This window comes from Malaclemys terrapin, chromosome 3 (assembly GCF_027887155.1).
Source record: "Malaclemys terrapin pileata isolate rMalTer1 chromosome 3, rMalTer1.hap1, whole genome shotgun sequence".
NCBI lineage: Eukaryota > Metazoa > Chordata > Testudines > Emydidae > Malaclemys > Malaclemys terrapin.
Genome location: NC_071507.1, coordinates 10,404,478 through 10,476,566, shown reverse-complemented (window position 1 = coordinate 10,476,566; position 72,089 = coordinate 10,404,478). Strand labels below are relative to the sequence as shown.

The 72,089-nt window shown below is 43.0% G+C and overlaps 2 protein-coding genes across 3 annotated transcripts in view; both read right to left on the bottom strand.

The window, feature by feature from the left end:
* The window catches only part of LOC128834404 (D-beta-hydroxybutyrate dehydrogenase, mitochondrial-like), a 16,828-nt gene extending 1,879 nt beyond the window's left edge, over positions 1-14,949 (bottom strand). Inside the window, exons 1-3 of the mRNA XM_054023097.1 lie at positions 14,362-14,949; positions 4,142-4,294; positions 1,015-1,145 (exon numbers count right to left, since the gene is read on the bottom strand). Coding sequence (XP_053879072.1) covers positions 1,015-1,145; positions 4,142-4,294; positions 14,362-14,695 — 618 coding nt within the window. The 5' untranslated portion in view covers positions 14,696-14,949. The remainder of the gene's footprint in view (positions 1-1,014; positions 1,146-4,141; positions 4,295-14,361) is intronic.
* Positions 14,950-40,539: 25,590 nt separating this feature from the next.
* LOC128835037 (11-beta-hydroxysteroid dehydrogenase type 2-like) lies at positions 40,540-58,126 on the bottom strand. 2 transcript variants are annotated; one of them, XM_054024344.1, is made up of 4 exons: positions 57,632-58,126; positions 46,566-46,685; positions 45,371-45,418; positions 40,540-42,954 (listed from the first exon to the last, which is right to left on the bottom strand). In XM_054024344.1, the coding sequence occupies exons 1-3, from the start codon at positions 58,038-58,040 to the stop codon at positions 45,396-45,398; spliced, it is 552 nt and encodes a 183-aa protein (XP_053880319.1). In that variant the 5' UTR covers positions 58,041-58,126; the 3' UTR covers positions 40,540-42,954; positions 45,371-45,395. The 2 variants fall into 2 exon arrangements, with proteins under 2 accessions (XP_053880319.1, XP_053880318.1); XM_054024343.1 differs by having other exon boundaries at positions 45,371-45,477; positions 57,632-58,125.
* Between the last annotated feature and the right edge of the window lie 13,963 nt (positions 58,127-72,089).

Below are 72,089 nucleotides of genomic sequence, written 5' to 3'. Positions count from 1 at the left end.
CCATCAGCACAGCCCCTGGCAATCTAGTGGGGAGGGATGTCTCCTCAGAGTGAACCTTTACCTCCTCCAGGAAACTCCAGAGGAGCTCTGTGAGTGAGACACACCAGGTCAATGTACTCCCTGGGCAACCTGGTCCCGCTCCCTTCTTACCCCACACCACTCACTTTTGAAGTCCTCATCCCCGCCAGTATCGGCCCCACTGAAGGGAAGTTTTAGTTACAGTGTGTTGTTTCAACCTCTTCTTCTTGACAGGCACTGTATAAACTCACGGAGAGAGACAGTTCCTGCCCCAGAGAACTTACAATGTAAACAGATGAGGCACACAAAGGATGGGAGGAGGAACACAGGGAAGGTGTCTTCCCAAAGGTTTGAGCATTGGCCTGCTAAACCCAGGGTTGTGAGTTCAATCCTTGAGGGGGGCATGTAGGGATCTGGGGCAAAAATCTGTCTGGGGATTGGTCCTGCTTTGAGCAGGGGGTTGGACTAGATGACCGCCTGAGGTCCCTTCCAACCCTGACATTCTATGATTCTGCACAAAGTCCCACATTGCTGGGGATAAAAGCAAGAGCACCCAACTCCCAAGCCAGTACCCTATCCACTAGGCCACACTGGGGATCACATTCCTAGAAACCAACATAAATCCTAGAAGAATCTGCATTTTAGACATCTTGGAATCATAGGCTGAAATCCCAGGGTTGACTCGGCTCTTCATCTTTCCAGTGTTAATATACTCATTTACATGCCATTTACTGGGAGGGGCTTTTAAATATGACTTTTCACAAGAGTAAGAGTCTGCTTGGCCAAAATGTCCCTTTCCTCTCATCAATATGCAATAGCCCTCTGCTTGCTCCCCTCCCCTCCAGAAATAACGGCAGGTCAGTGATGTGTGTAGAGTTTCAGGAGGAAAGGTGCTATATAAATATAGAATACATTTTTCTTCCCGCAAAATTAATGGTTACTCCTGAAATATATAAACAGCTTTTGTGAGGGAAAAAAGCTGAATAAGTATCTTACCAGAACTCCAAACTTCTTCATTTCCAGTCTTAAGGCATCACAAAATTTTTCTATGGCTGCCTTGGTCATAGAGTAAATGCCATTCCCCAAAGTGAAGTATGCAGTAACACTAGACATAAAGACCATACGTCCTGGAGGGGGAAAAAACATGGTTCAAATGTTCAAATAACTTCATATTTAAATCCCTTGTTTTTCCTCATAATCTTTCCCTCATAACTCCCTTACTATGCAGCTAGGCTAAGATGTGCATTCCCAGCATAACCTTACTATAGTATGTTCAGCTCTGTAGCTCAAAAAACCAACAGGGCCGCCTAGAGGATTTAGGGCGCCTGTTGCAAAGCAATTTTGGGGGCCACTTACAGAAAAATGTTGTAATACTATAGAATACTATATTTTCGTGGGGGCCCATGTGGGGCCCGGGGCCTAGGCCAAATTGCCCCACTTGCCTCCCCCTCTGGGCAGCCCTGAAAACCAAGCTTCCTCCAAAAGTCTCATTTTTTGGTTATTTGCAGGTGCTGAACCAGACTAAGTGTAATATAGTCACAACTTGCATCCTACCAGTTCTGAGCCAGTAAGTTCAGATATAAAGAGTGTAGCGTGAGGACATAAACGCAAAGAGCCATGCTTTAGCCAGCAACTAGAGAATTCCCTGAGCAGTGAAATTCCTACATTCATTAAGCTCCTTGGTGAAATATATCCTGGTCCTCTCTGGAAACTGTGGAAGACCAGGAATTGTATAACCACTCCACAGAGTGGAGGAAAGAGATTGCAGCAAAGCAACCCCTAATCAGTGGGTAAATAAAAGAAATAAAAATGAAGGGATTGTGCATCTAAAAGGAGGATTGTACTAGGGGAGAGAGACAGTGTCTAAATATTCATCATGATGGGTCTGATTTCACTGTAACACCAGTCAGGGCTGGCTCCAGGCACCAGCTTGCCAAGCAAGTGCTTGGGGCGTCCACTCAGGAGAGGGGCGGCACGTCCAGCTATTTGGCGGCAATTCGGCGGACGGTCCATCACTCCCGCTCGGATGCTTGCGATCGCGGCTTTTTTTTTTTTTTTGCGCCGCTTGGGGCAGCAAAAACCCTGGAGCCGGCCCTGACACCAGTTTTATACCAGTGCAACTCCACTGACTTCAAAGAAGGTTAGCCCTGGAAAGGTAGTTTGATTTCCACTAATGTGTGTCTTCTCATTCCATTTGGTGGTGATTTCCATGGCTTGTGCCATTGTTATAATCATTTTATGATTTTTGTCAAATGTTTTTTGTCAAATGTCTACTGAACATTTGACAAAAAACATCAATGGTGTCCAGAACAAGAAACTGTGGTCTGGCCCATCTCAACAATTTACTCCTATAGTTCCACAAATAATTATACCACAGAACTAGAAATGTTTACATGTATGATGATACCTCAGGTACTGAGAAGTAGGACGGTCTTGTGGTTAAGGACTCAAGAGATCTGGGTTCAACTCCTGTGTCAGAGTCACTGGGTGACCTTGGCAAGCCACTTAATATCTCTGTGCTTCAGAGCTCCCTTGTAACATGGGGATCAGAGTACTTCCTTTTCCCTGCCTTGCCTATTTAGAATGTGAACTGTTCAGCTCAGGGATTGCATTTTAGGGCATGTCTGCACGGGCAGCGATCAATCCAGCAGGGGTCAATTTATCGGTCAATTTATCGTGTCTAGTATACGATAAATCGACCGCCGATCGCTCTAGCGTCGACTTCGGTACTCCACCTCCACGAGAAATGCAAGGGGAATCGATGAGAGAGCATCTACACCGCAGTGAAGACACCGCGGTAAGTAGATCTAAGTACGTCGACTTCGGCTACATTATTCATGTAACTGAAGTTGCGTAACTTAGATCGATCTCCCCCCGTAGTGTAGACCAGGCCAGAGTATGTGTATGTATGTACAGCACCCAAAACAATGGGGCTCTGATCTTGGTTGTGGCATCTAGGTGCTATTGTACTAAGTACTGTGCCAGGAAGACACAATGGCCCAGGAAACTCAGGACAGCCTGGCCACTCTGGGATCACTCTGCACTTCCCTTGCACAGGACCTATCTCCATTGGCCAGAATAAGAGGGCGCTGGGGTCAGACAAAATATAAGTTGTTACAATCGTGGCAGTGTTTCAGGAATAACTTCAATGGATTGCCATACAGTGCCTAAAGTTAAGCACATGCATAAAAGTCTTTGCAGGATCTGGGTGACAGAGTGTCCGCAGCAACATATCATAGGAGAGTGACCGTGTCCCACATGTTAGCAGTATAGCACTTCAATAGCTTCTAAAGAGGCACACACAGTGCTGTGTTCTTGTGATATTCACATAACCTGGCCATTCGTTTTACAGTGTGTTAAGGGTTCATTACATTTTTTCCCATATATTGAAAAACCATAAGCAGTGTTACTAGGAGGCTGAAGAGCTGCGTATTTGTGACTAAGGGATAAATGGTAGGATAAAAGCATCCATTTCTGGATCACAGGGTCCTTTCTAATATTTGTGTTACAGTAGCACCTCCAGACCTCAAGCGAGACCTCATTGTGAGAGGCCCTGTACACACACATAGTAGGAGACAATCCCTGCCTTGAAGAACTTAAGGCAAGACAGACAAAAGGTGGAAGAAAGGAAATATTATTATCCCCAATCTGTTCAATGGGGACAACAGAGACACAGAAAGATTAAGGGACCAGCCCTAAAACTCAGAGAACCTGTGGCAGAGCCAAAATTGAATTCAGATCTCCTGAGTCCTTCACAAGATCATCTTTCCTCCCAGAAGCAATGAACAGTAAAATAGTACAATCTAAATACCGGAACAAGTCCTTGCCCATGCTGCCTGTGTCCCAGTGCCAATGCTGACAGTCTCTTGCACTCGAAGGAAGGCTGCTAACAACTAGCTTTAAGCATTTCCCTCTGTTTTCAATCACAGATGTTGATGTCATTAATTCCTCATAAACTAAAACTAACTACTTTTTTCACCTTATACATCCTTGTCCTCTTGTCAGGATCAAGTTGTCCTCTCAGGTAACCTTTCAGGAAATTGGACAACATACTGGTTTTGTTTCAGCTAACTATAGTAAACTAATTATTCTACAACTGTAGATGACATTGGATTAGGATTACCCTTGTATTTCCTTAGAAGGGGAAGAAATGCCAACGTTGTCCTTATACACCCAAGGAGATTCACATCCACAAATTTTTCATATTTCTCCATAGGCAGCCACCCTGTCTCGCCGAATGTTGATATTCCAGCATTGTTCACCAGTCCCCAAAAACCTAAAAGGGGAAAAATTGTCTCCTGATTGCAACATATTTAACCACCAGACAAACTGGACACAACACCCTCAGAGCCTTCAACAATGTTCATAAAATGGGTGTGGTTTTGGTCTATGCCTTTGAGGACTCAGTTTCCCGGACAGAGACTGGGCGCGGCGCTCTGAAACCCACTCAGTTGGAACTGACATAGAATAAAGCAGAGCTCTTGCAAGCAGCTTATATATCAAGTTACCAGTGAACACCACAATGAGCGCAATCTGAAATAAGTCCTTGGCTACATTATATTTTAGGTTTGTATTCATAAGCATGTGCACATTTTGCTTAAGGAAGGAACATAATTGTGGCCATTATCTGGACCCTATCAGCCTGTTAAGCACTATTTAATAATCATTCACTATGTTGTCTCCTTAAGTTATTTATGAATAACATGATCTAGGAGGCCAGTTTCAGCTGCCAAAACAGCACACTAAGGTATTTTAACTACATTAATCCTGCTATGTAACTCGGAGCACCTTTGTGAAAACAATATTAAGCAGACTAAAAGTCAAACGGTAACATTTTCAAAAGTGTCTAAGTAACTTAGGAGCGTAAATCCTATTTTTAAAAGTGATTTGGTATTTAGGAGCCCACACCCATTGAAAGTCAATGGACTTAGACTCCTAAGTCGCTTTAAAAGATGGGACTGAGCCAAAGTTACTTAGTCATTTTTGAAAACGTTACTCCAGATCCTGTCCTCAAATACTTGTTGCAGGTATTTCCAGGCTGACCAGCACTGTCATACCTGTGCAGTAGTTAAGAATCACATAGGGAGGTCTGTATTGGACTCAATAACTGAGTTAGGTCAACATAATGTTGACCTAACTACAAGTGTCTATACAAAAATGTAACAGAGGGTCCTGTGGCACCTTTGAGACTAACAGAAGTATTGGGAGCATAATCTTTCATGGGTAAGAACCTCACTTCTTCAGATGTCTTGCATCTGAAGAAGTGAGGTTCTTACCCAGGAAAGCTTATGCTCCCAATACTTCTGTTAGTCTCAAAGGTGCCACAGGACCCTCTGTTGCTTTTTACAGATTCAGACTAACACGGCTACCCCTCTGATACTTTACACAAAAATGTGGCTCCAATCGATATAACTTGCCCACTACACCGACTTAACAACTCCACCTCTACAAAAGGCATAGCACTTAGGTCACTGTAGTTAGGTCAGTGTAGTCACTGCATGGCTTATATCATCTGTTGCTGCCTTTCAGACGCCATCCCACAATGCCCCAGAATGACAGTACAGTCGGTACAAGCACTCCTGGTGAGGACATGCACCGCCAGCACAAGGAGCGCAGTGTGGACATGCGAAAATGATTTAATCACTGCAGTGGCTGTACGTCAATGTAACTTAGGTCGACTTAATTTTGGAGTGTAGACTTCCCCTAAGTCTCTCCCAGGTTCGTCATCTTCGCTTACTGTGAGCCCCGCCGGGGGCCTTGCACATCGTTCTCTAAAGGCAGCATTTGATACAAATGGTCAGTTTCACCTGCCCTGCACAGAATCAGTGAAAATAGGGGTATTTGTAGGGGCTGGAGTGGGTAATGGAATCTTTCCTCTTAATCCTGACCACAGGGTGCTGGGCATCTGCCCAGTTATCTATGGCTACAAGGCTGTAGCAGGGACCACAGCCTGCTGCAACCACGCCAGCAAGGTTCCTGGCTGGGGAGCAGCATCGCTCATAGATCTAATGGATATTATCACGCCTCTCCCCAGACCACCCCAGTGGAGCAGGCTCCAGGATCTCCTTGCTCAGACTCTCCTCTTTCGCAGCTGCCTGTGCAAAGCCACTAGGCTGGTTTCACTAGATTTTGTCTTTCCAGATCTCCAGGCAGTGCCTGGTCAGGATCTCAGCCAATGTCTATCCAGCTCTCAGAAATTGTGCCCCCGCCCCTTACATACACACACACACACACACACACACGTTCACTTGAGCTCATAGCAGTTTCTGAGAGCTGGGTAGACATTGGGCAATGTATCAGAAACAGAAGGATTGAAGCTGCAAACAGAATTAGAGGATTGGGGGGAGATTCTCACTAACACCGTGGTCGTTAAAATGGATTCTGAGGACAAAGATTAACAGATAAAGTAGAGGATCTGGAGGTTCACTTTAGGAGACCTCATTTAAGATTAGTGGGGCTTCCAGAAGGGGGAGTAGGCTCTCACAAGGACAAAGAAAAACTCCTATCCCTGCCACGTGAAATGCTGTCTCTTTCATATAAAGAAGATACCCTGATGTTCTTTCTGATGTGAGGGTAGAAACAGAGAAAAAGATAACACAATTCACTCTGGTTTAAAAATATAGAAAATCTTATGGAGCTGGGTACACACTCTGCAGTGTGGTACATTGCAAAGCTACATATTCTTTACAACAAACCCAAATATCTCAGCACATCTGTAAGAAGCTAAATAATTCCTTGACTCCTTGGAAAAGGTTACTGGGCAGTGAAGCCCACAGTCTGTCAATCTAAATAGCTCCCTGGATAGGAAACTGCACTCTAAATCTGCAAATGAGAATCCAAGATGAAAAGAGAAAATGTGAAAAGCAAAATAAAAAATGTGCTGTCTCTAGGTTTATTTCTCTTTTGCAATTTCAAATTTGATTATTTTTGAGATTCTCCAGGTTATGCCTGAGCAGTCAGACAGGAAGGGAAATTTTATATGTGGAAGGGAATATTTAACCACGGGTTTTATGGAATATAAAACCAAAGAACGTGTTACAAGATAGATGCCAATTGGGTTACTGGTTCTGTGAAATATATTGTTAGTAAATATTCCTGCTTCCTTATATGTATTGTGGTGTGTTGGCAATTCAGAATCCACTGAAAAAAGCACAGTTATTAGAACTGGTTGAAATTTTCATTTGAACTTTTTTTCTGATGAAAAATGGTCTTTTTTAAAACAAAATGTAACTGATTTTTTTTTAAATTTTCCAATGGAAATTTTTAATTTCCTCCCACTTCCCTGTTCTTTCCCTTTCCCCCTCCCTTTCAGTGACAAAATAAAAAAAGGAGAAAAAAAAAAGGGGAGAGATAGGAAGAAAAAAACTGATTTATTTATTTCTGTGTGTGTATTTGTGTGGTTTCAAAAGCTGAAAAATTTTAAAAATCATTTTTTATTTTTATTTTTTTCATTTGAAACATGCTTCCCACTTTTCGTTCAGCTCTGCTCATTATGTTATAAATGGTTAAAGAGGGTGTTTCAGTAATGAAGGCTCTGTGTTATACCATCTTCCATAATGATGATGATGTTGATTACAGTAGAGTCTAGAAGCCCCAACCAAAATTGAGGCCCTATTGTTTTAAATATTTTAGATATACAGTGTAAGTATTTTAAGTTTTAAGTATTTTAGATACAGAGTAACAGTCCCTTTCCTGAAGAGCTTACAATCTCAATAGATGTGACAGACGAAAGACACATTATTTTCCATTTTACAGATGAAGAACTGAGACACAGAGAGATCCAGTGCCTTGCCCAAGATCACACAGGGAGTCTGTGGCAGGAATGGAACTAAACTCTCCGGAGTCCCAGACCAGTGCCTTAATCAGAAGAGCATCCTTCCAAGAATAGTTGGTGGTTTTCATTACATTGTTCTGTTGTCATGATTGCTATTGTTGCCAGGTTGAGTACATGCCTGCTGGCAAACTGGAAGAAAAATATGATAGCGTGGACCTATTTTGGTTAATAGATTCAGAAATATCGGATTCAAGAATGTTAAGATATTTTCAAGGAATGTACACAGACGGAATAATCCAATCAAGTGGAAGAAAGTACTTAATCACCTGAAAAAATAGACCTGGACATTACAGCCCTGTGAGGAACACATCTTCCCTTACAAAAGACAACAATTATGGGAAAGGGAAGTTTACGCAGCCACTTATAACAAGGAGGAAAAGAAGAGGGGTTAATTAAAAGAGGACTCTCCTTGTGAGTTGAGACGACTGTAAGGGGAACAGCTGGGAGACATCTTACTGGAGGGTATGTTTTTATGACAAGAGGGTTACTATAATAAATCAGAATTCTGCTCCACAGCCCATTAAAGTCAATGGAAAGATGCCTATTGACTTCCGTGGCTTTAGATCAGGCTCTGAATGACATAACCTTCTCATACCTAAGCACAATGACAAGGCCTCTGACTAAATGTATTAAGGGAACCATCTACGTAGCAGGAAATGTTAACTGGGTTCCTAGCCCTGAAAAAAAATAAAAGGGGATAACAGACCCCTAGAATCCATAATTGTCAGAGAAATTGTCTAGGGAAAGCAACATACCCATGGAAAATGAGTTTCAGAAGCACCTGGTTTTATAGTCTAGAATAGACCATAGCTCAACAGAGAGAAACAATCTATGAAGAGAGAGAGTATCCAAGCAAGTATTACCAGTACTTTGGTATCTGATTTGGTACTGATTTTGCTGAAGTATATCTTCTCATGGGTCCAGTAGCATTAGGCCCCACATAACACTATGTTACAAAAGGAGAACAGCCTTAAAAACTTGAGAAATAATATGTCAGAGAACATGGCAAACAAGGAACACAGTGCTGTAGTGATGATGTGTTATGGAAAGCTGCCAAAGAAATCCTGATGAGTGAACTTATGTTCAAAGGACATACAGCCTACAGAGGGACCCTAGAAAAGATGGGAAGCATAGGTTAGAACTTGGGAAGAAGGAAGCTTTTGAGGTTAAGGCAACAGAATGGGATTCAGGAGATCTGGATGCCGTTTCTGGTCTCTCACAGATTCCCTGTGTCACCTTGGGCCAATCACTTAATCTCTCTGCACCTCAATTCCCTATCTTCTGCTTGCCTATGATACTCTGTTTGTTAGGCTCTGCTCTGAAGACCTTATGGTCTACATAGCTAAGACAGTCTCTTACCACGTGTATATATATGCCTAGCACAATGTGGCCCTGATGTTCTCCGGGTCATATTTGAAATACAAATAGTAATGGACATTCTGCAGAAGGCCAAAGTGGAGGAAATATTATCTAGGGATGTAATAAACACTAGAGGAAAACTGAATCAGCTCCTTAGAGAAAAAGAGTAAAGAAATACTCCTTTTATGATAAAGGGAACAAAGATGACACAATATTGGCCTATCCGTTAGGAAAGGGGGCTCAGAAGACAGCTATTCGCCAGATCACATCTGAAGGACAAATGTTTAGTGACTCAAAAAGATCCAACACCTCTTTCATGCATACAAATGTATTCTTCACAGTATTAAGAGGGTCAGAAAATTCTTCGGCAGTACTTAAAACTAGAAACTAGCTATCCTCGTCAGTTAGAATGGGAAACCTTAGGTGAACTTATTCTAATGCAAAATGTTTTCATAGACTTTAAGGTCAGAAGGGACCATTATGATAATCTAGTCTGATCTCTGGCATCATACTGCCCAGAGAATTTCACCAAGGATTTCTGCATCAAGCCTAGTAACTTGTGGTTGAACAAGAGCGTATCTTTCAGAAAGATATCTGATCTTGATTTAAAGATTGGGTATAATACAGAATCCAGATCCCTTCATAAACTGCTCCAATAGTTAATTACCTTCACTGTTAAAAATTTGCTCCTTTTTTTACCTCGAATTTGTCTAGTTTCAACTTCCAGCCATTGGATCTTGTTACCCTCATCTGCTAGATAAAGAGCTCTCCGCTATCAGATATGTTCTCCCCGTGTAGGTACTTATAGGTCATGATTACACAGGTTAGATTTTTCTGACTGAAAAGGTTTTTTTGTAAAAAAAAAACAAAAAGATGTACTTCTTTTTCAAAAATAGAAAAATGTGTGAAAAATTTGACTTTTTTTTTTTAAATTGTTTTTCCCAAAAAATACATTTGCAACATTTGTATCAAAATTTGTATCAAAACCGTTATCCAAATGGTTCACTAATTTAATTTTTTTTTTCTGAAAAACAAGTCACCTTAGGCCAATTTTCCAAGGTGCAGAGCACCCGAAACTCCCACTGAAGTCTTTGTACTGAGGCAACCAAAATCTGTGGCCCCTTTGGAAAATTTGGCTGTAAGGTCATTATTATGCCTGGAATAATACTGCCTAGTCTGTGTCATAGCATATGGAATTCTGGGATCACAGTCCTTAAGCCGGAGAAATTTAGTATAAAAAGCTATTGTATCTACAGGCACAAGCGAACAGGCTTCCAGACAGCTTGAGTTCCTGTTTGATCTGGATTTGTTTAACAGGCACTACATTTTGTCTGGAACTCTAGGCAGCACTCAAAGTGCAGTACTGTACTTATCTAGTGGCTAAATAATATTTAGCCTAATGAGATGTAGAATTTTATCTATAATATTGTATATATTTTTAAAAGGCAAGGGAGATGAGGTTCTCATTTTTATGTTTCATTCATTTAGGCTCTGATTCTGCAACCCTTACTCACACTGAGTAGTGCTTACTCGGACAAGGAGTCCAACTGAAATCAACTAAGGTACATAGCTTTCATCAAGAGTCCCAAGGAGGTGAATGGTGTGAGTACGGGCTGCAGAGTTAGGCCCTTCTGAAATATTGGGCTAACCTGGGAGGTGCAGCGTCCCGTGGAGAGCATACATGCTCTGAGCTCCAGGTTGCACTGCAGAGAAAGTAATTGGTTATACTGCTTCAAGGAGCGCCCCATCCTATCGCCCCCCAAATTTGACCCACCCTCTTACGGTGAGTTGTTCAAGGGAAATAGGAAGGAGGAGGCGAGCAACTCAGAAACAGTCTCTAAACCACTGCGTCCTCCCACACTCACAGTGTTAGAAATTCTAAGAGACTCTTATCCAGGCCTCACAAAGGAGGCAGGGTCCTTACTCTGTCCACCCACACAGGTATAGATGCTGGAACTAGAGGTCTGGGGGTGCTGCAGCACCCCCTTATTTGAAGTGGTTTTCATTATATACAAGGTTTACAGTTTGGTTCAATGGCTCTCAGCACCCCCATGATACAAATTGTTCCAGCGCCCCTGCACACAGGACAATCATGAAAGGGGGGGAGGGCACAACCTAGCCCATTATAATTAAAGAGATGGATCACCACATCCTGGCTTGTTGAAGAAGCCCATGCAGGGAGGTTGCTAATGTCAATCCCACATGCATCGGTTTCTCGGCTTTTGTTCCACTTGAAATGAAATGTTTTATGCCCCTATATTTTGCAAGCCACTAATAAGGCCTTTGGAATTCACTGTATTAAATCAGATATTAAATTAAGCCAGTGGCTCCACTGTATGTAATGTTAATATACTCATAGGAGAAAGATTGCCTAGTAATTTAGAAGTAAAGTACATGCTGGTAGGATTTGTAAAACCACTTTACCTTTTGACTACCTGGTTTTCTCCATGGCACACTCAATAGCTGCTCAAGCAGAGAGGTTGAGCAAAAAAGTGAAGGGCCATCATCAGATGTATAATACATACAAGATCCTGATTATGTATAATGTAATATAACAGACTAGGTATAACTGTCTTATTAAGGGCCTGGTCCAAAGCCCATTTAAGGCAAGAAGAGTCTTTCCACTGACTCTCTTAGGCTTTGGATCAGGCCTTAAAAGTCTAGATCAATTTAAGAGAATGTAAATATTAGGATCTGGACATTCCGTGTAAATGAGCTGAATCAACAAGCATAATCCCTGGAAAATTCCCTTCCCTGCTGCCCCCATGAATCAGGCCTTGCAGTAAGAGTCTTTCATAATACCCCCAATTTGGCAAGCTAACCTTGTTAATCAAGATTTCGCTGAATAGATGCCAGCTACTGCTTTGGTATAAGGTACAACTAATTGCCCCTGAACAGGAGTTTCAGGGTGATGCTCCTTTAAGTCCCTGGGCTCTGTCTAGCCTATAAACACCCTTGGGATTCAGCTGTTGTTTCTAAAGCTAGGGAAAGAACCTAAAAGGGGAAGACTTAATCAGTTGAGGTCAGGATAACCCATAAATACACATACTTAATGAGAGGCTTCTGTGCTTTTGTTTACTTTCTATATTCTTGTTCCTTTCCACGACATATCCTAACAAGCTAGTCAAGAATGTGTCCTGCATTTCCATGGTTGTGTCATGTGCTTTATTCTTCATTATAACTTTTGTGTTAATGGAAATCATTTGTTCAGAATTACAAATGCACTTCACTTCTGTTGCAAAGTACTGAGTAAATGTATTGGGCTAAATCCATCCCTGATGCAACTCCATTGGCTTCAATGGATAATAGAAGTGTTTATGCCTTGCAGACTTAAGTCTATAAAGAGTTTTGCCTTGCGTGGCACATATTAATTCATGCATGGTTTGGATCCACTAAGTTCACTCATGGCAGTCTAACACTATTCTGATAGGATAAACAGGGATTTGTGCTGCTTGTGATTATTTTGGACAATATAATATACCCTAAGTTCATGTATTATGTGGAGGCTAATGGGTGCTGTCATCCCCTCACCAACTTTGTGCCCAGCCATCCAGTTCTGCAGAGAAATCATTGTGGGCGCACTTGTGTTAGTACACAGCCCTGATGAAATTAATGCAACTCTGTGCAGGCAGAGGGGTCCTCCTGCATGGATCTCATTGCCCATGCTAGATCTCATTGCTCATGCTAGAGGGAAATTCAACCCTACTGCTGTGCAGGTGGGACAGGGAGCTGGTCCAAGGAGGCTTCCAGTGCGCTCTTCCATCTCTAGCATGCCCACCTGACAACGCAATTCTGGTTACATGCTGTCCCTAATTTAAGGGAAATTGCCTCATTTTTGCTACCATGGGTAACATGTCCAATGAGGAGTGCAAATGAGCACATCTCCCCTCCGCTCCCTTTGGTGTCAGGTCAGCCATTCACACTGTATAAGGCTTAGACTTTACATTTGCTTTTCAATATCCATCCCAAATCTGACCAAGTCCTAATGCACTAGCTTTATAAAACAAAACGTTAGAATGATAAATAATTGGTCATTCTCGGTACAAGAGCCTTCTTCCCTGCAGCTTTCCTGCATTTATTCACCTCTTTTCAAATCACGCCCGAAACTACTTTTTTTCCCTCTTGCTTGTACATCTTAATTTGGTCTCCTCCCCATTATTACCTGTGATTAGATCTCTGCAAAATACTCACAAAGAAACTCCCAGACAAGCAACACTTGGTGGGTTTCCTTTTTCATTACAAACTTGAAGTTTAGTCAGGATTCATTGGCAGGCTCACGCTTGTAAACTCTTTGGGGAAGGGATTGTCTTTTTATTCGGTGTCTGCACAACACCTCGCACAAGGGGTCCTGGGTCCATGTAGGGCCTCCTAGGTGCTGCCACAGGACAAATTAACAACAGTTTGGGTTGGTTTATGGCTAAGTCTCAAAAAATAGGTGATAGTCGGTAGTCCCAGCTGAATTTTTGGTTCAGATTTTTGGGTTCTTCCCAATCCAAATCTCAGAGCTCAAACCCCAGGAGCGCAAACCCCAAGCTGTCAAACCTCAGAAGAAGGATTTCATGAACCTCTGTCCCCAGCAGTATCTATTTAGCACCTAACCCAGCCCATGTCGTATTCAGCTCTGTCAAATGGTTGGACACAGCAGGGTTATGAAATTCCCCAGACAAAAGGGGTATGAACTAGCAGAGCAGGTTGGACCATCAGGGGAACTTTGTTTACAATTTTGTTTCCATTGATATTTGATGGCCAGATCAATACATTTTACGGATGAAGCCGCAGAGCAAACTTGGGCTGGACAAGAGACAAAGGCAGCAGGTGGTCCCTGCCCCACGGAGTTTACAACACATGAAGGTTTATTGATGATCATCTATTTTTGCCCCCATATCTACCCTGGTTGAACTCGCAGACCTGAGTCTAGGACCACATCCTGCTCCTACACCGGAGCAAACGCTGCTCCGGATTTACTCCAGTGTCCCGAGCTCCTGCACCCATTGCCTGGCCCCGGTGCAGAGGGCGAGTGGCTGCCCTGGGTGGCTGCTGTCTCTGGGAAGGGTCTTTGGCAGGTGGCAGCCGGGAGCAGAGGACAGGAGCCCGGAGCTGGGCAGTGCCGTGTGAACGCGCTGCCTTCGGAGTAAGCGGTGCGCTCTCACCTGTCTCCGGCAGGTTGCTCAGCACGATCTCCTTGGCCGCGGCCACGTCCCGCTCCCGGGTGACATCCAGCGGCAGCACCCGCAGGCGGCCGGAGCCGGAGCCGGCTTCCCGCAGCAGCCGCTGCGCCCCTTCCCCGCCCGGGCAGAGGCAGCCGGCGAAGACGGTGAAGCCCAGGCGGTGCAGGCGCAGCGCCAGCAGGTGCCCGAAGCCGCTGTCGCAGCCGGTGATGAGCACCGCCCGGCCGGCGGGTTGCAGCGCCGCCGCCCGCGGGAGCCTGGCCAGCCGCGGGAGGAGCAGCAACAGGAGCAGCAACAGAGCGGGCGCTTCCCACATGGCGGCTGCGCCTCCCCCAGCTCGGCTCCGTCTGGCTCGGGTCGCCGCACAGGGCAGCCGCGGTCTCCAACCTGTTTGGATGGGCCCCCCGAGCTGCGCAGTAAACGACAACTGAAGCAACAACAGCCACAAAAAGCCGCCCAAACTGCCAAAGCAAAAACAACAACCACAACCAGGCTGGCACTCCTGCCGAAGCGGCGCTCCCCCTGGCGCACCCCCAAGCCTCCACTGGGGAGACCACTGCGCTAGAGAGAAATTCGCCCGCTTCCCCCCTTTGCAGGGAGTATTGCCCTGCCCAGTGAGTGGAGAAAGAGGCTCTCAGCCACACACAGCACGGGGCGGGCTCAGGCTACACACACATCTGGGTTCAGGGCACCTCTCTGCAGGCTGGCCCACAGCTGGGAGTGAAATTTAGGGGCCCACTGGAATCATGAACTAGATTTACCCCACACGTTTTGAGGAAAGTTGTCATTATAGCTCAGACATTTATTTCCCACAAGGGATTGATCTCCTTTGATAGTTACCACATGCAAAGGAATAATCTTAAAAGAGGCGATGGGAAAGATGTAGCCAGAGCTGTAGTGATCCCTGTCTGATGACTGGGTTTGTTCCAAACAGGGATTGGATTGGAGTAGAAAGTGATGGTCTTCTACCGACAATCCATCCACAATCCCAGGGGAGCTGGATACATCTGCTAAAATGATTAGCATTGAAATTGTTCACAATGTTGCCAATTGAGGGGCCATAATTAAGGTTCAGAGCTAACATATTAAGACTAAGAGAGGCAGTTCTTGTCCCTACCCCCTTGTTTCAATCTCTCTTCAGACAACCCGGCATTGGTCCACATTTGGAAAATCAGTTTCATTCTCGTAAAAACAACAAGGCGTCCGGTGGCACCTTAAAGACTAACAGATTTATTTGGGCATAAGCTTTCGTGGGTAAGATGCATCTGAAGAAGTGAGGTTTTTTACCCATGAAAGCTTATGCCCAAATAAATCTGTTAGTCTTTAAGGTGCCACCGGACTCCTTGTTGTTTTTGTGGATACAGACTAATACAGCTACCCCCTGATACTTTTCATACTCATAAGAATTAGAAACTCTTTTTTTAATAATTACAAGTTAAAGTGCTGCTCTACTCCCAAAGGTGGTTGTAAAAATGGCATATTTATTGTGCCCCAATGATTTCTGTATCAAATATGCTCCATTTATAAGCAGAAAGATGGTTTCTCTAACCTTCCCTCTACCCTTATTGTAATGAAAGACGATCCTCAAGGCAGATTTATTACCAAAAGAGATCCAATATTTCAAAGGACAGTGACATTTGTAAATGAATATGTCCTTGATTGTTCTCAGTGTGATTTACTGAAACGATTTTAAAACAACTCTTGCCCCTTACTTGTACAATGTATTAATTATGCTCTGTGATTTTAGTAAGGTCGCTGTGCCAACAGTCCCTGAGAAACGTGTTGGAATCCAGATTAGATTTATTATAGAGATGGCCCCAGGCATTATGTGATTCTTCTGCTCTAGAATTTTTGGTAGGGTTCTCCCTTTGCCAATGCTTGTTGGCAAACTGTACTTTGAAATCTACTCTTTCATTTAAATATATATATATGATTCTAGTCCTCATGGTTGTAAAGACAACCAGGAAAACAAGAACTAAATGTTGTCCGTCTGAGTCTGTAGACAGACTGAAACCATAGTTCTAAAATGGCTGAAGTGCCACCATTCAGCTTAATATTATGTTGATGCTGAAACCTACCAATTATAATTTAAAAGTTGTTATTGTTAACTGTTTAATTGCTGGTTATTTTAGCAGAAATATCCGGCAAATACACTTATCCCACAAACCTAAGCTGCCCCCCACAGGTGACAAAAGCTCCCTCTGTCCCCTATTCACCTACCAAAACCTCTACCTCGCCCCTTGATATTTTCTATACAGTAATTACACATTGCAGGACAAAAATATGTGGCATATCAAAAACTGAAAAGATCAGGACAGCATAAAATAAATTGAATTTAATATTAGAATTAATAACTCAGCCACTGTTGTGCTGACTGTTTTATTCATTTTCAGATTTAATTAATTAAAAACCTCAGTTGGTCGTTTTAAATGATGCTACCACAGAATTTCCAATCTGCCTTGCCAGAGGATACAGGCAATTTAAAGCCATTTCATTCCAGTTTGTTGCAGAGTACACAGGGCCTTGTTAAATGTGGTGCAGATACCAAGAGTAAGCAGTTGGAAGCCAGGTCTTGCATGGAAGGAGGATCTTGTGGTGAAGGCACTCAGGAGATCTGGGATCAATGCTTATCTTTGTCAAGTTGCTTAATATTTTTCTGCCTCACTTATCCATCTTTAAAATGGGGATAATGCGCCTTTCTTTATCCCACACTTTGTCTTGTATTTCAACTGTAAGCTCTGGAGGGTAGGGCCTCTCCTTTACTATGTGTATGTACAGTGCCTAGCACAATGGGGCCCTATTCTCAGTTGGGGCCTCTGCATGCGACCAATGCAAACAATAATTATAAAGACATTTTAATACCAAAACAGATCAACTATTTCACAGGAGGGTAACACTTGTGAAGGAACATGCCCTTGATAATTCTCAGTGTGTATTCAGTTCAAGGTAGAGAACCAAAATCTTGTGAGGTTTGGATCCAACACAGCAACTGTCTTGCGATATCAGTTGATTTCTGCTAGTCCCCTTCCGCAGGTTTTTGGATGTGTCCCAGAACAAAAATCAAAGGTCAGGCCCAGATCTAGGGATACAAATCCAAGCCCTTCACCAAAAACTGGGCTTGATTTTACAGTTCCACCCCATTGCTAGGAAAGACTTGAGAAGTGGGCCTGACATGGCAGCAATATGGAAACTCGACATCCACGAGAACAAGATTTTAACTGTCTTCAATATTATATTATCAGCCAGGATTTGTTTATGTGCTTTACTAAAGCCAGCTTAAGGGCTGTGGCCTGGGCCATTTCCCCAGTGATGCACTCTCCCAATTCTACCCTCCAGGGCCGGCTTTAGGCCAATTCCACCAATTCCCCCGAATCGGGCCCCGCGCCTAAGAGGGCCCTGCACTGAGTGGGGGGCAAGTGGCAGAGAATCCCTTCCCTGGCTAGAGGCGCCTTTTTAATTTTTATTCACCCGATGGCGCTCTGTGTCTTTGGCAGCAGGTCCTTCAGTGCCACCGAAGACCCGTAGCGAGTGAAGGACCCGCTGCCAAAGACTAGGAGCGCGGCCCAGTGAGTACAAGCCCCATGTGTTTTTTTATGTTTTTTTTTTTTTTTTTAAGTCAACCCTGCCGGGGCCCCGTCGAAACTATTTGAATCGGGCCCCGCACTTCCTAAAGCCGGCCCTGCTACCCTCCTTGGGAAGGGTAAAATGTCTCAGCTCTGCCTAGGAGACGGTGATGGACTCATCCATTGTTGAACAGAGGTTCTTTAGTGGCAATAAGAGAGCAGGGATTGGGTCCAGCTGTATGTCCCCTCCCTTTCTTCTAGCTGGGTAGCTCCCCAAGGTGTTAGTGGAGGGGAACGTATTTGATATCTATTGTATCTAACTACAATTAAGTGGCAAGATCACCGTGGTGGGGAAACTGTGAACTAAGGTCTGGTCTATACTACCCGCCTGAATCGGCGGGTAGAAATCGACCTCTCGGGGATCGATTTATCGCGTCCCGATGGGACGCGACAATCGATCCCCGAATCGGCGCTCTAACTCCACCAGCGGAGGTGGTAGTAAGCACCGCCGACAAAAAGCGGCAGAAGTCGATTTTGCCGCCGTCCTCACAACGGGGTAAGTCGGCTGCAATACGTCGAATTCAGCTACGCTATTCACGTAGATGAATTTGCCTATCTTAAATCGACTCCCCGCTGTAGTGTAGATGTACCCTAAGACTGACTTATGGAAAAGGCAAAGGGGCAGATTCATCCCTCCATTGGTGCAGACTCAGGGACAGAGATTTCAATCTGTACCTTGCCTATTTAGAGGCAGCGAGGGACCTCAAGCGCTTGCCTAACTTGTGCTCCTATTGCAATGGCTTTCCGGGAGCTTTGCCGGGGGGCAGAAATTAACCCCAAATCTGCCTTTCCCCCTGTTTTGTGGCCTGCCCCAGAATGCCTCTGTACCCAGAGCTGCTGCAGAAGCGGTTCAGAGCCAATGGAGCATGTTCCTGCACCTGGTGCAGAGACATTCTGTGCTGGAATATTCCCCAGGGGTGGTGCAGGGTTGTCTTCTGCCTGCCTTGGGGCCGGGCCCCTGTGTATCAGTCCGCTACTGCAATGAGGCCATAGGACAATGATGAACTGAGCCCAAAGCAGGGACAGAATAATAATATTTAAAAGCTGTTTCCAGGGCCCTGTGAATTTGTGTGCCGTCACGTCTGCCTGTTGACAATCTGCCTAGATGTAGATGTTATCAGTGTTGTCTCCTGCATTGTTCAGTATAATGTTGTATTTATATCTGTAAAGAAATATATATTCAATCTAAGCAGCTCAAGGGAGCTGGCTATGCTTCTGTGAGAGGCATAGTTAGAGGCAGAAATGTCTTCCCTTCTATGCAAGAGAAGGTCTTCAAGTGTCTGCCTTCAATGCACAGATCACAGCGAGAGAAAGCTGAGATTCTCATGTTATCATATGACTGCAGGAGCAACAGCTTTCAAAAGAAAAAAAATTGCAAAAGACTTGATAAAATCACAAGAGCTGACAACACTGCATCCCCCCATCTACTTCCTCCGAGTTGGAAGTTGGGATGAGGAGGTGCCATGGGTCCTCCTCCTCCAGGCCCCCGCCCATCTCCTTGTGCGTGATCTGCTTCTATGGGGGAAGGGGGAGGTGTAGTCTCTGCTCTTTCCCAAGTTCAGGGACAGGACAGCAAATGTCCCAGACCCTTGATTAATGAAATGACAAGCGCAGGAGGGGACAAAAAGCCATTTCCCTCAAGAATAAAGTGTGACCTAAACATGGAAACGTTGCACTAGCTCTGCTACAAACAAACTTCTACAGATATTAAAACACGGTGAATTATGTGATCAAAAATCCCATCAGAGAACAAAAGCATTATGTTGTTATAGCAACGGAAACACTTAGGCTGAAAGGTATGGAATCGGAATGTAAGAGATGATCCTGTGCAAGTAGAAATATCTTTGTGCTCCCTAACTCAATAAATAATACCACCGAGATAGATGATAAGCAAAACTAATATTTGCTGCAGAGATTCTTTTTTTGCTCTAATGGTTTTCTCTCTCCTCTGGCACTGTATTATTTTATTCCAATTCACATACATTTCTTTTTTTAATATAAATTCAGACTGTGACTTTCCGGCTCTGCGCTTTGTGCAATATCTGACTTTGCATTGTAGTTTTCATAACACATTTTATTCTTCATTTCCCCCTCTATCTCATAATTTCTACATGCTGTGCCGCTCAAATCAGTTGTGATTCTCCTGCAGCAAGCTTGATGGAAAATCTAGATTTGGAGGAAAACACTAAACAAATTCAGGCCGGATTACTGATGGTGGTTTACGTGGGTTTGGTTATATACTCACATGACCAGCTATCTCCCATTCCTTATGGTTCTGTCAAAAAAAGAAAAGACAAATTCTAGGGACACAAATCTGTAACAGTAAATAAAATGTTTCAAAATGGAATATTCACTAGATCCCAACATATGTTGATTAGGCATCTATGAAATAACAGGTGACCGTAATTAAAGCTCAAGGCCAATATTTTCAAATATGCGAGCCTAAAATTAAGACCTTAAATCCACGTATCCTCAAATATGTGGCTAGATGATCAAAAGCACTGATCACTGAGAAGGTCCCATTGACTTCAGAGGGAGTTGGTGGGTCCTCAGCACTTTTGATCATCAGACCACTTTATTAGGCTTGGTCTACCCTTAAAACTAAGGTCAACATAGTTACGACACTCAGGAGTGTGAAAAATCCACACCCCGGAGTGTCACTGCTATGCCAACCAGCCCCTGATGTAGAGGCAGCTAGGTTGACATCTCCAGCAACATCCCTCCTTCTCTGGATGTGGCTAATTCATTCCTGTTGGTGATGAGGGGGTCAATAAAATACTGCTGAAGAAGGAAGCATTTGGCCTCTGAAATGGATCAGATGGTGCCAAATGACCAGTGTTTTCCAAAAATTTCACAAAAATATCCCTGGATTTCTCTCTTTAAAAAAAGTTGTAAGACACCTCACATTTCGTATCACACTATGTGATACCTTCAGTACCTGTGATATATTTTATTGAACAAGTCCAACACATTTAAAAAATGGAGTGAGATTTTAATGGAGTGGATTACCTTACATAGGACGATGCATCCTGCTTAGCCTTCAAAGAGCTGATATTCCTCATACCATTTCCCAGGTGCAACCTTTTCTTCCTTCCTAGGTGCTTTGACAATGTTTGCTGTGAACAGGTTGGGTGGGGGTGGATCCTGGACATGCAGTTTGCCAGCCCTGAAAGCTGTAAGCTTTGTTGTGGGATCAAGCTCAGAATACCTTGTCTGTCTACCACCACATATATCACCCCTTTCTAACTGTCTCAATGGAAAGCTAGTTTATCTGATACTAAAATACTTGCATGTAAAGATGGATTAAATTTAAGCCATTTGGCAGTCAGAACAAGTAAGTAATTTGTCTTTAAACATTAGCAAAATATATTCCTAGCTCCGAAACTACTGGCTATAATTAACATGGCTACTATGGACTGGTAGGGTGGGTTCAATATGTCTTTTCTTTAGATAACCATTATTATTTATAATACAGCGGAACCTGCAGGTCCCAACCCAGATCAGGGCTTTATTGCGCTAGGAGCTGTACTAACATGTAATAAGACATCGCTCCTGCTCCAAAGAGGGTAAAATCTAACCAGACGAGACAAAGGGTGGGAGAAAGGAATATAGCCTATGAAGTGTATGGACACTAGTATTGCCAACCCCTAATTTTCAAAAATCATGATTCAGGCCTCCCCAAATCCTGAGATCGCCTTAAAAATCTTAAAAAATAATAAATTTGGGGTGCTTTTTATTTGTCTTCTGGTTCTGAGCCTTTAGGGGGTTCTGTTTTCAAGCACTCCTCTGCAACCATGAAATATGGAAGCTTATTTTTTAAGAAAGCTGAGTGTCTCACATAATCACATGACTCTGGGAGCTGGGGCTGTGAGAAAAAACACTAAATAAGTCTGGCTTTGCAATAAAATTTCGAGAGTTCATAATATGGGATATCATGTTACTTGTATGCAATGAGGTTGATTTAAAAAAAGGTCAGTGTACATTAATATAAGCTTTAAAGGTTAGTGTACATGATTGTTTTCTGCATTACACTGAGCAACATAAAAGAAATGTAGAGACACACCTTCCAGGAACATGCAGAATGAGATAGACCTACCCAAGGACCCATCCTATGTAATCTGATATGGACTGAGGACGGTAATGCAAAATGTCTTCTCTGCCATGGGAGCCCTCATTGGAGAATCGTCCGGTTCCACTGATTGGTCCAACCACGCAATTTAAGCCAGAAGGAGGCACAGGAAGTTTGTCTGAGCAAGGTGATTTCCTGTTGTGGCTGCACTGGATCCCAGCGCTTGTGCCTGCCTCCTGCATCTAACCCTGTTCTGGTTTCCTGCTCTGCCCCTGGCTCCTACCTCACCCCTGCCTCATCTTCTGTTCCCAGCATGCTCCTGGTCTGTGTTTGTTTGATCCTTGCCTCTCCTCCAGTTTCTGCCCTTACACCTCACCTCCAATTATCAGTTACCAGTCCTGGCTCCTACCCCAGCCTATGACTTCTGACCCTGATGCTTACTTGACTCTGGGCTCTGGCATTGGTATCTGACCTTGGCTCTGGTCCTCAGCTTCGATTCCTGGTTCTGACTCTGGTTTGACCTCTGGCTCTGGTAACTGGCAGTTGACTCATGCTAACTCTTGGCTTTGGTCCCCAACCTGGATGCCTGCTCCGCCCACTAGACCTGACTCCTGCTCTGACTACTAGGACACGCTGCCTACATCCCAGTCCATAATGCACAGCTGCAGGTGTCAGCGTAGACATATCCTGAGTTCCTTTCCCAGACTGAAGTGCGAAAACTTGTCTCTTTCCCCAACAGAAGCGGGTCCAATAACAGACACTGCGTCACCCATCTTGTCCCTGTAGTCTGTCCTAACAGATTTCCTTGCCAGTTTAAATGGTATTTTTAAGGAAAATCATTTCCACTGGCCATTAAAAAGAGATGAACAGCTTCATTGGTTCCATTTATCTTTAAATGTACAACGTCAGATGTACAGAGGTTCCTGTTACCCTAGTACCAACAACTAGACAGAATATTGGCAATGCCCTATTACTCATACATAGAAGCTGATAGTCTCTGAAAAGCTTGTTCCACACTTTGCCCACCAGATGGCCTTCTGTGCAGTGAAAAAATTGATGACCGACCTGACTACCTATAATTACAGATGAAGAAAGTGAATCAAGACCATATTACCGTGTCACCTATAGTTTTGCAGACTGAAATGGACGTGCTGCCCGCAGTCACGTACAAGGACAGCTGATGGAGGCCACGTGCATACCCTGCACACACAAAAAGTGGACAAAAATTTAAAAAGCCAATTCATGCCTTGCAGATATGCCACTGCTAATTACGTACCAAGAAATCTGGCAAGTATTAAGCACATGTGACAAACTGAGATGTGTTGCAAATACCATTGAGAACAGAAAAACCATTCAAAGGGGCTTCAAGACCTTGCAAATATGGTAGGGCAATAACATGGCAATGTACAAGCTAATAAATCTGGGGAAGGAGGGAATAATATGAAAGAAACATGAAAGGGAGAAAGTCTACAGGGATCTTGTGGTGGTGATTCATGACTACATATGAGTTTGGAGTGCTATATGGAACTAAAGTGGCCAATGTGACCTGGGGCTGCAGATGCAGAGGAATAAGACAGATTAAAGAGGTGATAGTTCTCTCTGTGGTTCTGCTACAATGATACCTGAAATGCCAGAAAGATATTGATGTGTAAGATCCTCAGGGCAGGGACCGTCTTTCCCTATATGTTTGTGTAGGGTCTTGCACAGTGATTTCCCCCAGGCCCTCTAGGGACCACTATAATACACACAGACACAAATTCAACTCTGTATACAAATTCCACTGTCATCCCTATGCTGATGGCTCATAGCTCTACCTCTTCACTCTGGACTTGTCTCCTTCTGTCCAAACTAAAATCTCAGCCTGTCTCTCGGGTATCTCCTCATGGATGCCCAATGCCAGGTTAAGCTCAGCAGTGCCAAAGCAGAGCTCTTAATCTTTCCCCTAAAACTCTCCCTGCCTTTCTCAGTCATGGTGTATGCCACCACCATCCTCCTTGTCACTCAAGCCTGTAATTTAGGTGTGTCATCTTCAGCTCTCTCTGGGTCCTCACATCCAGGCTGTATCTAAATCTTGCCAAATTCTTTCTGCATATCATCTCTAAGATACAGCCTTTCCTACTCATCCACACAGCTAAAGCTCTCATTCAGGCCCTCATCTTATCACAGCTTGGATTTCTGCAACATCCTTCTCTCTGGTCTTGTGTGACAGGATGTGCATACCCCACACTGGGCAAGAAAGGGTTAACCCCACTCTATGGAAGTCCCGCCCCTCAGACCGTGCTGGGCATGCTCCAACTGCTGCCTCAGTATAAAAGGGAGCAGCCCAGCTCATTCTAGGCTGACCACTGAGGAGAGAGGACACTTGGTGGGGGCTCCAAGCCAGGAGTTGCTACAGCCACTGACTGAAGGAACCCGAGAACCCGGGGACCAGACTGGAGACCTGCTATCTTCAGTCAACTGCCAGGGGTCAGACTTCCAGGGAGCTATCCCTGCCAGGGACCCTGATGATGTATGGACTGCTCCCTCAGGAGACATGGTAAGAAGTGGCCCAGGGAGGCGGGGGGAATGGTATCTCCCACTCAGGTCAGCATGTTGCGGTAGGATTCCCTGCTGACTATGTGATGACCACCCCCATCACTGACAGGGCCTGGGCTGGGACTCAGTGGAGAGGGAGGGCCGGGTCCCCCTACCCTGGCCGCCACCCACCCTTAGGTGGTGGCCCACTTCCCTGACTCTGGCCACTAGGCCACACAGCTGCACAAGCCAGCCCTGACTCCAATGGTAGCTGCATAGACACTGGCCATGCTGCCCTGACCCCAAGGACAGTTCTGTTGACTCTGGCCATTAAGCTGTGCAGCCCTGTACCCAAGGGCCACCATATTGACTCCAGCCCCTGGGCTGTGCTGCTTTCAGCCTAAGGACAGTCTGGTAGACTGTAACCATGATAGTATCACAACCCCACTCCACTCCCAAAGGAGGATGGGGTGTGCATACCACGTGACACCTTGACAAATGCAATCTTTCCTTGCTCATGTCCATTCAGATGTCTACAGCAAAGTTCCTGTTCCTGGCTTGTCGCTTTGACCATATCATCCCTCTCTTTGCATCCTTCCACTGGCTCCTTCTTCTCCATCGCACAAAACACCAACCATTTGTCTTCACTTTCAAGGCTCTTCACAGCCCATTCCCACCCTCCTTAACATATACGCTAGTTAAGTACATTTATTTGTCTTTCAGACAAAGTCCTACCTATTGTGGTCACTTGACAACCCATGGCTCTGATGTCCTGGTCAAATTGCAAACTGGATAATTATATTTAACCTGCCTAAAATTTGCCTTTTACTTTCAGTTCAATGAAGTATTCTTGGCTTACTGTGCTAAACTATAGTGGGTCCACTGTGCCTTGTTGAAGAGCCACTGTATTATTCCTCACTGGTGGTTACCTCATACCAGCTGGGGGTAAAGAAATTCACATACAGGGCCAGGCTATTGTTTTAAGTGATGACCAGTCTTGTGTGAAGGAGACAACCAAAACCTCCTGGGACTCTGAGCAAGCTTACGCCAGAGCAACAGACGCGTGAGCCTCTGAAAAGGTGTACTTTGGCCTCCTCCTGTGCTGAGTTGACTCCATTTGGTGGTATAGATGGGGTGTGGACATTTCTCAGCTCCACCCCTTTTAGCTTGGAGCACAAGGAAGCACAAAGACTAGGTTGGCTGGGTCCTGCAGAGGGACGGGGTAGGAATTGGGATGGCTCATTGACCCCATGCATGTTGTTTAAGGCCAGCCACATGTGAGGCAAAGTATTATATGAAAAATAACTCACCAGTTCCTTACACTCCTGCACGAGTATGCGGCCCTGATTCAGCCGGGGTCCTGAGCTCATGCTCATCTTTGATCAGATGGGTAGCCTTGTTGACCTCAGTGAGGCTACTCATGCTTATGTCCCTTGCTGAATCACGGCCTTCTGTAGGTGCCTAAATGGAAGCTATTGGGTGCGGATCGCTTTTAAAAACCAGGCCCTACCTTACCAATCAGGTAAGTAATTCTAAAAAATCATGAAGAATCAAGGAGGGACAAAAATATAAGGGGAAAGCAAATCTAATTGATATCTTCTAAATATGAGCTAAGCAATCCAAGAAATTATCATCTCTTTAGTTTAGCATCCATCACTTGGTATTAGTATGGGTACTATTTATGTGCTAGGTGCTGTCCAACCATTCCAGGAGGGACAATCCCTACCTGGAGCAGTTTACAGTCTAATGACAGACAGTGTCACAGGCTACCACTGGGGAAGGGGAACAACAAATAGGGATTTTTATATATATATATATAAGACAACTTCATTTGCGGCAGCGCCACAGAGGTGGATGTTAAAAAGAGGGACTTAAATACGGACAGTGTAGGGTCCAGGAAATAAAATACTTGGGAGAAGAAAGGGCTAATAGCCTAATCGGAAGCCCATTGAAATCAATCAGATCCCTGTAAGGGATGCTACAGGCATTATCCAGCTGCCAGTCAGCCCCCTGCCTTGCATTCATAAACCCTACTGATGCTGTTCAGAAGGAATCTAATCAACATATTTGATTTCTCCTAGAAAGTACCATCAATAAATAATGCATGGAGTCTATGATACGGCTCAATTTCCAGCTGCCTGCAGTGCTATCAAATGTACACACACACACACATACACACACACACGCCTAAGCAACTGCACAGGATAACATTCTGGCCCCTCATTAGGTGAACAGTGTGCCAGACTACGTTTTTGATCTTGGCTAAGGTAATAAAGTTTCTAGGACCGTGTAGTGACTACATTGTAGTCCATACAGTATAGAAACTGTAGGAAGGCAGTGTGGCCTACAGGATAGTGCACTGGACTGGGATTCAGGAGACCTGAGAGTCTCTAGTCACGGCTCTGACACTGGATCTTGGGCAAGTTTCTTCACCGTCCCCTGCCTCAGTTTCTCCATCCGTAAAATTGGGATGATGATGTTGACTTCCTTGTAAAGTGCTTTGAGATCTAGTAATGAAAAGTACTAGAGAAGAACTAGGGATTATTCTTAATAATAAAGGGCTCAGTTCTGTTCTGTGCCTCCTGAACTGTTCAGTACAGTAGGCGTAGCCTACAGGGGTCTCCCCCCAAAGGTTGTTTGGGCCAACATTTCCATACCTGGATGCATCCTGCATTTATAGTGAGGTGCCCAAAGGAAAGAGGGCTGTTTTTCAGAGGTGCTGAGCACCCACAATGCCCACTGAATGGGGACTGCAGGTTCTCAGACCCTCTGAAAAAATCAGGCCCCTTTGGGTTAGGAGCCTAACGGTGAATCTAAGAGCCATACTCGGAGCACCCAGGTTTGGAAGTTGCGGCTGAAGGCACTAACTGAAAACTCTGGATCTATGTTCACGTCTGGATTATGACCATTTCCCACCTACAGTGTCTGGCTCTGAGCTTGTGCTTCTGGCCCATCTTTAGTGGTTCTCTCGGTAAGTGGCTTAATTACATTTTCTGAATTCAAATATCATACACACCAGTTAAATTCTGTTTCTAGCTCTGGCCCTGATTCTCAGTGGCACCCAGGCCCTTTCTACACCACTCCGGCAGTGGAAAGGGGCCTTAAGAAGGGCATACATTACACTTTAGGACCCAGGTACGCTCCTAGAACAGTGCTAAGGGGCCTCCATGCCAATGAGAATCCAAACCAGGGCCGGCTCCAGGCACCAGCCCACCAAGCATGTGCTTGGGGTGGTGCCTGGAGGGGGGTGGCGCAGCGGGGCCCCGGCCAGGCTCACCGCCCTCCCCCCAGTGCTCCGGCCGGTCAGGTATTGCGGGCCTGTAGCCGGGATCTGCACCCTCCCCTGCTGCGCTGGGGGGGCGGCGGGTGGCTTTTTTGCCTAGGGCGGCAAAAAAGCCAGAGCCGGCCCTGATCCAAACCACGGTGCTGTGTTCAGTTAGCAGTTCAGGGTTTAGAAACTTCTTGCCATGATGGCAGGAGCATGTCTGCTTTTTTAAAAGCGACATATGAAGCAAAGGTTTCAGAGTAACAGCCGTGTTAGTCTGTATCCGCAAAAAGAACAGGAGTATTGTGGCACCTTAGAGACTAATGCATCCGAAGAAGTGGGCTGTAGTCCACGAAAGCTTATGCTCTAATAAATTTGTTAGTCTCTAAGGTGCCACAATACTCCTGTTCTTTATATGAAGCAAAGGTTGTTAAATAATAAATGGCATAATAGGTGGCTAAGTGCTGACCTTACAAAAGAGCTGTCTTGCTGGCACCAGTTTCTTTAAATAATAGCAGCAGCTAGACAGTGTTCAGACGTATTCCCAGTGCTTTTCTATTTGTTAATAGGTTTTTCCTTTTCTCCATGAAATAGATTTGATAAGAATTTATTTTTTCCCAGGTCAGGCCAACAACATGTATTCAGCAGTTAATCTACAGGGCTGTGCCAGCTGTGTTAACATTAAGGGCCTTAGCTAAAGCCCATTGAAATAAGAGACTGCCATTGAGTTAATTGGCCTTTAGTCAGGTTCGAGGTTTCAAAACATTTCAGTTCCCTTCCTGAATTGTTTACCAATAAATGGATGGAGGTTGACAACATCTCTTAATCAGATGAAAGTGTTGAAAATGCAATCTCAGTTGTGAATCTAGGCTCCAGTCCTGCGCAGATTTAACCCTGTGTCCGTTAGTGATCCCAATGGGCTCAATTCTCCACTGAATCTGAGCAAAACTTGGGCACCTGGAGGGCTTGGGAGCTGACAGGGACCGGATAACGTCTCCTTGATTCTGCTTTGCTCAGCCCTAGTGTAATTTAAAACGGAAGGGGAGCAGCTTTAAATTGCACTGCAAGAGCAAAGCTTCTGCCAGCAAAGATTGAGGCATAGTCGAGCGTCTCTCAACCACACCCAGTGCCCTTGGCTTGCCTTTCCTGACGCACCTCTACCCCCTTCTTACTGGGCAGGGCAGCAGGGGTGGAGGATAGACTGGAGAGCAAACTCTGCCCGCTTTAAACAGGAAACTGTACTGGGTTTCTTTGAAACCTTCTCTGAAGAATAATGATTTTGCGTCAGACTGTGATAGCAGGAACAGATGCCTGGTTCTGATTGAGTAAAGTTAATTTTAGCCAGGGGTAATTGATATAACCTGAGGGGTTTTTTTTGCTGCTTTGGGGAAATGCATTGTGGGGAAGGAATGGTGTGATTTCCTAGAACACGTGTGGAATGAAAGCAAGGCCTAAGAGCAGGAGTCCAGCCTGTGCTGAGAAACAAGTAACAGGCAGGGAGAGAAACAGAATAAGTCCACCCCAAACAGAAGGTTAGTCTGAGTGGGAGTTGGGCCCTGAGTCAGTCAGTCACTTGAATTACAGCCAAGTGGAGTAGAGGTGAATGACTAGCACTGTGGAGAGTGACAAACAACCACGCTTCATACTTAAGGCCTCACTGTGCCAGTTTTACTCAAACTGATGAGCCCTTATTTGTGTGAGTAATGATATTTGATTCAATGAGACTATGGGCAGAAGAGATCACTGGCATTATCACCACCGTCAGCAAGATGGCTGCATTTAAGCCAAAGCCCTGAGGAGGGGGTGGTGCAGAGTTGTACCACACCTGGAGGAACAATGGAGAGACCAGTCTCTGAGACGCAGTATCTCCAAGGAAGCTCTATGAACACAAGGAAGCACAATCTACTCCATCCATTAGGAAGGGCTAGATTGCTCCCTGCCGTATGTCAGCCCCGCCTCTGTCGGCTGCATCCCATCTCAACCTTTCAGCATCCTGCTTCCTCACAGGGAGCTGAAGCATGTGGCCCCAGAGCTCAGGGATAAGTAGAGAGAAACAGAGCTCAAATGTTCTGCTGGTGTAAGCTCGTATGGTCCCAGTGATCTGAATGGAGCTGTGCCATTTTGCACCAGGAGAGCAATTGGCCCTAGGTCTCCAGAGCTGTCAGTATAATACCTTTCAGAAGCATTAAAGGCACTTAAAATGCAAAGGATGTCTCAATAATGGGTCTGTCCCAGTTTAAATTGGGACCAATCAATTCATTAACTCTCTGGAGGAAGAGATGAATAACAAGATGGCAAAATTTGCTGCTGTCACAACGTTATTGACAAGGAGGGTTAGAAAAAGACAATAAGATCTGTGTTATACAGGAGGTCAGACTACATCATCATCATGGGCTCTTCTGGCTTTAGAATCTCTGAATGAATCGAACAGAACTAAATAACTGAGCAGCCCAATAGCCAATGAATTCAACATAGAGTAGACAAGTGCAAGGTAATGAAGAATATACTCATCCATACTATCCATGGGGACCAGCACTTTACATTTCCTGACTTTTGTGTGTTTATAATCGCAAGCGTTACACCACTCTAGGTGGGATTGTTTTGGATTTTCATGTCATTGATCTAGCCGCACTGAGGACCTAATGAAGCAGTTAGCATATATTTAACGTCAAGCATGTGAATCAACCCCTTGACCTCCATAGGACTATCCATGTACGTGTGTAAACGCTTTGTTGGATCAGAACCTGAGTGTACTTTTGAACCCAGAAATGTTACTGACAAACTGGATGTGCTCTAGGATGAGACTACTGTAATAAGGAGAGAGTTGGGACAGTTGTTATGAGGAAAGACCGATTTACACTACATTTATCCAGTAAAATGTATGAGGAGAAGATGAAGGCCAGATAGCTAGAAAGCTCTGAGGGGGTGGGTGGATGAGGACAGGGAGCGATTTTGATTTCAGTTACCCCAATGTAAATCTAGAGTAACCCAGCTCATGTCATTGCTGCATCTCCAGACTGGTACTGGAGTAGCTGAGAGGAGAATGTGATTCTTCAAGACAGCATGAGAAGAACCTACAAATATCTAGAGGACCTCCATTTTACAAATGAGGCCTTGTTCGGGGAGGTGCAGGGAGGGGTAATTCAGAGCTAGGTTAGACACCGCAGTCATAAAGGCCTGATGGTAAGAGGCACATTGATTTCAATTGGCTTTGGATCAGGCCCTAAGTCCTGACAGAGTATGGAATCATTTTCAGAGGCTAGTACTGATGCCCAATCACTGGAAATAATCCAGAGCAGGCTACTTGAAGCACTCATGAAGGGTACGTAGGGACATTCCTGTTATAATGCAGGGGAATGAAAGGACTATGAAAGGACTAGATGACTGGGCAGCCCTTTTCCACCTCTAATGCTCCTGTGAACACTGGTATTAGTTTTGTATGTTTGAGCCATTTGTCTGGTAGAAAGCATTTGGTTAGCGCTTCAGCTCTTCTTTCCGTTTATCTCTTTCGCTTGACTAGGTTTTTTTTTTCTTTCATGTTTTGCTGTGCTTGTTTTTTCCTTGGGCTTGAGTTGGCGGCCCCCTGTTGCCCCCTTGTAGCTGGAGTGCCTCTGCAGTGCCTCTGCAGTGCCCTGAACTTTATTCTCCCTTCTCCAGGCCCTTTTACACAGACTCCCCATGCCTGCTCATCCAATCATCACCTGTACTGGGGCTGGGTTTATTCAGACAAAATGAACTCCAAAGTAAAACCCAAAGTCGATCCCAGGGCATGGCCCTTACTTCAGAGCCTGGGTTCCTTCACAGGGTCCTTTTATCATTTCTTAGGAGATGAACTGCTCTGGGGTTCAGTTTGCACCTGCCTTGCTCAGAGCTGACGCTGTAGGAATATTAAAGAAGGTACTAACAGTGATTTCCCCCAAGTGACAGTGACCATAATTTGTCCCACGCACTTTAAAATCCAACAGTTTCACCAAGTAAACTTGTAAGCTACTGTCTGTAGAAACCATTGATTGTATCTGTCCTGTGAAAGATACTTTATTACTATGTAAAACTTACAAACAAGTTAATTAACTTTGTTCTTGAAGTAATTGATACAATGTAAACAAATGCTATAAGCCGTTAAGTGACTTTCACTTCATTGTAACAGCAACGGCTCCTAGGAACAGATCCCCACCCTCTGTGATTAAAGGGCCGGGAGTCTCAAATGAATTAGCACACACCCCGAAAGTGGTGGAGACGGTAAATTAAAATATGGTTAAGATATGGAATGTATGTTGATGAATGCTTGATGTACATGAATGGTTAGGGAGGTGCCAGCCTAGAAAGGAAGTATCCATCAGATGAAGAACGTGTCAAGTAGGACCACCAGACAACCCCCTGAGGGTAAACTGGGATCCACCCCATCACCTGGAAGGATGAGAAACACAAACTTTGGACAGTGTGGAGCCACCAGGAATGTGCCATCTGCTGATTGAGTCAGCAACAGCAGGATGAAACAGCTCCCATAGACTAACATAGCAATTAATTCCTATAAGAATGGACTCTGAAGACTGAGGACTTTGAGTCTCTGGTTCTGCTGCCAGCCTCCAGGAGCATCAGGTGCATCCTACACAGACTTGGCTCCATCCTCATGACCAAGATACCTGGCCAGTAACTTGGCATGAGCAACTTCTAGGCTGGTAACTATAACACCTATATGGAACTTGAATAAATGATTGTGTGAATATATCTATATCTATATCTATATATAATAAATAATGTGTGTGTGTATAAGGAATAAGTAGTCAAACAATGTTGTTTACTTTTATCTTTTGCTTTAGTATTATATTTACAATAGATGTGGCATCTTTGCCTTATCCCTCTTAATAAGATCCTGCTGGTTTTTATTCTATTGGTATAACAACGCCCTGACAGATTTCCATGAGTCTGCTCCCTTCAAGAATCGCTTCAGCATTTTCATAAGGAACCAGCTGCTTGAAGCTCACTCCCTGAAACCGGGGTCCCTGGCTAACTCAATTAGTAAGCCTGCTCCAGGCTTCAAGTCTCCTGTGAGCAGCTCCCTCATGCCCTCTCAATCCTTTTGCTCGCTCACATTCCCTCTGTTAATTTCTGGACTCTCAAGCTTCCTCTTTTTATTTTTACTGTGAAGAAATAGCTTGATGGCTGGGCCAGGTTTCCCCAAGTTCTTACAGCTATAGTGGTTATGTGCAGATATTAGATGCTGTGTGGGGTGAGACGTTGGGTCTTTGACGTTTCTCTCAACATATGATTTTACAGTAGTTTGATTATGTTCTCTTCAGAAGGACTCTATTACCTGGGGGAATCAGGAATGATTTTTACAAAGCAGATATTTCAAATTCATCATCTAGGACAGTGGTTCCCAAACTTGTTCCGCCGTTTGTGCAGGGAAAGCCCCTGGCAGGCCAGACCAGTTTGTTTACCTGCCACGTCCACAGGTTTGGCCAATTGCAGCTCCCAGTGGCCGCGGTTCGCTGCTCCAGGCCAATGGGAGCTGCTGGAAGTGGCGTGGGCTGAGGGATCTACTGGCTGCCGCTTCCAGCAGCTCCCATTGGCCTGGAGCAACAAACCGCAGCCACTGGGAGCCGCGATCGGCAAAACCTGTGGACGTGGCAGGTAAACAAACTGGTCCGGCCCTCCAGGGGCTTTCCCTGCAGAAGCGGTGGAACAAGTTTGGGAACCACTGATCTAGGACAATGCAGGTCTAATATACTCTGCCATTCCCTGGTACATTTAAGTAACTTTAGCACAGTGTTCATTTTTATCTTCAAAAGGTAGAAACATGTTCTGTATCTTTCCACTACAGAATTTGCACTGAAAAAGAATAGCATCCAGTGTGTATATTACACAAAGAAGGCATCAGACGATCACCTGTTTGATCAAGTTGTGCACTCATTTTACAGGTCCAATCCCCTGCAGTGTGTCACTCATGCAAGTACTCTCATTTGGGTGACTGATTAGTCAATGGTATTACCCACATTTGGTGGGGTTGAAACTGGTATCCTAAATCCAAACATCCCCGAACTTTTGGCAGGGGGAATGTCTGCACCTAGATCTGGATTCAGATTTTTGAATTCAGATGTTTTGTAATAAAGGTTAAAACCTGTTACCCAGATCTCAGTCAAGGAGTCAACATTATCTAGTGAACAGACACAGGAATGGGATTCAGGAGACCCAACTCTGCCACTGACCATCCTAACCCTGGGCAAGTCACTTCCCCTCTTCCTACCTTTTAACTGTCCTGTCATTTAGAGTCACAAAATTTTGTAAGATTTTTCAAATCAGTCACTGTCTTTTCTGCTCCAATACTGCAAAGACTTATGCAAGTACTTTACTTTATGCACTGTGATTAGCTCTATAGAATCAATGGAATTAGTCACAGTATATAAAGTTGAACATGTGCATAAATCTTTGGCATAAGGTCATGACTTCAATCAGGGCTTCTAGGTGCAAAAAAATAATTATAATGTTAATAGTTTCAAATCTAGACCTAATCTGAATTTTGCTAGTCAAACCCAGCTCTAGATTTGATATTACAATCTTATTCAAGTACAAGAAACTGTGTATATGCATATGACATTAGTTGGTGGTGGTGAGTTATCAGAGTTTGCCTCTGTTTGTGCACACCAGTGCGGGGAGGATCTCGGAGGGGACACTGTTTTCTGAGCTCAGCCCCAGGCATACGTTAAACTAGCCTCAAGCCTTTCCCTTATTTTGTCCCATGATTCCACGCAGTGAAAAGCACAACTGAATGGGCTCCCCAGAGAAGCTGGTTGGTGGATGTACAGCCATGACTGTGGAAAAAATGCTTATGTAGCTTAAATCATGCAATGTTACAATTTAACTTTGTGCTCCTGGAAAAGCCCAGGAAATATATATATATATAATATATATATATAAAATCTCAGCCAAAACCAAGAACAAAAACAATAGCCTCTCTTGTAGTGCTTCCTGTTCAGACTTTCTAAGAGTTGATACAATAACATTGCCTGGAGTTGTTGTTTTCTGCTGGTTTCTTTTTTTTCTTTTTTTCTTTTCTTTTTCAGGGAATGCCAGCATAAATCAGAGATGTTAAATCAAACCAATCTCATGACCATATATTTCCGTGTCCCAGTTTTTTTGGAACATTGCGTACAGGGTTCGTTGAACAGACATAGCCTGTAGCATTTACTGTTGCAATTATGTGGAACTGCTCAACGACTAAAATTTATAAATGGCACAACCAAAGCTAGTCTTTGAGCCTCTGGGGACAGATCCTCAGCTGGCGTAAATCAGCTAGTTCTATTCATGAAATCAATGAAGCTGGAGCAAGGCCATTTTGCAACTGTTGAGGATCTGGTCCTAAATTTGAGTTAATTTCTTGGAGACAACCATGAGAAATTCTCTCCTCTCAGCTCAGACAATTTTAGCCCTTTATAATGTAATTAGCATTATCCTAAACTCGTACTCCGGATGAATTAACTTTTACATGTCATGAAGCTGCCTGACAGTCCTTATTAGTCCCTTTGGGGATTTCAAAAAAACAGCTGAAGGCAACTTTTTTTCTCCTTGCCCAAACAAAATTTTATCAACAATAAGTAACATAAGAAAGGCCTGTGGCTGTCCAATACCAAAATGCCCCACAAGGATATTTGACAATAAATCATAAATAATACTGTGTTAAATAAATTGCATATGTAACTAATTCTTAGCACATACAAGATCTGGCCAAGGTTTCAACACAAGAACATAAAAATGGCCATACTGGATCAGACCAATGGGCTTTCTAGCCCAGTATCCTGTCTTCCAACAATGGCCAATGCCAAGTGTTGCAGAGGGAATGAACAGAACAGGCAATCATCAAGTGATCCATCTTGTTGTCCACTCCCAGGTTCTGGCAGACAGAGGGTAGGAACACCCAGACCATGGGGTGGTATCCCTGTCCATCTTGGCTAAGAACCATTGATGGACCCATTCTCCATGAACTTATCTAATTCTTTTTTGAACCCTGTTAGAGATGTAGCCTTCACAACATCCCCTGGCAATGAGTTCCACAGGTTGACTATGTGTTGTATAAAGAAGTACTTCCTTTTGTTTGTTTGAAACCTGCTGCTTATTAATTTCATTGGGAGACCCCTGTTTCTTATACTATGTGAAGGGATAAATAACATTTCCTTATTTACTTTCTCCACACCATTCATGATTTTATAGACCTCTATCATATTCCCCCCCTTAGTCATGTCTTTTCCAAGCTGAAAAGTCTTTTTAATCTCTCCTCATATGGAAGCTGTTCCATACCCCTAATCATTTTTGTTGCCCTTCTCTGTACCTTTTCCATTTCTAATATATCTTTTTTGAAAAGGGCAACCAGAACTGCACACAGTATTCAAGATGTGGGTGTACCATGGATTTATATAAAGGCAATATAATATTTTCTGTCTTATTATCTATCCTTTTCCTAATTGTTCCATATGTTCTGTTAGCTGTTTTGACTGCTGCTGCACATTGAATGGATGTTTTCAAAGAATTATCGTCAATGACTTCAAGGTCTCTTTCTTGAGTGGTAACAACTAATTTAGATCCCATCATTTTGTATGGATAGTTCAGATTATGTTTTCCAATGTGCATTACTTTGCATTTATCAGCATTGAATTTCATCTGCCATTTTCTTGCCTAGTTTTGAGAGATCCCTTTGTAACTCTTTGCACTCTGCTTTGGACATACCTGTTTTGAGTAATTTTGTATCATCTGCAATTTTTTCCACCTCACTGTTTGACCCCTTTTCCAGATCACTTATAGATCCCTGGGGGACACCACCTCTCTCCAGTCTGAAGACTGACCATTTATTCCTATCCTTTGTTTCCTGCATTTTAACCAGTTGCTGATCCATAAGGGGACCTTCCCTCTTATCCCATGACTGCTTACTGTGCTTAAGAGCCTTTGGTGAGGGACCTTCTCAAAGGCTTTCTGAAAGTCCAAGTACACTATATCCTCTGGATCACCGTTGTCTACATGTTTGCTGACCCCCTCAAAAAATTCTTATGGATTGGTGAGGCATGATTTTCCTTTATAAAAGCTGTGACTCTTCCCCAACAAATTGTGTTCATCTATGTGTGTGATAATTCTCTTCTTTGCTATCATTTCAACCAATTTGCCTGGTACCAAAGTCAGGCTTACTGGCCAGTAATGGCTAAGATTGCCTATGGAGCCTTTTTAAAAATCGGCATCATGTTAACTATCCTCCAATCGTCTGGTACAGAAGCTGATTTAAGTGATAGGTTACATACAACACTTAGTAGTTCTGCAATTTCATATTTGAGTTCCTTCGAAACTGTTGGGTGAATATCATCTGGTCCTGGTGACTTATTACTGTTTAATTTTATCAATTTGTTCCAAAACCTCCTCTAGTGACACCTTAATCTGGGACAGTTCTGCAGATTTGTCATCTAAAAAAATGGCTCACGAGTGGGAATCTCCCTCACATCCTCTGCAAGTGAATACTGATGCAAAGACTTAATTTAATTTCTCTGCAATGGCCTTATCTTCTTAGCATCTTGACCATCCTGTGGCCCCACTGATTGTTTGGCAAGCTTTCTGCTTCTGATGTACTTAAATTTTTTTTTTTTTTGCTGTTAGTTTTTGAATCTTTGGCTAGTTGCTCTTCAAATTCTTTCTTGGCCTGCCTAACTGCACTTTTACACTTGTCTTGCCAGAGTTTATGCTTCACTACTTTAATAATTAAATTCTTAAGAACTACATAATTACATTATCATTAATTACAGTATATGAAACTCATTGCAAACACCTACAAGCTGTCTTCACTAAAGTCCCCGTTTAAAGACATTAGGTCTCACTGTAGCTTTCTGGATGAAGCTGTCAGCAATCTTATTTACATCTGGTTCCCTGGTATGGTCTTGATGCACGTTAAGGACAACTACGTTATTCAGTTGCATCTGTCCCATTGATGACTGGAGATAATTTTTAAGTCTTCTGAAGCTGGAGAGTGTTCCGCAGTTCAGGATGATACAGGCACAATGAGAAGGATTCTTAAAACTATGCTTCCAGAGTACTTCAAATGACCCCAAGATCACTTTCTTGACAGGTAACAGCTAATTTAGATCCCATCATTTTGTATGTATAGTTGGGATTATATTTTACCATGTGCATTACTTTGCGTTTAACATTGAATTTCATCTGCCATTTTGTTGCCAGTTTTGTGAGATCACTTTGCAGTCAGCTTTGTACTTAACTGTCCTGAGAAATTTTGCATCATCTGCAAATGTTGCCACCTCACTGTTTACCCTCTTTTCCAGATCATTTATGAATATGTTGAACAGCACTGATCCCAGCACAGGCCCCTGGGGGACCCCGCTATTTACCTCTCTCCATTCTGAAAAGGGCACTATTTATTCCTACCCCTTGTTTCCTATCTTTAACTGGAGTGCCTGGCAATGCTTTCAGGACCATCTAAGGATCCTTAATTTAATTTAATGACAAGCCTTTTGTTATCTTAATCATTCGGCCTCTGTTTAAAAACAGACCCCCTGCCAAAAGGGCAGAAGCTTGGAGCAGCACAGAACTGTTCACATTCCACACTGCCTCTGGGACCTGGGCTGTGAGCAGACCTCAGGTATGAAACTCAACAGGAGCCCAGAACCACTATGGCTCATGGGTGCTGAACACCCCCTATTTTTTCTGTGGATGTTTGAGCCCCGGAGCATCTGCAGTGTCGGCACCTATGCGCCTTTCTGTTTTCCTCAGTAGGATTTAACTTCTAATATTTAAAGGATGCCCTTTTTGCCTCTAGCTGCCTCTTTTACTTTGTTATTTAGCTATGGTGGCACTCTTTTGGTCCTCTTACTATGTTTTTTAATTTGGGGTATACATTTAAGTTGAGCTTGGTGTATTTAAAAAATTTTCCAGGCAGTTGGCAGCTTTTGTGACTGTACCTTTCAATTTCCATTTAATTCGCTTCCTCATTTTTGTGTTCCTCTTTCTGACGTTAAATGCTATGGTGGTGGGCTTCTTAGGTATTCCCCTCCCCCCAAGGATAAATTTAATTATATTATGGTCGCTATACTGAGCAGTTCAGCTATATTCACCCCTTGGGCCAGATCCTGTGCTCCACTGAGGACTAGATCAAGAACTGCCTGACCTCTGGTGGGTTCCAGGGCTAGCTGCACCAAGAAGCAGTCATTTATAGTGTCTAGAAATTTTATCTCTGCATCCCGTCCTGAGGTGACATGTACCCAGTCAAAATGGGGAGAGTTGAAATCCCCCATTATTATTGAGTTTTCTATTTTTATAGCCTCTCTAATCTCCTGGAGCATTTTACAATCACCATCACCATCCTGGTCACGTGGTGCTATATTCTTATTATTTAAGCATGGAATGTCTATCCATAGAGATTCTATGGTATCCTTTGCTGTCTTTCACGCACAGTGCCACTCACACCAGCATGACCTACTCTGTCAAAAGTAACTACTGTCAGCACTGCGATAACTAAGTTGTGCAATCACACCTATCCCCATTGTTATCCTGTCCTCCTTCCTTTGTCTGTTTAGTCACCTTTTTGTGTATCCTGCAAAGCTAACCACTGAAGTCAGCTAAGCTACACTCATTTACTCTAGTTGAGAATCTGATCCATTACCTGGAAGCCCAATTCAATGCTAAGTGCAGGTCTGTTTCAAAGTTTATGGAGCACAGCTAGAGGAGAGGAGAAAATTGTAAGTATGAAGTAAGTAGGTCGGGAAAGGGGCAGAGAATGAGGGGACAAGGAAACTGCTTTGTTGAAGAAGAACTCAGAGGTCCCTAGGGATTTGGAGGGGAAGTATATATTTTGGGGGGGGGAAGTATATAGGGATTTGGGGGGAAGTATATAGGGATTTGGGGGGGGGAAGTATATATATTTTTGGGGGGAAGTATATAGGGATTTTGGGGGGAGTATATATTTTTTGGGGGGAAGTATATAGGGATTTTGGGGGGGATTATATATTTTTTAAAATTATTTATTTAAAGAATCTGTGCCCAGGTCCCAAATGGAGTTATGTAAAACAAATTGATTATTTAAGGCCAGGTTCTGACACCATTACTCTCCCTGAGTGGCACCTTACTCTATAACTAGTCTTGCTTAACCCAATAAGATTACTCGTGTAGTAAGGTACTACTCAGCAACGTATGAGTGGGATAATGGTCATTAACCAGACACGACGACCTAACAGCAGACTCTCCCTGTGTCAAACACTGCCACTCTAGCCATGCAGAATGGCAGATGGAAACAGGGGACTTTAAATGAATAGTAGCTGATCCAAGATGGGCACTCTTAGGGGCAGAGTTCTACACATGAAATCCTAACTCTGAGAGCCATGCTCCCAGCTGGGACCAGACTGACCCGAAAGATACGGCTCAAGCTCAAACCCTTCTGAATGAAAAGGGAGGAATACCAGCATTGGAAAAGACAAACTTGAAGAGGAGCTCAGCTCAACATGTAGTATGACGCATGGTACCTCTAACAGCTGGAATTATTATTATGCTGTATTGTGTGTGAGCCAGGGAATGGGATTTGAACCCACACTTTCCTGGCCCATAGGTTAGTATACTGATAACTGAGCTACAAGGACATTCAAACACGTGGATACATTCTGTATTTTTCTGAAGTTACATATAAAAGAAACTCAAGCATGTGGGTCAGATAAGAGGGCATATTCAATGTTTTTATTGATCAAGTTAGCAACAATAAAATAAAATCACACCACCATAATGGCTATTTATTATTTGCATTGCATTACAGTGCTTTTAGCAGTGATATGAGCAGATAAAATGGTATTCCCGCCCCCAAAGACCTTCTTATCTTAAACTCCAGCCCCGCAGATCATTATGCAGGTGCGTAGCCCGTACTCAGTTGGATTTGGCTTCAGTATGACTACTCATGTGAGTAAACACTAGTCGTGTGAGGGAAGTCTGCAGCACCAGGCCTGAAAATACAGCAAGGTATTCTACCACTCCCAGTAGAATTGTACTGATATTGGTCTTGTACTGTGTTTTTGGACTGCATTGCTAGAGTTGGCATCTAGGGACTGTGGCTTTGCTCAGAAAGGCAGCTGGCAACGAATGTGATTGGTTTTAACATTTGCCATGATGATATTTTTGAAAATGGAAAGAATGTCAGTGCTCATGTAATGTAAAAAAAACCTTTTTGGCTGGGAAATGTTCTGAGAGGGTTACCCAGGAAAGGCAGGTGTATTTACAGCTTGGTCCTGCATGTGTGAAATTAATGGGCATTTTGCCATTGAGTTAAATGGGAGAAGGTTCAGGGCTTTAGTGCTCAGCTGTCATTTCCATTGTCACTTCTTGAATTTGAGGGTTTAGTTGCCATGGGAACATTTGTAGCCCAGCTGCATTTTCATTAGAGCTGGCTGGAAAATGGTATGTTTGGGGGTGATGGGGGGGCGGGGGGTGGAATTGTTTTCCAGAAAATGTTCTCAAAACTCTTGAATTTTGTCAGTGTTCTGCCAAAAAAAAAAAATATTGAAAACATGAAAATATATTAATTTTGAAACCTAAAATGAAGTTGTGTTTTTGTTTTTCATTTTTTAGGTTTTTTCTCTCCTTTTCCATTTTTCTATTTTTTGGTGGGGATGGGGAAAGGAAAAACATTTGCTTCAGAAAAAAGAACTCTTTAAAAAATAAAAGAATTAATAATTTTGACCAGCTCTGCTTTTTGTGTATCTGTTTTGGTCTGGCAAAATTAGGTTGCCTTTTGGCTTTTAAATGGGGACATATGATGATAATAAGAGTGCAAAGGTGGTAGCTTTAACAGTGAATTATGTCAGTGTTGTTGTACATTATGACTGAGATTTTCAAGACTGCTTAAAGAATTTAGGTGGCTGACTCCTACTAAAACTGAAGGGAGTTTGGCGTTCAAATCCCCTAGACAGCTTTGAAAATATCAACATATAACTTCTGCATTACTTTGATGTAGCTAATTTGTATTAAAATATTTTAAGGGCAGGTATATCATAATTGGGTTTCACAAAAGCATTGCCTTAAAGCCATAACTTTATAAATGTATCGTTCCTTTTATCCCAAAGGATCATAAAGCATTATAAACAAATTGTAGCCTATCATCGTATCTTTAAGCAAATAAAATTTCCATTGACGCCAACAGGTGTTTTGTCCAAATAAGGACTGTACAATCAGGCTATACATACCACTGTGAATACAAATAGGAATCATTTAACCATGCGTGAAACAGCAGCTATTTAAAAGCCCACATCAATGATACACAACAGTTTAGCGGGGAAAATAAAGAATACATTATCCATCTGAAACTGCACAAGGAATTTCTGGACAAAATGTTATTGCTCACCAGAGCTGATTAAAAATGTTCCATTGAAACTGTTTTTCAACTGCAAATCGGGTGTTTGACTAAATGAATTAAAAAACCAAAAGTGTCTGCTTACCGCAGAAAATTTTGACTTCTTGGTGAAAAACTGAAGACCAAACATTTTTGGCTAGAAACCAAAACTTTCAATTCAGAAATGTAAGAACATTTCATTTCAACAGCTTTCATCAAAACAAAATTTTTTTTATATGGTTGAGTTCAAATGGTTAGTTTGGGCTCAGTTTGACATTTAACTGCAGTTCTTTTCCGTGGGCCGGGACTGGACTACATTTCACATGTGTAATGATAATTCTGAGTTGCAATTTGAAAGATGAAAGACCAACAGTTTGTCCATCAATTAAGCCAAGTCATAGCACAACGTATGTCAAAAGCTTAACATTCAGCAGTCTTTCAGGAGAGTTTTTCATTATTTCCTTCCATCTTAGATCATTTATCCCAGTAAAATTTCAACATTAACCATGTTCTTGGTTACAAATGTGATTTGGATGCAGACCCGCAATACAATTAGGGGAATAGTCTTCTATCCAGATCTAATTCACAATGTTTTCTCATTGACTTATGACTAAGTTTGAAGACACCATTCAGCACTTGATTCTTGCAAGTCAGGAATCAGTCAGTCCTGTTCTAAGCTATTCCTCCCTGCAGCTCCTTTTCACTGTGGCATTATTAACCCGTTGAGTCATTCCACAAGTTTCCTTCCATGCTGAAATAAATGTATTGGGTGGGGGGGGCGTTAATCTCTTTCTTCAGCACTGAACAATTCCATTCACTCTGATTTCATGCAAATTATTCCGTTCCAACTGAACTGTTTTCCTGTCCATATCACATCATCACTACTATTGCATAGCCACTGGTGAGCATGTGCAGACCAAATGAGAGAGAAGTCGATATGGATTTATTTCCATTTCTAATATTGCTTTCAAAAAGCATCTGTGCCAAGCTCTGAGGTCTAATCCATTGAAGTCAATACAAAGACTTTACTGGGCTTTTGATCAGGCTCTAGGGCCCAGAGCCTCAAAGGTATTTAGATGCCTAACTCTCACTGAAATCAATGGGATTACCTGAATACTTCTGCGGTGCTTTTACCACCCAGAAGAAGTATGCTCATACATACTAAACTAGGAGCCTCTTCTTGCCTTTAACCAATAAAAAAGCCAATCAGTAGTGAGAAGAAACCCAAACATGACCCACCTCATGTACAAAGGCAGTCTCTACCCTACTCCTCCTTCCCCAAAAGCATGGGTAAGTAAATGGGCCTTTGCAGTATACCCTGAAGGTCAATGCTCTTTAGCTACCTTGGACCAAGCAGGGGATTGAGTTCCAAAGTTGAGGGACCCTCATGGAGCGCACCTTGCCAGCAGCTCTCTTTCCTATCCGTTCCGTCTTAAGGGCTTCCACTGCCTGCAGCTGTGCTAGCATTGCAGTGGGGGAGAGATGGCCCATCATGCACACAGGTCACAGGCCATTTAGGGGTTTATAGTTCAGAACAAACACCTTAAATTCACTGTGGAAACGAACAGGTGGCTAGTTCAGGTCCCGAGTTTGAGGCATCTTGCACATCATTATGTCTCGATATTAGAGATTGGCCTGGACAAATTCTGCTCTGATGCCAATCCAAATCCACGGTAACTCCATTGACTGAAGAATTCCACAGGATCTGGCCCATTGTTCTCACCCCACGTAGTTTACAGTCTAAAGCCCTGACTCTCCCACCAGTGCTGACTGGTTTCTTCCCTCCTAAGTTGTCCCACGGATTTCAGTGGAAGTGCTTGCAGGAGCAGAATTGAGCCTTGAATAAGCATGCAACCCAGAACCCAATGGGAGGCTCAGAGGAAGGTTCTGCCTTGGAGGTTTTTTGGTAGCATAAAAGTAAGTGACATCATGTGATGTGACATAGGTTAAAGCACATGGGCTTTGCAGGAAAAGGTTAATATTGGCATACATCTAGTGAGATGGGTGAGGTAATATCTTTCATTGGACCAAATTCTGTTGGTGAGAAAGACAAGATTTCACCCTTACACAGAGCTCTTCTTTGGATCTGGGAAATGTACTCAGAGGGTGCCAGCTAAATACAAGGTGGAACAGATTGTTTAGCGTAAGGAGTTAACACATGTTGCAAGAGACCATTCAAGGTGAACTAGGCAGTTAACATCTCTGCAGTCATAGGACAAAGAAGGGTTAGTGGATTACAGATTGGATTTATGGCTCATTAAAACAGTGTCTCTTCTATGTCCATGATTTTTAGTGTCTAGCAAAGTTATCATCTTTTGAAGGTGTTCTGTGGGTTTCCTTTGAGGATGAGGACTGAGACATATGTGCCCTGCTATGATGATCAATACCCCACCCCCACCACAACACATCTTTCAAGCTCCCTGTGTCTTACACATGCCTATCACAAAATGCAGTGTACCTTGTCTAGCGCACTAAATGCTCCAGTAACAACTATGTGGGTAAAACAAGACAATCATTATGCTCTCGAATGAACTCACACAGAAAATGATAAAAGACAAAAATACCATATCATGGATGGGTGAACAGTTTTCACAAAGTGATCACTCCATATCTGACCCCTCAGGCCTCAAAAGCTTGTTTCTTTCACCAAAGAAATTGGTCTAATAGAAAATATTACCTCACCCACCTTGTCTCTCTAATAGCCTAGGACCAACAAGGTTAAAACATTGTAAATGTACACCTAGTGAAGCCAGGGAAGTTTCGTCTCATTCATATTGGTGTAAGAAAGATCAGAATCAGACCCAGTGAATTTTCAGGAAGGAATTTCCAAAGCAAGGACAGATACCGGACAGGATAGGAAGAATTTCAATCATACTTTGCAGTCTCATGTCCCCAGACTAGAGATTAGCCCAAACCAAAACTCTGAGTCGGAACACCATCAGCTCTTGGGGGCACTGGACATCAAAAACCAAAGCCAGGTCTGAATTTTGCAAACAGCCCCTGTTTTAAAAGGGCTGAAAATAGCCTCGGGTCTGAAGTTCCCAGATTTTGGGATGACTCCCCTGATTTTTGGAGTTTGGGGCAGCGTCTGCTCAGGAGTGTGACATGAGTGGAGCCTACCTAGCTCTGCCAGGCTGGGTGTATCTGAGATGAAGATGATGTCTCACCTGTCAGTTTTTGGATTTCAGCAGGCTAGTAAGTAACCGCTGGCTTTTCTTCTTTGCAAAAGTCACCGCATAGTTCACAGGGAGAAAGAGAAGTGCCATGAGGAAGGCTGCAAAGAGAAGAATGCAACTGCGGACATGCTGCTATTTTTAGACACTAGCTCAGGCAGACTTAGCAGAGGTACATCGAGGTGAGCTTGGAATCCCACCTCCCAGTTCAGATGTGGACTTACCCTTAGCGCACGGCAGACAAGTGCAGGGTAGTTCTGCACCTCAGCTTGCTGCAAACTAAGTATTAGTCTAGATAAGTCCTTACAGTGTTACCATTTTTTTATTTAGTCCACTATATGAAAAACAAAACATGAGGAAAACTCTTCCCCAGATAAAGGCCACATCCTTTAAGATACTGAGACTGTCGAGAATTTCTGTGCCTTGTGCTTCACCCCCATTGGGTTAAATGTCAACAACCATGACAGCAGTGGGAACCAAAGGTACTCAGCATCTCAGAGGATTGGGCCCTAGATGATTTACTCACATAACAAACTAGAGCTGGGTGAAATTTTTTCAGTGAATAGTTTATTTGCTGAAAAACAAAGCGTCAGGTTGACCAAACTTGTTCATAAATTTGGGTCAAATTCAGAGAAGAATTTTGACTGTGGGGGGAACACCAGGGGAAAAAAAAAGCCAAAAAAGTGATTTTAAAAAAATATTTTCAAAACAAAATGTTACCACTTTTTGTTTTGAAATTTAGCAAGAATTAACTTAAAAGGGGAGGGGGGAACCCAAGAATTAAATGAAACATTTCATTCCAGCTGAATCAATTTCTCCCCCCTCTCCCCCAGTATGGCCATTGAACAACAAACTCAATTATTTGCCAAATTCTAATTACTGTAAGGCCCTGCCTAGATTAGAAAAGCACGTGTATGTTTTCAAATGGGGGATTTTAAATATGTTTTCAAAGCTAGTTCTGGTCAACCATAGTGAGGGGTGGTGTCTAAAGTTGACCAGGAGCAGCTACCACATTTTTAAAGATACTGAACCCTGTCATCGGAGGTGCTAAGCGATGTTTAAAAACCGTCTTCATTAAAACAAATAGGCGGACACATTTTTTTTTCAATACTTTTCCCCCCCAAGTCTAGAGAGGGACTAAGAGGAGCAACATATTCAGATGTGCTTGACTGGCTAAAGCTTATCCTACCCGGAGTTATGCAAACATCCTTCCATTTATAAGAAGTTTTTCCTTCAGAGAATCTGGTTGTGTCTGGCTTCTGTTCTTCCCACATCAGGACTGAAGGATTCTTCATCAGCCCGTACATGCCTGTCAAATTGACATGAGATGAGCTGTGTTAACTTTTAAAATTCGTTTTCCTGTTATTTCATAGTGTTGCTCTGTACACAAATAAAGGTGACATATACTCTGTTTAAAAATAAATATTGCAAGTAGCAGCTGCATTTAGACAAAAAATGAGGCAAATCTGAGCTATATAACACTTAACCATTCTGACGCACAATTAGACACGGATCCAAGCTGGAAACCGGATTCTCCAAAAGTTCTAGCATTACATACTTCATATTAGAGCTGACTAAAAGATGATGAAAAAGTATTGCAAGACAATGTAGAAACTTTTAGTGAAAATATTTCATCAACATTTCAAATCTTTACTATTACGAGCTGTAGCCAAAAAGGGAAATAAAAAAATGATGAAAATCTTCAAATAATTTGTGTGAAAAAATTTTAAATTCAAAAAGCTTCAACCAGCTTATGCAAAATATTTTCCAATGTTTCATAAAATAAACTGTGAAAAAATAAATACAAATCGTGAGCAGTCCATTATACTCCAGTGTGGGCCAGTCCAGAGAAGTGATGTCAAATTGCTGATAGAAGATCAAACGGATCTTATGAGTTCATCCAACAATATTATCAAATATTTAACTTAGGCCTAGAGAAAGTCAGAAAATTTCCACTCAAATAAAATTTCATCCAAATGGAAATGGCATTTTTCAAAAATCATCAGGGGTTTTTCCCCCTGTAACCCTCCTAGTTAAGAAGTTGCTTTTTCCCATGTAATGATATATAAGCCATATCTACACAACATACTGAGACAAATTCAGTCCTGGTTTAAATGGCTGAAACTCCACAAAGCACAAGCATGGGACTCAGTAACTGAGTCCTCTTGGGTACGTCTACACAGCAGCTGGGAGGTGTAATTCCCAGTGCAGGCAGACATATATGAGGTAGTTCTGCTCAAACTAGTGCACTAAATATAGCAGTGTGACCATGGCAGGACGTGGCTTGGGCTAGCCACCCAAGGACAATCCCACCTGCTACCTTGGGTATGTATTTGGGTGGTTAGTCCGTGTCACTGCGGCCACAGTAGTATTTTTAGCTGAAGAGCAGCTAGCATGTACGTCTACTCTAGCTGGGAATCCCATCTTCCTGCTGCTGTGTCGACGTACCCATTGACTGGCGATGTCATTGAAGCTCTTTGTATTTCTGTTTTTCTGTCTGTGAAACAGGATGTAACAAGTATCAGAGGGGTAGCCGTGTTAGTCTGTATCCACAAAATCAACAAGGAGTCCGGTGGCACCTCCTCATCAGTGATTGGGAGTGGACCACCTCTACCCTGATTGAATTGGCCCTATAAGGTAACTCCCTTCTCTTCGTGTGTCAGTATAACAATGCCTGCATCTGTCATTTTTACTCCAGGCATCTGAAGAAGTGGGTTTTTTTACCCACGAAAGCTTATGCCCAAATAAATTTGTTAGTCTTTAAGGTGCCACCAGACTCCTGGTTGATTTTGAGGCTGTAACAAAGCACTGATCTCTAAGCACAGGCACAGCCGGTATGTCTGTTATGGCGGCATTTCCCGTTTAAGTCCAGGAGTTACTGGGAATTGCAGCCTCCAGACAGGGCACATGATGGTGAAGAACCAGCTGGTCATCCCATGATTCCCTGCTGGAGACAATAAAAGGAGTTCTCCTGGCTCACCCTCAGAAAGTGAGTGAGGAGTAGAAATAAGGCCTCGTGGAAAATGCTTCTAGGGGGACCTGGCAAGGGGCCTAGGAAAGGTACCCGAGGAAGAGCGTATTCTCGTCACTCCTAGTTTGTCGAAAGCTGTAAAGGCCTGTGGTGGCTGATAGCAAATGATAGGAGCCGCTTTCCTCTTGTTTTGAATCCTTTTGTGGCAATGAGGTTGCCCTTAGGACAGGACTTTGGGCTAACCTGCAGTTTAGCTTTCCCTGGCTGGTGTATACATCCACCATCTTACTTATATAGGGTCAATAATACTTACCTTCAGCGGTCATGTGCTTTGAGATATATGGTATTGTGCTTTTCAGCAAAGTATTAGTTAGGATTTATTATTATTACACCAAACATGCATGTAGCCCACTGTGCATACCACCTGGAGTTAATGGGAAGATTTCCCCCTTGCCCCAGATTATTCTGCCCAAGCACATTTGATGTTTTGCTTCTTTTCTTTCTCAGAAAAACTGAGCTTTGACTTAACGTATCTTTTCCCCCCCTGCCTCTCCCACCTCTTGGCTGTGATCTCAGTCATGTTGTATTGTTTTATATCATGTAGCTCAACATGACTGATGCAACCAGACATGCACTGCTCTCCGGTGTTACGGCTCACGAATAAAAATTCCGGAGGAGCTGCCTCGGAGAAGGCTAAAAGAGAGAAATGTAACTAGAAAGTGAACCCTCTGATGCATTTTATTTAGAGCATAGCCCAGTGGATAGACAGGGGTGTGAGTTACGAACCGGGTTACAGCCTTAACCCAGAATTTCCCTACTTTTATATATTGTGATCTGAGCTGAGTCACTTCATCATCCTAACTTTGTGTGGCTTTACTTTCTATTACTATCATTGTAACTTTTGAAAAGGACGCTATCAATTTAAAAGTCATATTTCTGTCTGCAGCCTTTTTTTTTACCCACTATTGTTATAAGTATTACCTGACATCTCTCGTTTCTGAATGAAACTGGGTTAAGGGGGGAAATGTTTCTCTGTTTTTTAGTTTATTTGCGTTGTGCATTAAAGCAGCACTCTGTGAATAGTCAGTAGAGGCGGTCAAGAATCTTCAATAAATGTTTGGTTGGTTGGGGGTTGGAGGTGTGGGGGGGTGTTGACAGAAAATTTGATTTTGCAAAATTGAAATTGAGATGGAAATTTTCCAATTTTCGATCCGTTCTAATCGTCAGTTTCACTCTTATCACTCAATAGTCAGTCAGTTTCCCCAGTTCTTTGTGTGAATCTTTCACACAACCACAGCAAAGAGAAACTTTATTTTAAATGTAATTGCAAAACCACAAGTATTGGCAGTGAGGCAAAGGGGCAGGTGTAGTCCCTGAGCCCCGTTTTAGCTCTACATTAACTACATCTCAGTTAATTTGATTATGCCATTTAAGTACATTTCCGTCCATTTCTAAGATGGTTGGCGGTGTTGGACTTTTAGCGATAACACTGCACTATTAATAGAGAAGGACCTTTTGGTTGCAAAACCAAAACTCTCTGGGCCAAATGATCTGTTAGCATGTCTTTAGGGATGAAGTGTTGGTGGTGCAGATGTCTTGTCTAGGCTCTCTGTACAGGGGAGAATTTTTTCCCATTTGAATAGACGTGTGCCTGTGAAGAAGGGCATGATATTTGTGCAGGAACAAGTGTGCTTGCTAATTCATTATTTACAATTTGTTAATCACTATTATTTATTTATGAATTCTTCTGGGTAAAGAATTTACTCCATCCAATCAGGGATCAGGAACAATACCATGTGACCTACATGGTCAGTTTCACACACTGATTATCAAATACTCAAAATGAAGATGCTTCAAACAGCTCCTAGCTTTTAAATTATTTGGCCAAACTATTCTTTGAATATTTCTGAATACCAAATGCAGTCACACAGGATGAGTTGTTCATGAACAGAAAAAAGGCTCAACCTTTTGGATAATTCGTTCACAGTGAAAATAATCCAGCCAGCTACAGACAAGAGTAAAATCTAGGAAGTTTATCATTTTGCATTTTCCTTTACCATTGATGAAACTCATGATTTTTAATAGGCAAAACTTTCTTCATATGTACACATCATTCATCAGCTTGACAAAGAGCTGTCTCCTCCCGCAAACAGTGGGTCAACCTTTCAACTGGTATAAACTGGCATCACTTTATTGAAGTCAATGGAGCTTGGCCAGTTTACACCAGCTGAAGATCTGGCTCTCGGCTGATATCTTTAAGAACTGCAATACCACATACTGTACTTCTGAGGCAATTCCTCACATGACTTTTCTAGGAAAATAGAGGAACAATTTCACTCCAACAGAGAGGCTCCCGGGATTGAGTTGTCTGCAGGTCAGACCTAATCCAGTATACTGCAGGTACTAGAATACTGAAGGGGAATTTGTTCATGCCAGTCTTGTCTTATTGAAAAGGCCTCAATAATTCTGCTGTCTGGGTTTGTTACGTGGGAGTTTGCAGTACAATAAGTCTCAGAAAAACAGTTTACTAGTTAGACATAGAAATTCAGTACAGTAGTTTAAAAAAAAAATCTACACAAGTTGGGTTTTTTTTAATTAAATTCCATAATAGTCATGAGGTATTCATCAACCACCAATTCTTATTATGCATTAATGACATTAATTATGTAAAAATGCTTCCGGTTTAGAGCTGGTTGACAATTTTCCATCTAAACTGTTCTTAAATTTAAAAGAAGTTTTCCCGCTTTAATTAGCTTGTATTCACCTAGGGCACACATTCCTATTGCATTGAGCTTGCAGGTATCCGCAGTGCTTTACAACAAACAGAACTTTTTATGGCTCACTTCGCAATTTTCCTTGTTCACGGATCTCCTCCTAGCGGGTTGGCCGTTCCTTTCTTTTGACATCTTGGTGAAATTCTCCTGCGTAATACAGGCCGGAGGTCAGGCTAGATGATCACAAATATCCCATCTGGCCTTAAAATCTATGATCCTGTGAGGTGCTGAGCACTGACAGGTCACTCAACCTTTTACAGGATGAAGCCAGGATGGATGCTTAGGCCGGTAAACCCACAGAGCATTGAGTGGAAGCGCCCGCTAGCAGAGGTTTCGTTCAAGGTACCTTTTGCTATAGCCTTCCAAAAAAGCAATGCTGTAGTTCTCACGTCTCATCTTATACAGTGAAGCTACATGGTGCCGTGTCAGACATTGGGGGTGATGCTTCAACCAGACTTCCGACCCCAGGATACAAGATGGGACCGCCAACAGAGCATTCTCAGCTGGGGGGCGGCCTTCCCGTTACATGCTGCAGAGCACCTCTGTCTGAGCAGGAATCGGAGGAGGGCTGAAGCAGCTGCAGGTGTGATTTTTGTTCAGGGAAATATGTGCTGTGGGGGATGGGAGGCTCTGCCCACTGCTGTTGCTGCTTTTAACTGTTTTTGCATTGTGTGTTTACTCTCCTGTCCAGGGCTCTTAGAACTCAGGAAGGGGGGCTATTTGAGTGGAGTATATTTTTGAAATTTAAGAGAGGCAGTTACAAGAGCCCCTCAGGGAGTTAGGGGCTGCACTCCCATTAAAAGTCCATGGGAGTTCGATGCCTAAACTTCTTAGGGTGAGATTTTCAGAAGTCCCTAAATAAATATGGCAAAAAGTGTATCGTGCTCAGATGCCTTTAAAAATGCTTTGGATAGAAAGCACCATCCAGAACACATGCTGTCCTAAAACAGATCACCTTCCATGGCTTCGCATCATCTGGCAACAGTACAGTGTTGCTCTAGCTATGTTATTATATGGCCCTAGTCCCTGTTGTATCTGAGTGCCACACACACAATGCTCACAACACTCCCATGAGGCAGAGAGATATTTTAATTGTGAGTCCGATTTTCAAAGATCTATGCATCATGTTTGTACGTACACTTATACTAAGGGCATAAATAGGAAGTTATAAGTCCTAGCTATTAGCATTTACACCTCCAAGTGCCACCATTTGCTTGTGAAAATGGCCTCATTTTCAGAGGTGCAAGCCCATTGTGTTCAGCAAGTAATGCAGCGCTCTTTAATACAGGATTTCTTTTGCCTTATTCAGTCATAATGTCTATTACTTGACTACCATGATTGAATCACCGTAAAGGCTCCATCCCTCAGATCCTTAATGATGAGAGTAACTCCACAGCCTTTAATTGTGTGACTAATCAGAAAAGGGATGGTGAAAGGGAGCCTGGCAGATGAAAGTGTGGTATCAGTGACAAACTAATATTGCAAGAACAGCTTGTCCTTTTGGAGAGGTGTGGATGGCCTCGTGGCTGGAGCATGGGGCTAGAAGCCAGGAGTTCCTCAGGGCTCATGACAGCTCTTCCAGTGAATTACTATATGGCTTTGGCCAAGTCACTTATAGCCAAATGCGGCCAATGGAGTCCTCACACTTAGGTTCTAACAGTAAGCACATCCCAATTGTTTTTAACCACTGTGATGGAGTACAGGATGAGAGATGGTCTGTCAGATAATGGGGCCCCAGACTATTTAGGTGTTAACTCAATTAATGTCCACAATACCCTTGTGAGGTAGGTATTGCCAATCCCTATTTATTAGATGAGCAGAGTGAGACAGGTGGTCAATGATTTGGGGGGCCCATATTCATACACTCCTTACCCTACTGAAGTCTTGCTGTTAACTTCAGTGGAGCTAATATTTTGCCGCAGCTATGTCCTGAAGGTATTCAGAAGACATAAAGCACTACAGGTGTTGAATATTATAAATCCTATGGTATTTTGAATGAAAGAGACTTAGGCACTGGGGAAGTAGAAAGTAGCAATTAGGTGAGTGATGGGAAAAAGTTGGATGAGCAATATGGAAAGCGGTGTGAAGAAGAAATAGAGTAGAGAGGAGAAAAAGGAGAGGAAAAAACTGTACGAAGGAGAGGGAATGAGTGTGAAATTGGAAAATGAAACGAATTAAATAAATCAGAATAGGACTGACAGTGGCTGAAGGAAAGTGAATCAAACCCCAAGGGACAGTCTGCCATCCCGTGCAACTGCATGGGGGTCTCAGGACTGACACACGGAATACGTTGATGGTGTTTGGCCCAGAATGTGGAAAAAGCAGAATGAATAAAGAGTATGGAAGAGAAAAGAAAAGAGGGAACCTCTCAAGAGGCTGAGGATGTTTAGGGACAGCCAGGGAAAAGGCTGGTCCAAGAAATGCAACAACAGAAAGCAATAAATGGAGAAGGAATGAACTGTCTGAGCAAACGAGCTATCCTAGAACACAGAAAAGGCTGGGATCTTCTGTATAAAACACTGCAAAGTGGTCTCCTTGGGGCTCCCCCTGGAGTCTCCCCAGAAGCTCCAACAGAAGTGGAATGCAAGGCCCTGATCCTGCAGTCAGCTCTATGCTGTGGAGTGCTGTGTATACACACACCAAGCCCTGCTGAAGTTAATGGGCTCCATGGGGATCTTCCCACAGGGAGCTCACTGCAGGATCAGAGCCCAAGTCCCCAGCTTCTGAGCGACACGGGCCAGCATGGATGCATGACACTTGTGCTCAGATCTGCACCGGGTGCCATACAAGCCTCAGGTGATGATCTTTAAAATCTGAACAGTCTGGGATTGGATTATCTGAAACCATCTTTCACCCAGTACCCTGCCCTGGCCGTTAAGATCGTCAGAAATCCGAGAACTCCATGCATGTTAGCAGAGAGCTGCCGCCTCTGGAACTGGCTGGACTAGGCAAAAGCTAGGGCAGGATGCAACAATTACTGATTTTCATTTAGCATTTGACTAACCCTTTATATATTGTTCCTTAACTCCTGTGTTCAGGATGGCTGGGTAACATGGTGACAAGCACTATAGGAATTAATCAAGCTAATAGGCAAGAGTTGTGTTTTGTTTTGCCTATATCTTTTCTGCAGTGGGGAGGGGCTGCTTCACATCCATAGTAAGCTTTAAGAATCTCCTCGGTTTTAACTTGCTTTACTGTGCTACTCTCAAGGCCTCACTTTGCAGCCAGTATTGAAGGTCATAAAACAGACAATAGTTCCAGGCAATATGTCTAGACAACAGCACAAACAGGAGTAACAGCATTCTCTCTAGCAGCTGGATCCCAGATCATTCATACACAGGGTCAGCAACTCTTGTAATACTGGATGTTTTTCTTAGAGCCCCAGCTTCTGGAGGCATGTGATTTGGTGAGACTCCCTCTCTCTCTCTCTCTCTCTTTCTCTGTAAAAGAAACAAGTTTCTAGCTCTCATGGTTGCAGAGAAAAACTTGAAAAGGTGACCCGAGTGCACCCTAAAGGCTAAAAAGCCAGAAGACAAATAAAAAGGACCCTTTTCTTTTTTTAAAAAGAAATCATTATTTATAAGCCAGTCTCAGAATTTTTGGGCACCTGACACATGTTTTTCTGAACACTGGCGACTGGCAAAACTGAATGCATGTAAAGAAATACAGGAATGTGGAACTCATGTCAGCACAAGGAGCTGGAGCGTGTATGCATGACAGAAAGATAACACAGGGCATATGCAAGCGTATCTTTAACTACAACTGCTCCTTGCATGATCTTAGCATTAAATCTTGATAGATGCATGGATTTTGAGGCCAGAAGGGTCCACTCTGATCATCAAGTCTGACTTCCTGCATAACACAGGCCATAGAACTTCCCCACTTTCTTGACTGTTCGTATGTATTGTGTGATGTCTATGTAATGTCTGCCTTTTTTCCAGTATGGAAAGGCACCTGGATAATTGAGTGTCGCCAGCTTAAGATATGTATCCAGCTACCCTTCTGAAAAAAAATGCATGACTAATTTCTTAAGTATATATATCTTCCTACAGTATTTTCCACTGCATGCATCCGATGAAGTGGGTTTTAGCCCACGAAAGCTTATGCTCAAGTAAATTTGTTAATCTCGAAGGTGCCACAAGGACTCCTCGTTCTTTTTTCTTAAGACATGAAGAAATCTATTAGCCATGTAGATAGATTGTATCTTCTCCTCCTCCCTAGACAAAATGGCTCCCTTACATGAGGCATTCTCCTCATCTGGAGATGATGGTAAATAGTCATACTATACACACACTGCTGTCAATAGGACTACTGGTACAAGCAACTGCTCACTAATGTCATTGAGGATTTGTCCCAAAATATTTACAGACTCTAGCAAAGAATACTGGACCCACAGCAACACTGTTGGAGATCATAATGCTTGCAGGGATTCTGGTAGAGTTTATAAACCCATGAGGACTCTTGCTCCAATTGCAACGTGACCAAGGCATCTGGTTAATTTCATAAAATACCCAACAATTCCGTCCAGGTTTACGTTACATCTGACTTTGTCTAGCTTCAAATTCCAGTCATTGGATTATGTTAGCCCTTTCTCTGATAGACTGAAGAGCCTGTTATTAAATATTTGTTCCCCGTGTTGTTAGTATCAACTATTATAACCCTAGATATTTTTGAATGTTATTTGTGTATTTTGATTTCTAATGAGGCAGCTACCTAAACCACTAGCCACATGTACAACCCCTTACAAAGATACATTCAAATTCAACAGGCCCAGTGCCTGTATTAGACTGGATCCTTCCCCTTAAACATAAACCTAAAATTCTCCCTCTTTCATTAAACACCCCTCCTGGCTAGACAGAGCTGAGAGCATGACGAAACCTTGCACTATCGGGCTCTGCCAACCAGCCACTGAAGAGAGTTCCAGAGCTGATTAGCCCTTGCTCCAAATCTGACTGCCAGCCCCCTCAGATTTAAACCAAACACTTTTGCTGTTCTTAACTCTTACAGTAACAATGAGAGAGACCGTGTTGCCAGCAGCAGATTAGCCACTGGCCGAAAGGGCCTGTGCCCAGGGGCCCCAGCCAATTGAGGGGCCCCAGAAAAATACCCCCTCCCCGTGCCCCAACCCAGGTAACAGCACCAGGTAGCTGGGGCGGGGGAAGCCCCTGCACCCTGACCCTGCTCCCCAGCAGAAGTGCCAGGCGGGGTGGGGGAAGCCCCAGTGTCCAGACCCTGGCTGCAGCTCTGGGACTGGAGGAACTCTCACTCTCCGCTGTGACCCCAGGGCCATGGCGGAGGGACAGAGCTTCTCCGGTATTGTGGCAGGAGGGTAGGAAGGAGAAAATGGGTTGCAGGCTGTGGGGGGAGCGGAATGGGGCCGGAGCACGGTTGGGACAGGGGCAGGGCCATGGGGGATAAGGGGTAGCCTGGGGGCAGAATTGCAGGCGGAAAGCATGGGGAGGGACCCCCTGCTTGCTCTGGCCCAGGGCCCCATGAAACCTTAATCTGCCTCTGGATGTTGGCATAGCAGGGCCCCAACTCTTTAGCACCTTGTAGTTCACTACTGGGACTTTTTAAAATTGCATCCAGAAACACACTGGCACAGGTGTTGTGTGTTCTCGGAGAGAAACACACCTCAACAGGCTGCCCGCCTCTGACAGTCCCAGGTGACGCTTATGAATTGTCTTCAAGTTTAGCCCCCATGTCATCTAATCTGGCGACAACCCAGCCATGGATAATTGTGGTGAGGTCCAGATCAGAAAGCAAAGTGCTGCAATCTTTTAGCCACCTGCAGGTGTTAGCCCACTGCAATCTTGTAGCCAGCAATGCTTTTGCCTGAGGATCTAACATGGCCCCCTCCCCCACCCCACTCCCACGTTCTGGATCTGTGTAACAAAAGCCAGGCACGTTGTCTTTGCCTAGGGCACTGACCCAACCTCTTGAATCTCTTGCTCTTTCTCCCAGCCTGTCAACCTTACCTCTGCAGAGGTGACCCCAGCCCTCTATGCCCACATGCACCTCTGCCACGGAATGCAGGAGCAGAGAATCTGCACAGCAAATGGCTCAATCCCTTTAATTCCTTGGGCTGCTCACACCTGGTGCAGTGGAACTGTTATCAATCCTGCTGCTAGGGGACCCTCCATATAGGGTGACCAGATGTCCCGATTTTATAGGGACAGTCCCGATTTTTGGATCTTTTTCTTATATAGGCTCCTATTACCTCCCACCCCCTGTCCCGATTTTTCACATTTGCTGTCTGGTCACCCTACCTCCACAAGCGCTAGGGCGGGATTTGCCCTTTAGTGCATGCAAACTAGCAGTGAAACTGACTAGTCTCTTTTCCTTGTCTAAGCAGAACAAAATGCAAAACAACAAATATACCTAGAGATCTATGCTTACAGTATGGTTGCCTTCCTAGTTTGTTAGTAACCTAGGGCCCTCACACACACATGTGCTCTTTGGGGTCATTTCTAATATTGCTATAAGCCACAGTCTTGCCCTAAATATTACCTTTCAGAGATAAGTGCTTTTCTATCAAGGTTTTCATTGTCATCTTATACTCGTCCTCAGTTATAGGGAGTTGTGCCAGCTTCATGTCTGGAGAATACTCCTCCTTCAGAACCTTTGCCCAGTTTCTTTCAGGTGGCCTGCACGCAGCAGACACTGTGAAACCTGCCTCGTCCAGGTTCCTGGCAAACGTCCGTCCGATGGAGCTGTTGGACACTAGAATCACAACGGCTCTCCCTTTTATGTCAATATTTCTCTCCATTTTCTTCACAATCCCCAAGGAGAAAACGATCACAAAGCAGGTGAGGAATGCAGTGCAGATGCACACGAAAGCATAAAGGAAGCAGGAAAGGGCCAAGGCAAGCATTAAATCTGCAGCTACCAGGAAGAATTGTCTAAAAGCGAATGCCATCGTTTAAAGAATTAGCCTGCTCCTCGCTCGGATGTTTGCTGAGAAATCTGGTAGGAGTCACAGCATGCAGTTACGCTGTTATGAAGCCAGCCAGCATTGCAAAACATGCAGAGGCAAGTCACAGCTTCACTACAAGGATGAATCATCGTCCTGGATAGAACAAGAAGTATGATTTCCAAACCGTATACATTTCAGCAGACGGCTGAGTGACTCATGATAGTTGACATGGCTACATTATACATTTCGTGGTCTACCAGGTTGAAATCTAAGAATTCTGTTCACAGGGGAATTACAAACAAGTCTCCACCAGGGCCAGTGATAGATCTTGTTTGTTTTTAAATAATAACTTTTTCTGAAATACTGTGTCAGAGAGAAATTTGTGGAAGGCTCAGGCAGAATTATAAGAGCTGCAAAAGATTGTGGTATTTTCCTCTTGGACACCCACATAGGTATCTAGGTTGAGATCTGATGCAGAGTACACATAATGCAAACCTCGGCTTTCAATTTCCTTGTTATGCATAAATTGGGTCATGTCCTCCTTATTTAACAATTATGAAATTTCCAGATGATTGGAAACTTAAGTTATGTGTACTTATTAATATTATTCACATAACTGAGGTTGTACTATATTCACAAAGGTCAAGTACCAAGCTAAAAGTGTAGGAAAATCCTTTGAACAAAATTTTGTACTTTCTTAGTAGCCATCCGCAATAGTCCCGGTATCTTATTGGTACGCTTAAATCTACCACTCTCCGTGCTGCAGTAAATCTGGCTAAAACCCAAGAGAACAATAGTGAAATTTTGACCATATGCAACCAATTTTGTTTTAGTTGTAAAATATCCTGTGTGGAGAACATTTTGCATCCTATTTGCGAGGACTTTCCAAACTTGAAAATTTTGGTAGTGGCTAATTTACCTTAGAGATGAGATGAGTAAGTGGGGACATGAGAAAGTTATAACCCTAACAACTGGTATAGGGAAGGTAGGTTGGGCTCTGCCCTGCACTACTCATAGTACATTAACAAGGGGCCATCCACTGACATTGACAGGGAGTCAATATTTATTTAAAACCAATTAAAAGAAATACTTTTTCAGGCTGTGTATAATTAGTCTGTGGCACTCATTGCCACATCTGAGGCCAGGCACTTACCAAAATTCGAAAAATGGCCAGACATTTATCTGAACAACAAGACTATCCAGCATTGTGACAGTAAACATATTTTTTTTAATTAATGAATTCTGGAATGGATAGAAACTCTCATGTTTCAGGGCATCCCAATCTTTGTAGGGATCAGGAGGCAACTTTTCCTACAGACCGGTTTTCCCATAACTGCCTACTGCAGGGTTTGTTACCCCTTCCTCTGAAGCAGCTGGTGCTGGCCAGTATTGAAGACAGGCTATGGGCTAGATGGGTCACTGCTCTGATCCAAGAAGACAGTTCCTATGCTCCTAACTCAGATTTCCCAGTTTCTGAATAATCACTTTTTAAACATGTCCCTGATTTAAAAAAAAAAAATCTTCAAAGGCAAATTTAGGAGGATTCCTTTGTCCCCGTGCTGTTGTTTATTAGAGACCAGCAGAGAGTGGACAGACCTACGAGCATATATTGACTTTTAGGCCTTTCCTCTCCCCTTCCTGCAAGAATGCATAGGGATGGTCCCAGGGAAATGTTGCTGAAGGCTTCACGGCAAGGCAGGCCGTGGCACGTTAGGTGCATTTGCCAAGAATGACTGTGTATATAGGAGGTGGGAGCCTGGAAAGTCACATCCCTGTCAAATCCAAACAAGCAGAGCCATAAATGCTGGGAAACCTGGGAGTAGCAAACAACACAGACAGGTGGCTTCCATAGACATCACTATTGGGGCATTCTTCTGTGTGCATCTCATGTTTATCTAATTGGATGTTCTTACCCTGCTTGTCCAGTTTTCTTGTGGCATGGACGTGACATCGGGGTGGGGCCTTCGAGCCACTCACCTTCAGGGCATGGGATATTGTAAGTGTCCTGCTTAGTTTGCATTCCTACTGAAAAGTTTTGGCAGCATGGGATATTATTAGAAACTGTAAACATGAACCGCACTCATTTTCCCAGCACTTGCTTATCCACTGTGCTATTATGCAGGTACCTGCTTCACAGCTTGTTAACTAACCGTACGTATTTAGCCGCAAGCCACTTCCATTAGTTTTCTGTATGTATTTTCTTTTATGTGCAAGCTAAGCACTATTTGCACACACTGGCATATGTGTGTGTATAGATATTTTTATATGATGAGGTAGGCAAAGCTTCCTAAGGCCTTCAAATGTCCAATTCCCATTTAAATTAATGCACTACTTACAAATGAACAGGAGTACTTGTGGCACCTTAGAGACTAACACATTTATTTGAGCATAAGCTTTCGTGGGCTACAGCCCACTTCATCAGATGCATAGAATGGAACATATAGTAAGAATATATATATACATACAAAGGTGGAAGTTGCCCTACCAACTCTAAGAGGCTAATTAATTAAGATGAGGTATTATCAGCAGGAGAAAAAAAAACTTTTGTAGTGATAATCAAGATGGCCCATTTCAGACAGTGGACAAGAGGTGTGAGGATACTTAATATGGGGAAATAGATTCAGTTAGTGTCATGACTCAGCCATTCCCAGTCTCTATTCAAGCCTAAGTTAATGGAATCTAGTTTGCATATTAATTCAAGTTCAGCAGTTTCTCGTTGGAGTCTGTTTTTGATGCGTCTCCGTTGCAAAATGAGTGCCATTCATATCTTTGTACCTCTTTACTAGACTTGGTCAGAAAATTCTTTTCTTCTTGCAAAGCAAACTTCAATTTTTGTAGTAAAAAAAAATTTTTTTTTAAATGTTGGTGTTTTGTTGAAAAATCCCAGGACACCAAAACCAAACAAATCTTTTGTTTGTCCATCATTGCTAAAAAAAAACAAATGTTTCCGTTTTGAAATGTTTTCTGTTTTGTATTTAAACCCTGACTTTTTTTTAATGAAAAGGGATTTTTTTTTTTTGCAGGACTTTCTATTTTGTCAAAAAGCCACTTTCTGTCCATTTATTTGGACAGAAAATTTCCAATAGGCTCTACTCATCCCATCGGCTGTATTATGGAGTTGCTGTGTAATTTAAAAACAAATCAGTTTTTGAAAGTATGAGAGATTTTTTATACTTCACCCTGTAAATCAGATTCCTCTGCAGGAGACCAGCAGTCCAGGGGTGAAATCATAGCCACATTCAAATCAATGGGACTTTTGCCATAGACTTTAATAGGCCAGGAATTCATCCCAGAACTTTCTCCTTCTTGTACTGGAGTTTGTATTGTATTATTTCCATGACATTAAGAACATAAGAACGGCCGTACTGGGTCAGACCAAAGGTCCATCCAGCCCAGTATCTTGTCTACTGACAGTGGCCAATGCCAGGTGCCCCAGAGGGAATGAACCTAACAGGTAATGATCAAGGGATCTCTCTCCTGCCATCCACCTCCACCCTCTGACAAACAGAGGCTAGGGACACCATTCCTTACCCATCCTGGCTAATAGCCATTAATGGACTTAATCTCCATGAATTTATCCAGTTCTCTTTTAAACGCTGTTATAGTCCTAGCCTACATTCCGCAAAATGTATCTATTTCCCAAGGTTTGTCTTGAGGGGAAAGATTGTGCTTAGCAGGGTTTTGCAGTACATAGCCAAGGATTGTCTATTTTTATGATTTATTATTTGGACTACAGTAAAGCCTGGAAGCTCTAACCCAGATCAGGTCCCAGTTACATACTGTATACACACATAATAAGACATAATCCCTGCCCTGATGAGTTTACAGGCCCAGATCCTCAAAGATAAAGTCCATTGATTTCAACGGGAGCTAGGCACCTAAATATGTTGCAGGATCTGGGCCACAGTCTAATTTGCTGGTATTGTGTTACTTATACATTTTTAATGTGATAATTGTTCTTCATGTTTGTGCAAGTAGTCAGAGCACATCTGATAAATCTAATTAAATAATGACTATTAGCAATCTTTACAAACGCTTTATATTTAATAACCTCACAGTTTTAAGGTCAGATATCTTGAGAGAGAAGTGAATACTCTATGACACTGTAAATATAGGGATTTCTTCTTCCTGGTCTATCCCTAATGGATCACTAGGTATTGGTCATTAAATCCAGCATGGATGCAGTACTGAATATTGTCTGTGCTGCACCACAGACTGATGTAATTTTTTTTTTTTGCGGGGGGGGGAATCCCACATTTGGGAGAATGAGAGATGTATTGTTTACTATACTACTATAATTCCAGAATTGTGAAGTTATCTTTAGAGGTGGTCAAAGTTTCTCTTAAAACATATTTCTGGCAGAAAATTACTTTTTGACTGTGATGCTGGCAGACCAGGTCAGATCAGGGCCACAGACCAATTCACTTGTTTATTAGTATAGATCAAAATGAGTGTAAATGTGAGAGTGTATTCAAGGGTTTAAACTTCATGAAAATTAGTGGAATGTTACTTGTATTGTTTTCACTTATCTGCTCCTGTTTTAACGTAATAGCAAACTTTTACATTGTGTATACCCCTGTACCTAAATAACCCATCAAAGAAATCTTGTGAAATGCTAATGAAGGACTTAAGGACTTTAACAGAAAATGCTAACGTCAAAGCAAGTGGCCATTATGATGGTCAGAGATCAAAAGACTAAGCGCATGCCTTACTCATTGTCATAAAAGGGAAAGCCTACGTGGGTAGCGACACTGTCAGCTTTTCTTCTGTCAAAAGAAGATATAAGAATGAATTCAAAGAAAGAGCTTTCATCTTTGAACTGTTTGGACTCTTACAGGGAAGTGTACCAGATGCAAAGCAGAGATCCCCACAGACAATCTGGGTACCATAAAAGACTTTTGAGAAACTGGCAGTTTATTACTTCACATCCATCATTTAGCGTTACAAATTGTAATTTAGCTGTACATATATTTTACCCGCTTTAACCACTCAATAACTCTCATTCTTTTTTCTTAGTTAATAAATCTTTAGTTTACTATAGAATTGGCTGCCAGCATTGTCTTTGGTGTAAGATCTGGCGTACCATTTGATCTTGGGTAAATGACTGGACTTTGGGGACTGGGAGAAACTTGATGTGGTGTGATTTTTGGTTTGTGACCTTTTATCACAAAGTCCAGTTTGTCTGGGTGGCAAGATAGACTGAAGAGGCTAAGGGGACTGTCTGTGACTCCATGGTAAGACTGGTACAGTAATCAAGGAGTTCACAGTTGTTATTGGCTTGGTGAAATCACACCAGTTTGGGGTGTCTGCCCTGTATTCTAACAGTCTAACAGCTGTGAGCCACTCCAGCTAGTGTGACATTGACTACAATTTTTGCAAAAATATCTGTTTAGTCAAAAACTTGCCTTTTTAAAAAACTGAAAATTGTTGTTGTTTTTTTTCCAGTTTTGGATAATGAATATGACAGGGGCTTTCTCAGGGGAGGGGTTTTTTTTAACAAAAACCTGAAAAACTTTGACACCAATGGAAAATATTTCATTTCATCACAATTTTTCACAGAAAAAGTCATTTCGCAAATAACTCACATTCTCTTCTCTCCAGATACAGAGATTCTAATTCTAGTGAGCATGTTCTGGAAATCACTACTGGTCACTTCTGCCTGTGTGGGAAAAGGTGAATGAAACAGCAAGTCACTATGCCACAGAGGTGGAGGTGCCAGAACAAAATATAGGCATTCTCTGAGACAATAGAAATTGAGGCAATAATGTTAGCGTAACCACGTAAGCCTACATTTTCAGAAGTGACTAGTGATTTTGGATGACCAGCTTGACACCTTAAAGGGACCTGAGTTTTACAGGGCAGGTTCTCAGCACTTTCTAAAAATCAAGCCTATTCTGGGTTTCTCATGCTAAGAACCCAAAACAGGAAGCACTCAACATTACTAGTTACTCTGGAAAAAACTGATGATACTGGCCTCTGCACAGTATCTAATGCTATTGGACCTGAAGAAATTCCCAGACTTGAAAAATTCCATTTACTCTCATTAAGTTCTCCCAGTAGGCTCACAAGCTTAGCAATATTTCTTTAAAGCAAAGTGATTTGTTTAATTAAATATAAAAATACTGACTTTGACTATAACATTAGCACCACCTATTGGCCATCCGTATCCATTGCTACAAGAGGCATACTCAGTAAAGAATGGTTACCAGTAATCTAGTGTAACTTGGTCTCCAATTATTAGAAGCTGCCTACATTACAGCTCGTATTACTTTAGCAAATTACTTCTGCCAGAAATTCCTGTATTTACTATTTTCCTCACTTTTCACTTTGCACAAGTTGAAATGAATATAAATGTTTGTATTACTATACAACATTTCCTTGTCAATTCTGTTTACCATGTTGTATTTATACCTTTCATGTAAAAAGCACTATATTAAAATAGTGTTAAGATTACAAAGTCTAGCATTCAAGAGTTAGAAGATGGCAGAATTAAGGTTGTTCAGACAACAGCCTCGTTCACAGATTCATAGACTGTAGTTCAACCTCCCGTATAATACAGGCCATGGAATTTCACATAATGATTCCTTGTACAAATTGATATATTATTTTTTCCTGCCTGATTCCATGCACAAGATGGATGGTGTTCAGGGAATGAAACAGCTCTTCAATATTTCTTTTTTATACTCCTCATTCAATGTGCGCGTCTACATTTTATTGACCACATACCATCTGAAAGCTCCACTGACTACAGAATTATCAGTTCCTTCATGGGTTTTTCTATGGGGCTCATCATTGTTGAATCTGACAGATTTTTTTAAAGAGGCAGATAGGCACCTAAGCCCAGTTCCTCGAAGGTATTTAGACACCCACCTCTCATCCATTTCAATGGGACTTAGGCCCCTAAGGAGCTTTGAGGATCTGGGCCCTCGTGGTTCATATTTGGTACTACCTCACTGCAAGAATAGCTCCACTGAATTCAATTGGAACTCACATGGATTACAGAACTAATAATAGTCAGCATCTCACCTGTAGTTTGAAAATAAGTCTGTACCTTTTGACATTCGAGAGAACAGCATCCCTATCTGCCTTCAGGACTGTCTGCTTCCATCTGCAGGGCTGTCGATCCAAAACCTTCCATTACAGTAGTTTCTGAGCACCCTCAAGACTTCAGATCCTGCTGTTTATTGCTCTGATGCAGAGTAATCTTAAGAGCCCTCTGGCAAATGCTGCTTTCTTTGTAAACACAAAGTAATTTTGCCAAGAGACGACCCGAAAGGATATTGTATGTGTCTTCTAGGTTCCATGGCTGGCTACAATCCTATTTCCTTTCTTCACTATAATTTTAGATCTAAGTACTTCAGGGTTTTTCTTTGTTTTGCTTCCCATATTTAATTCCTGACTCATATGCCACAGTACTTTATTGAGCTGATTCCTTCTCTCCCCCCCCCCCCCCCCCATTAATGCTCTGTTCAAGGAACTACTGAATTATTTTATACTTTTGCACAGAGTTTGCTTTGTTACGTATTAAACAAAGTGATTAAACAAACTCAGGCCCACTCCACGAGACTGAAGTGGTGCATGGGATTTATTGTGCCCTTCAAAAGGATGTGAGATAATTCGGAAATTGTGTCATAATGATTGGCGGTTGCCATTCTGGATGGAAAGGTCATGGTTTGGAGGCATTTCAAATAAGTTCTTCAGGTTCAGCTTTATTTACCAACTGGTCCATTTAAAAGAAGGTGTGATGGGATGGACTAGCCTCTGAGCCCCCTGCTGAAGACCTCGTGACCTTGTCACACCCTGCCCCAGAAAAGGGCAGAGGAGAGAGTCCTCCAAGCAGTCTAGAGCAGCTGTGTGGGAAGCAGCCAATCAGAGACGCTGCAAGGAGCAGCCAATCGGGGCCCAGCAGGCTAGTATAAGAAGAGCTGCAGGGCCAGAGTAAGATCAGTTCCTTGTTGCTGCTGGAGGAGTGTGGCTGGCTGGCTGGCTGGCTGAGGGAGTGAAAGAACCATGGAGAGAGCAGTGCTGTGGGGAATGCCAAGTTCTGGGCTGGCTTGTGGGACTCAACCAGGACAAGGACTCGAGGTAAGGGTGCAGAATGAACTGGGGCTGTGGGGAAATGGCCTAGGAATTGTAGCAGTGATGCAGTTTATTTAAAGGGACATGGTGGATGGCTGCTATCTCTAAGGTCCCTGGGCTGGGACTTGGAGTAGAGGGCAGGCCTGGGTCCCCCCCACCAGCCACTGGGAAAGTGACCTGGACATTGATACCCCCCAGAACAGGAACTGAATGCCTTTAGTGGCCCATGTGAAGAGTTGGAGCCAGAAAAGGCCCAGAAAGGTGAAGAGTCCCTAGGGAGAGAGCCCTGGGGGAGGTGGCCACACACCAGGGCCAAGACTGATTGAAGAGCAGGGACAATTTGAGGGATCCCAGAAGGGGCTGAGAGACAGTTCAGACCAGGGTACTGTGATAGGCCCTGCAGGACTGATTGCGGAGTGAGACCAAAGATAGGGCTGCAGATAGAGGGGAAACTTACAGAGGGTGCTGAGATAGGACCCTGTTGGATGTATATCCTGGAAAGGGGGGTGGGTATTTTTATCTCCCATACAGACTATGTGACTTGGCTGGAGGGCTGAGTCACCAAAGAGCCACCACTGAGAGACAGCAGGCACATGCACTGCGACAGGGGGTGCTCATGAGAGCCTGGTGAGTGCACCCCATTACAGAAGGTTGCTAGAACAACCTAGAGCTGAGTCAGGTGATCTGAGCAGTACTATGGGGAGGGGGAGAAGGAAGAACCCTGAGCATTACTAGTATGATTAAGTATAGGAGAAGTGACTTGAGCTATTAAAACAAGCCTGCGACTCAAATTGTTCAGGCTGTAGCAGTGGGCTTGGGATTCTTGCTCTAACAACTGCCAGGAGAGATCAGTGAGGAAACGAGTCTCTGATCTGAGCTAAGCAAAACTGTGTTTTCACTTTCCAAAATGTCACAAAAATTAAATCAACACCTGCCCACTGTTAGTAGAAGGTGAACTGAGATTGTTTCCTATTGTCGATGCAGAAAATGAGAAATTTTGATGCTGGGACTGTTATTGTTAATCTTAATATTTAGCTGTCATGCAGTTTAGTCTATAAAGTCTAGGGTTGTTGTACTACACCAAAAAGAAGCCCCTGATAAAGTCTTCCTGCTGTGGTTTGATTAAGGCTTCGCTGTACTAGGAGAGGTGCCCTTCATGTGTTTGATTCTATTAATCAAATTACAAAAAGTGCTATTTTCCAAAGTGAGTAATAGACCATGGAAATCAAAAGGAATCCTTCCAAGGACTTCAATGGGCTTTGGATCAGTTGTTAGAGGCCAACAATTTCAGCCCAGCCCTAACTTGACCTCCTTTATTGCACCCACAATTCTGCAGACACAATGTTGTAGCCTGCCATTATTTGCAACTATAGAGAAAAAAAGGGGCTTGACAATCTGATTTTGTTGGCCAAATTCACCCTCTCACAACTCAATGGCATTACAAGAGGGAGGAGTTTTGCCCACTGTATGTTGATTACTTTAATTGCTTGTTGTCCAACCAACTTGTCTGTCCTGGTTTTAACTTTTTTGTTCAGGGATTCCCTTCTCAAAAGTATGTTGCAAAACTTACATTTTTTTCACTACCCTTTGTAGAGGCTGAGTCTGGATAGGATCTTGGAGATATATTTCTATTCAGTCTGATTTTTATTGTCTCTGTGAAACACACCCAATGAAGAGGTGCAAAGTTTGAAGGTACATCTACACTTGGAGCTAGGGGTGTGATTTCACAGCTGGCATAGACACCCTCATGTGAGCTCCCATTGAGCTAGTGGGCTAAAAATAGAATCCTAGAAATTTAGGGCTGGAAGGCATCTTGAGAAATAATGACGTCCAGGTCCCTGTACTGAGGCAAGATAAAATACAACTAGACCTTCCCTGACGGGTGTTTGTCCAACCTGTTCTTAACAATGTCCAACAATGGGATTCTACAACCTCCCTTGGAGCCAATTCCAGATCTTAACTATCCTTGTATTAGAAAGATTGTCCCCATATCTAACCTAGATCTCTCTTGCTGCAGATTAACCCCATTATTTCTTGTCCTACCTTCAGTGGACATGGAAAACAATTGATTATCGTCCTTTTTAAAACAGCCCTTAACATATTGGAAGAATATCCAGTCCCTGCTCAGGCTTTTCTCAAGACTAAATATGCCTGGGTTTTTAACCTTTCTTCATAGGTCAGGTTTTCTTAACCTTTTATCATGTATGTTGCTTTCTCTGGACTCTCTCCAATTTGTCCACATCTTTCCTAAAATCTGGCCCAGCACTGGACAGTACTCCAGCTGAGGCCTTATCAGTAGAGTGGGACAATTACTACTCATGTCTGTTAATAAATCTCAGAATATTAGTCTTTTTTGCAGACTATACCCCCATACACTCCTCTATACCAATAGTCCTATCATGAGACTGATCCCATCAAAACAGTAGTGTAGCCATGGTAGCACGAGCAGTGGTGACATGGGCTAGTTGCCCTGAGTATGTATCCACTCAAGTTGCCCAGCAACCAGCTAGGGCTCCTGTCTCATGAGGGAAAATGTGCTGTCTTAAGTAGAGATGGGTAAATAATTGATTTTTCAGTTTGGCCACTAAACTGAAAAATAAAAAAAATATCATTTTGGGTCAAAGGAAGTTTCGTTTTCAGGCTCTTTGTTTAGTTAAAGCCAGCTACATTTCTAAATGTTTCAAAATGAAACATTTTAACACTTCTGGATTTTATTCCCATTTTTTTCAGGTGGCTCTGTTAGCTGACATTGATCTAAATTTGCAAACAATGTTAGGTAACATAATGCTTCCTACCTCAATTCTACAGTCACTCATCTTAACACCTACTACACTATTTGCATTACACCGGCATGAAAGATAATTGGGAAATGCATTTTTGACCAGGGTAGGTCTAAATTTTTCATTGAAAAACATGTTGATGAAAAATGGCCTGTTCCTAAATGAAAATTTCCCTGGACCCTTTCATTTCTTTCAAAATGTTCTGGCTTTTGGATGCAAAAACAAAGAGGAGTCTTTATTTTTATTTTTTTTTCTGGATTTTCCAGTTGAGTTTTTTGTCCCCACCTTCTTTATTTCCTCCACTGGAAGAGGGAAAGTGGGAGGAAAGGGAGAAGGATGGAAAAATAAGGAGAAAACTAAAGTTTTTTTTTTTTTTTCATTGAAAATGTATTGCACAAACATTTAAAACAATTATATTGAAACTCTGCATAAAATACTTACCACTTTTTGACCCATTCTAGACCAGACTATTTCATGGAATTTGTTAATTTTGTAGTCAGAACACATTCAAACATTTGCACTCCTACCAAAGTATCCTGATTTGAGTTTTGACCTTTAGCAGGTCTGTAATCTGGAGTGTGGATTAAGTGAATGGGTTATTGACCTTCTAGTTCTGTGGCAGTAACAAAAGATGGTGCTAGTACTGTATGGCCTCTTGTTCTTTGGGATCTCAGACTAAGGCTAGGTCTACACTAGGGAGGGGGGTTGACCTAAGATACGCAACTTCAGCTACGAGAATAACATAGCTGAAGTCGGCGTATCTTAGGTCGATTTACCTGGCCGTGAGGACTGCGGCGAGTTGACCACTGCCGCTCCCCCATTGATTCCGCTTCCGCCTCTCGCCACAGTGGAGTTTCGGAGTCGACGGCAGAGCGATCAGGGATCGATTATTATTGCGTCTACAGTAGACATGATAAATCGATCACTACCCGCCGATCTGGCGGGTAGTGTAGATGTACCCTAAGATTCACGAAGAAGATCCGTGTTACTCACTAGTTACTCACTACCATTGCTGCTTGACACCATAGTGACTCAGCTGCAGCAGCTCTCTTCATGAAGAGAACATCGATCTACAGGTTAAACAATAGAAAGTATTCGTCTGTCTTTGCCACAGAAGGGTGGATATTAGTGTTCTCCAGATCTGTGCTGCAATGCAACCCAGTAAAACACAACATATTTATCTCCTTGGAGAGAGCCAAGATTTTCTAACCCACTTCCCACTATTCCTCAGAGGCAGCTTTCTCCTGTGCCTAATTTAATACTCATGCGCCCAGTTAATTGGAAATAAGGAAAGGGATAAAACTCAGAATGACTTAATGCAGTTTGATGCAGTATTTAGTCTGCATATCTAATGTAGGGCAACAAGATGAGAATAGAAACACATGATAGTCACACACCCCTGCCTCTGTTAATACTTTTTTGTATATAAAACTATGGCTGCAGGGTCAAGCCTTCAACTGTTAGGGAAAAAATAGTATGTGACCATGTAATTAAAGGCTGTATCCTAATGTATATGCACAATGGTGTGCAGTGGGGCAAATTAAGGCTCTACTGGTGCACCCTTAATTCTAGCATTTCTAACTTTTGAGTGCTTGGCCTTGTAACCATAACATTCTTTTAATGTAGTTTTTAGTGCATAATTTGTTCTTTAAACTTAAAAATTGAAGAAAAATAATCGGGAATGGGGTCCTTAGATCCACAACCCACTCCACTAGCACTTGATCTAATAAAATAACTGGTAGCAAAGTACTGTAAAAGCTGTGTTATCCAGCACTTTACCAACTGGAAAGCTCTCTAAACCAACATTTCTGATTTTCAATGAAAAAGTCGCATTTGTAGTCTAGTTGGCGTAGGGTCAGCAGGCTCCCTACCTGGCTCCACGGGGCTCCCTGGAAGCAGCGACATGTCCCTGCCACTCCTAGGCAGAGGAACGGCCAGAGGCACTCCGTGCACTGCCCCCATCCCGAGCGCTGGCTCCACAACTCCCATTGTCCATGAACCACAGCCAATGGGAGCTGCAGGGGCAGTGCCTGTGGGCAGAGGTAGTGAACAGAGCTGCCTAGCCCTGCCTCCGGCTAGGAGCAGCAGGGACATATTGCCACTTGCAGGGAGCTGCCCAAGGTGAGTGCTGCCCGGATGCAGCACCCCACACCTCCTTCCACTTCCAACCCCCTGCACTAAGCCCCTCCCGCACCCAAACTCACTTCCGCTTAGTTAACTGGAATTTTTGACTTACCAGCAGCCCCCCATTTTCCCAACATGCCGGATAACAAAGCTTTTACTGTAGAAGGCTGTTGAGACTTGGTTCAATTCTAGGCGCTGTAGCGGTTACAGACCGTTCTGCTTCCATCTTCCACTCCACTTCTGACCCTGTCCCCTTCCCTAGAGCTATCCTGTAAACCCCTTGCTCAGGGGGATAAATTTACTCATGGAAGTGCTAAACAACCAGATATTGGAAGGTATTTAGGCACTGAAATACCTTTCAAAATCTTGCTCAAGTCTTTGATGAATTAGGGCCCAATGCTTAAGAGTAATTTTAACTGATATAACGTTGCCTATAGTAGACATAATAGTGGATACTCCATGTTGCCAGCTTAAAGCATTCAATAATCATGAATCTGGGCCCCAAGAATCAAGGGATTGATATCAAATCCTTGAGGTCATTAATAAAAAACATTTGTGCTGGGCATTATGATAACAAATCTCACTAGAAAAATCCCAAACCTTCTCAGTCTTGGCAAAGGGAGGAACTGATTCTCCAACATTTCAATGTAGAAATGTACAACTATCGTCTCTTTATCTGTTGGGGAAACTAAACAGATTCTGTAGAACAAGTTCTTGCCATTTCCATGGTTGTAAGGTTTTACACTCATGCTGCCAGGGCCTATAATGAAACAAAATAGTTATCTAGTCTATTAGAAAAACATGTTCAAAACTCACTGAATGCATTGGTCAATTAATGCACTCACAGGTTATTCAACCAGACCTATAAACTAGGATAATAGGAAAAAATACTGGTAGACTAATTCATGGGGGGAAATGCAGCAAAATCCAGCAACTCTATTATTCAAGTGGCTCAGATAACACTTTTCACCCATCATGTGTGATATACATTTCCCATCCATTTCTGGGATAAAGTACATTTACATTGATACACGAGATCATTGATACCAAGTTCTCTCCCAAAAAATCA

What these genes read in the sequence shown, in the direction of transcription:
- LOC128835037 (XM_054024343.1), bottom strand. Translation starts at nt 58,040, where the DNA reads ATGGCATTCGCTTTTAGACAATTCTTCCTGGTAGCTGCAGATTTAATG. An exon ending in AAAGCACTTATCTCTGAAAG is followed by an intron (nt 46,686 to 57,631) that starts GTAATATTTAGG and finishes TCAATTTGACAG; the next exon opens with GCATGTACGGGCTGATGAAG. An exon ending in GGATGTTTGCATAACTCCGG is followed by an intron (nt 45,478 to 46,565) that starts GTAGGATAAGCT and finishes TTCTCTTTGCAG; the next exon opens with CCTTCCTCATGGCACTTCTC.